This window comes from Pituophis catenifer, unplaced genomic scaffold (assembly GCF_029215685.1).
Source record: "Pituophis catenifer annectens isolate HBS135680 unplaced genomic scaffold, rPitCat1.0.hap2 SCAF_8, whole genome shotgun sequence".
NCBI lineage: Eukaryota > Metazoa > Chordata > Lepidosauria > Squamata > Colubridae > Pituophis > Pituophis catenifer.
The window spans coordinates 19,577,552-19,649,640 of NW_027256888.1; the positions used below are offsets into that span (position 1 = coordinate 19,577,552).

At 37.6% G+C, this 72,089-nt stretch overlaps 1 protein-coding gene across 1 annotated transcript; it reads right to left on the reverse strand.

The window, feature by feature from the left end:
• Positions 1–3,383: 3,383 nt before the first annotated feature.
• GLRB (glycine receptor beta) lies at positions 3,384–53,202 on the reverse strand. Its single transcript, XM_070948555.1, has 10 exons — positions 53,152–53,202; positions 51,736–51,890; positions 38,159–38,265; positions 37,532–37,599; positions 32,018–32,247; positions 31,417–31,499; positions 28,240–28,380; positions 23,389–23,541; positions 21,274–21,566; positions 3,384–3,680 (listed from the first exon to the last, which is right to left on the reverse strand). The coding sequence occupies exons 1-10, from the start codon at positions 53,185–53,187 to the stop codon at positions 3,384–3,386; spliced, it is 1,563 nt and encodes a 520-aa protein (XP_070804656.1). The 5' UTR covers positions 53,188–53,202.
• Positions 53,203–72,089: the final 18,887 nt, after the last annotated feature.

Sequence of the window (72,089 nt, forward strand, 5' to 3'; positions counted from 1 at the left end):
TCCAGATCATTTTATTCTTGTGAAGAAATGGTTTAATTGTTTTCCCCCATCTCTTAGATATCTCTTATCCATGTTCATCTTCACTTGGTGATATTGTTCCCTCTCTGAAAAAGTCCATAGAAAGAGAACTCATGACGCTTTTCCTACAGATGTACCTGGAAGCCAGGAAGGCTACAGATAATAATAATAATAATTTTATTTCTATACCGCCCTTCTCCCGAAGGACTCAGGGCGGTGTACAGCCAATTTAAAAAGCACAGGACTTTATGAGGAAAATAATGTATTCATATTCTCAGTCACTCAGTCACTTAAGGACAAATTGCAAAAATAGCATCTGCATGATTTTGGAAAGAAAAATGGCCAGAATGGGACACTTGTAACCTAAAGAAACCACTTTCTTCACGTTTTCAAGTTGCCCCATAACTGGCCATTTCTTTGGTGGTAAATGTCCACCTTGTTGCAGAAACTTCTCTTAACCCCCAGGCCATCACTGGCAAATATACTAAGCTACAGTCCTTGCACCTCAGAAGCATAATTATTTGAGCAGCATGGCTTTACTAAGGTGAAAGATCCTACAAATATGTATTCAAGGAGATAACTGGAGTCATCTTATTGTCAAATGTCCAGACAACTGTATTTTATTTGTGGTATAGATGAAATTGATGATCTTGAAAAATCTGTAGGGTTCAAAGCTTTCTTTCAAAAACTGTTTTTTTTAACTGTACAATTTTGGTGTGGCAAACTAAAGGGAGAACATCAATGTGGGTTGCTTGCTGCAGTTATTTTAATTGTTAAGGCCTATTTTTATGGCTCTGGAAAAGATGGAGTTCTTCTGTTTTAGATTATATGGTTGGTCACTAAATAGAACCATTAAAATTGCATAGTATACTTTGAGATTACAGATTGTACATTGCTACAGATGACATTCTAAGGGCACAATCCTATACTGAAGATTGGCTGGCTGAAAAGTTATACCAACTTTAACTAGGCATTCACTGTAATGCTTATCACTTACAGAGGAAATGAACGATGGGACTTGTTGTACAACACATCTTAAAAGTGCTAAATCAGGAATTATCTTATAAAGTATATGTAATGTCTTTATTGGATTTTTTTCAGTTGAATTTTAATGTTGAAATTATTAGCTAATATTTAACTGTTGTGAATATTAAACATAAAATAAAAACAAAAACAGATAGCTTTGAGGGAGAAGATGGGGTAATATTAAAACTGCATGGGGCAGAGATAAACCCAAACTGGGATCCAAATTAGCACATAAGAAAGAGAATTTCCATCTCTGCTGATTATGAAAAGGGTTTGAAAGTACGGTTAATATAAGCGCTGTATGAAGTAGCTAAATTGGAGTAAGTAAAAAAGAGATGCTGGACAGTAAGGACAAATGAGAATAGGTAATTAATCCTGGCCAATCAGGTAGCAGTCTATTAAGGCAAATGGAAGGATGATTAAGAAAACAATGGACCAATAGAGGGATTGACAAATGCAGAAGTTAGTGGTCCTGATTGGTCATATCATGAATTACTGGGTGGTGTGTCATTACACTCTAACACAGGATTTCCCAAACTGTGAAGTGTAGCTCTCTTGAGGAGGTGCAGGTAGAGTCCAGGGGAGCTGTGAAGAGCCTTTTAGATACATTCTTAACAATAATCTACCTTTCCCAAAGTTCAGTGTGTTGTTTTCATTGTTCATTGGTGTTTTCATTTTGTTATGTGGATTTTTATGTGTGTGTAAATTAAGATTACATTAAAAATTAGGCCTGATGGCAAAACCTTTAGGAACTGCTCTTAGCATATAATTGCCTTGAAATCATCCTAGGGCGATTAAGCAGATAAGTGTTCTATTTTCTATCTAGGCTAGAATTATATTTCAAATTCTATACTCTGATTTCTGTGTTTAGGTATTAGAGATAGATGCCCAAGAGATGCCTGCTATTTCTTTGGCCCTGTACCTGAATTATGTTTTTACCTTATATCAAGTTTTAGGAATTCCCTCTTCTACCACAGCTTTTAACAGATGTGCAAACATGTGACACTTGAAATCCTGATCCAGTTTTAGTCCATAGCCCAGTGTAATGATCGACTGAGTATTAGATTAACTGTGTGCATTGCAGTTGTCTTGTTGTATTTCCTAGGTCCTTTACTTAACTTTTTTTTCCTCTGTACAGATCTACAGTTCATATCTTTAGAAGATTTTGTATGTTCATGGAAGCACCCTATCTATGTGGAATGCAGGGTTATGATTCTTCTCCTTCCGTGTTGTAAAAGTGGCTATGACAAGAAAAAACAGGCCATATTATGTCTATGAATAGATATAAATCTTTGAATTTGATTTCTCAAATTCTTGCTGGATATGAGGGTTGATACAGTATATGAAGCAGATCAGTAAAACTGTGTGACTGTTGCACTATGTTATCTCTATGTTATTTGTGTGAAATTCAAGTAATGTATTGAGGATATGCTTTGGGGATAGCTATCATTAAAGTGCCAGTACTACTTTGAATATATTCTATGGAAGTATTAATAACATTTTAATATTTTTCAGATTGTTTTCCTTTCCCTTGTCCTATTTAGCACTCAGACTGGCCTATAGAGGCCTTTCTGCTGTCAAGTATTAGTGTATCTTCAGTTTTAGTGTTTATTTGACTAGGTTTACTGGCTATATTCATAGAAAGAAAGTTTTCAGACCCAAACATCTTCAAACAACATGAAGATAAGCCAAAATTCACTTTGCTATGTTCAGCAGCATTTTTTCTCAAATATTATGATGAAACAGTGTGATGTTGATAAATGACATGATTTTGCAAAATGAGTAATTCTCTGATCTTTATTTTTCACATAGACAAGATCAGCGTAATATATACTTTGATCACTTACAAAGTCTACACATTTTGAATTACAACATTAGCTTGTTCTTTCACAGTGCCATTTAACTTTATACAAGAAAAATGGGTATTGTCCTTGAAAGTCATAGATTTTTTTAAAAAATGCTACATATATTAGAATATTGATCTTACTGATACTCAGCGTGCACTTCAATTTCATTGTCAGAAACACTTGGATTCTTGATTATGTCACAAGGGAATGTTGTCCAATATGTAGTATGCATTGTCTTTCATATATTCCTAAAGCAAGATGTGTATGCTGTACATTTATATACAACAGTTGGTCAAGCACAGACATTGCAGTGTCATGCTTTCATTCAAAATCACGATACTACTCTTTTCCCTTACACATTATAGTCATATTTGGCTTCTAATACTCAGTATATTGTTTTGCAAATGCAAATAGTTGTTGCAAGGTGGCCTTCATGATGTAATGAAATGGTGTATATTGCACACACTTTTTTTTTTTAAAAAAAAGGGATTATCATAAATAGACAGACCAGTATATGACATTGAAGAAGAGGAAGCAAAATGGAAATAGTGCTCTTGCATAAAGATCAATTCGCTTTGCTGCTGATGGGATGACAGGTTTGGGAGGAGGAGGCTTCTTGTTGTTCTTTGCCTGAGACTTTCCAAGACCATTGTTGACCTCAATGGGTTTTCCGTAACAGTCATAATTTGACAATTCAAAATCTCTTGGCAAGCTTCCAACAATGCTGAAATCATTGGATCTCAGGTCAGATTTGGAGGTACAAACTTTTTTGCATCGGGTCTCCCCAACCTATAAAAACAGTGTAGTAGAAGTTGTGAGTTGATGAAGCATTTCACTACATATTTAGGACATGTGAACATAAATTAAAATTAATTCAATATGGGTTAGGTATTAAATTTATGACTAATTTTAATTGAACTGGTATCTCTTGTTACTAGGACCCTGTAATTATCTCAGTTATTGCTTTATTCTAATATTCAAATGCCAACTTTCCATGTTTTCATTTTATTTGTTTCAATCAATTATTGTAATTGAATTTTATATTGTTGATTATAAAAAGTTATGATTACAATAATAAAACAGACCATAATATAATAAAATGTAACTATTTAAGATATTACCATAAAATTAAAGTAATTCAGTAATAACAATATAATTCCCAGACATAGCTGTAGATGCAACAAAATATGAACTCTTAAGTCTCTAAGTCCTATTGAATAATTACATTTATATTGCTTTGCAATGCTTTGTAGGTCTGGTTTTGTCTAGTTTCAATAAGTGCTGGGTGGGAGAAATTATTCTATATGTGGGAGACCATAAATTCAAAATATTGGTCCAGGCCGCACCAAATTAATTTTCCACATCTTGGGCTGCTTCTATATGGAGAAGGCAGTCCTATATGTAGCTAGAGGTGAAACCAAGTAGTGTTTTAAAGCTCAAAAATGACACTTTGAATGGTCCCTGGAAACATGATTATTAACCAATGTAGTTCTCACAATGTAAGTGTAATATAACCAAAGTGGTTCTCACTTGCCACCATGCAGGCAGCTGCATTTTGAACTCTCCTGGCCAGAGCCTCAGTTCTCTTTAAATCAGTAGATATAAGTCAAGGAGGACAATCAAGTCACAAATCTGCTTTTTAAGCTGGGATGCCACATCATTCTAAATTATAACTAGAGCAGTGTTCTTGCATAAAGATTAACAGCCACACCATCTTCCTAGAGTTTAATTTGTTTTGTCCCTTCTAGACTTCCACATCTTCCAAACACTGTGTCAGGACTTCCATGATATGGCTTGGCCCGGGTGTTAGCGTACAGCTGATAATGATCCTCAAAAAAAAGCATAAACCCTCCCAATGGAATCATGAAGTCATTAAAAAGGTATGTAGTTACTTGGTTGAGTGAGAAACTGAATCTGTCACTAATTTGAGTAGCCTACTTAGTAAGAAAGGGAATCAAGGCAAACAGTATATTCAACCTTTGTACGGGATTCAAAAAGGATACTATGATCTACAGTACTAAATGCCAGTAAGAGGTCAAGAAAGACTAGAAAATGTACACTTCCCCATCTAGGTCCTGACATAGTTAATCTACCAGAGCAGCCAATGCCATTTTATTTTTCACCAAATCTGAATATTATGTTTGAAAGGGATTCCTCTTAAGGGCTCCACAGCTGAAGCCACCCTATCTCATCAACTTTTCCTAAAAAGGTAAAGTTATGATAGGTTGGTAGTTGTCTAAAGGCTTGTTTAACAGCTAGTGCACCAAAGCCTCTTTAAAGGCACAACTCCTTTCGCCACAGAGGTATTGACTACTTCCCAAATCCAACTGTGTCTCAGTCCTAAAGAATCCAAAGGAATAATAGAGGTATACACCTGACATACAAGTGGCAAGCTCATGCTAGAGATTGCTCTAACCACTTCATTAGAATCAATAGAGTGAAAAGAATCCAGACAACAGTACAAGATACTTTCCAGGACACTATTTCAGACCTTGCCCACAAGGAATCAAGATTGGCAAATTTGAACAATGTTGTCAGACAGGGGTCCTTCAGGAACATTACAGAAGTCAAGTTCCGGCTTAAACAGTTCGAAATAACTTTAACCAAAACCAACATCATTGATAAGAGTGAAAAAGCACAAACACTTCATCATCCTTACTGCCACACTGAAGGATCAAACACTGAGTTCTTACTCAAATTCAAATCCACTTTTTGTCTTTTAGCTAGCATTGTTGGCATTGTTTCTCTTTATCTCTTGAAACTCAATAAACTAAAGAGTATCTTGAAATCTACAAACAGAAAGTGAGAAAAGCTTATCAAGCACCCATGGTACTGCTCTGCTGCAGACTGAGTTTGTACTTGATGGAATAGCACTAGCAATAGCACTTAGACTTATATACCTTCATAGTGCTTTACAGCCCTCTCTCAGTGGTTTAAAGAATCAGCATATTACCGCCAATAATCGGGATCTTAATTTTACTGACCTCAGAAGGATAGAAGGCTGAGTCAACCTTGAGCTGTTTAGAATCAAACTCCTGGAGTGAGCAGTGAGTTAGCCCTACAGTAGTGCATTCTGCATTCTAACCACTGTACCGCCACGGTGCAATTGCTTTCCCATTCAGATGATATAACTTTTCTGAAGCAAAAAACTGATCCAATATTTTCTATCTGCGTGGCTCATACTCATGGTTACCTGGGACAGGCTCACTGTTGCACTGGAGACCCTGACATTCTGGGACTTTCTTGACCCTCTCATAAAGATACGATGACTGAAATTCCCCAGTATAACTGAGGGAATCCCAACATTACCTGCAGCTCAGACTGGGTTCCTACCAAAGATGAGTGTTACACAGACAGGATCTCCATCTTGTCTCTATACCAGGCATCCTCAAACTATGGCCCGCGGGACGGATGTGGCCCACTGGCCCAATTTATCCGGCCCGTGGAGTGGTGGGGTTAAACCCTGCCCCTCGCCCCTCTCCTCCCAGCCACTTCCTGCATAGCTGGCTTTTCCTGGCTAATGGCCCTGGGGAAGCCTCCTCCAGCCGTCGCCCTTATCTTCCACTGTCCAGCCGCACTTCCCACTTCTGCTCATTTCAATGGTTCAACGTCACCACACATTGCTGTCGCAAAGGTAAGGCCGAAGGGTGCGGGTGGGCAGGGGAGGAGCTGTGGGCGGGAGGGTGGTTAAAAAAATGAGCCGTTTTTGCCTGGTTTTGACCTGCAGAATACTTCTGGAGGTGGGGGGGGTGTGAAAGGACAAAAAAACAGGCGAAAATGGCCCATTTTTTTACCTTCCCCGCCTCCAGAAGATATATATAGAGAGAGAGATACAGAGAGAGGGAGAGACAGGAAAGAGAAGGAGAAAGGGAGAGAGAGACAGAAAGAGGGAGAGAGAAAGAAAGAGAGAGAGGGAGAGATAGAAAGGCTCCATTCAGATTCAATTCAGCATGGTCTTCCTGGTTATATTTCTACCAGAATATATTATTCTAGTTGTCCTAAATCATCATTATCAAGAAGACAAAAGTTCTGTTAGCATAAAGCTAATTAAATTGCACGTTAATAAAGTCTCAAGTACTCAGTTTGACTAAAAATTATGTTTATCAATCAATTACAGAATGGATTTGAAAAAAACATTACATTTTCAGTAATATTAATGAAAATAGAAACTACACAAAGATAATAAATGTTAAATATGTAAAATGGATAATAGATGGAAAAATATCTATTTTTCTGTTAACTGAAATACTCTGTCATGGAATAATGAGAGCAATTTTTTTCTTAATTTTTCACCTTCCTTCATGCCCCATGCATTCAAAAATTATTCCATAAAGTTCACTTTCAGAACATATTTTAAATGGATGTAGGAGGAAAGAAGATAGAAGTCGTACAAATGTATTGCATATTGTTGCACAATGTTGGATTCTATCCACAGCACAAATACACACTTTTACCAATCAATAGCTGAAGCAAAACCAGCACACACATAAAGAGCTGGGTGGTGCAGTGGTTAGAATGCAATCTTACAGGATGACCCTGCTCACTGCCAGGAGTTCAATTCTGACCAGCTCATGGTTGTCTCAGCTTTCCATCCTTCCAAGGTTGGTATAATGAGGAGCCAAATTGTTGGGGGCAATATGCTACCTCAATAAACCACACAGAGAGGGCTGTAAAGCACTGTGAAGTGGTATATAAGTCTAAGTGCTATTGCTATTCTCTACATATTACTACATACGGAGAAATTCATTTTATACATCTCTTCATTACATGCCCAAGTTACTGTTGTTTTAGCAGATAATCAATTCTTTCGCAAATTAGATATTGGATAATAGATATTACCTATAATTATCATGATAAAATGTATTTTTTCTGGCTTTGAAAAAGCTAATAATGCAAATCTTCTCTACAATCATATATTGGCAGCAATTTTATTTTCATTTCTTGCCCTTCATTATGTCAAAATTACTAACATATTTGTTTCAGCTCACATTTTTATTAACATTTTAAATACAGACATACAAACACATCACACTGTTCCCTTTTGTGGCCTGCAATTTTACACAGCCAAAGAAATTAATGGAGTATAATCAGAAAATCAGATATAACTAAACTTGGTTTATATCATTCATTTATTTATTTATTTATTTATTTATTAAATTTCTATACCGCCCTTCTCCCGAAGGACTCAGGGTGGTGAACAGCCACAAGATAAAACACATAAGTACAAAAATTTAAAATAGATTAAAAACGAATTAAATAATTTGGCTGAATTTAAAATACCCCATAATTTAAAACAAATTAAAATTCATATTTAAAATTTATATTTAAAAGGGGAGAAGATTTAGGCCAGGCCAGCTTGATGAAATATAAAAGTCTTAAGCGTGCGACGGAAGGTGCATAGTTCCGGGATCCTCCGTATCTCTGGGGGGAGCTCGTTCCAGATCATAGGTGCCCCCACAGAGAAGGCTCTCCCCCTAGGGGCCGCCAGTCGACATTGTTTGCCCGACGGCACCCGGAGGAGCCCTTCTCTATGGGAGCATACTGGCCAGTGGGAGGCTATTGATGGTCGCAGGTGGTCCCGTAGATAACCAGGTCCTAAGCCATGGAACGCTTTAAAGGTGATAACCAAAACCTTGAAACGTACTCGGAAGACCACCGGGAGCCAGTGCAGCTCGCGCAGGAGAGGTGTTACATGGGAACTCCACGTTGCTCCCATAACCACCCGCACGGCCACACTCTGCGCCAGCTGGAGCCTCCGAGCACACTTCAAGGAGAGCCCCATGTAGAGAACGTTACAATAGTCCAGACGAGAGGTGACGAGGTCATGAGTGACTGTGTGTAGGGAGTCCCGATCTAGAAAGGGATGCAACTGGCGGATCAGGCGGACCTGATGAAAAATCCTCCCGGTCACGGCCGTCAAGTGCTCTTCTAAAGACAGCCGTGAATCCAGGAGGACGCCCAAGTTGCGAGCCCTTTCCGTGGGGGCCAATGATTCGCTCCCAATAGTCAGCGATGGTGCCAGCTGACTATATCGGGACGTCGGAAACCACAGCCACTCAGTCTTGGATGGGTTGAGCCTGAGCCTGTTTCTCCCCATCCAGATCCATACGGCCTCCAGGCACCGGGACATCACTTCAAGGGCATCGTTGGGGTGGTCCGGGGTGGAGATGTACAGCTGGGTTTCGTCAGCGTACTGATGGTACTTCACCCCGAAACCACGGATGATCTCGCCCAGCGGCTTTACATAAATGTTGAACAAAAGGGGCGAGAGGAACGATCCCTGCGGCACCCCACATATGAGGGGCCTCGGGGTCGACCTCTGCCCCCGTCAACACAGACTGCGACCGGTCGGAGAGAAAGGAGGAGAACCACCGTAGTACAGTGCCTCCCACCCCCAACTCTTCCAACCGGTGCAGCATGATACCATGGTCGATGGTATCAAAAGCCGCTGAGAGATCTAACAGGACCAAGACAGAGCAACCCCTGTCCCGAGCCCTCCAGAGATCATCAACCAATGCGACCAATGCTGTTTCCGTGCTGTATCCAGGCCTGAAACCCGACTGGAACGGATCTAGATACGACGTTTCATCCAGGTACTGGGGAAGCTGTCACGCAACCACACTCTCAACAACTTCATCATTCCTCCCCCAACTTTTCATCATTGGAAACAATCCTTGGTTATGTTGTATTCAAACACCACTTCATATATGCATTTTGTTATTTAAATTTCTTAATATCTTCTGAAGATATTCTCTGGTCAATCCAACCATGCCTTTCTCAGTCTTCCCTATTTTCTTCTCCACTAAATTTCCCTCATAGATTTGCTTTGCAATTTGATTATCATTTATTCTTTCTATATGACCAAACTACTTACATATATTTCTTCATACTGGTCACACAAAATTAAATCATTTTCTGATTTAATTTCCTTTTTCAAGAAACATTTCTATTGTATTTAATGTTTAACTTTTATATTTTTCCTAACATATTCAACCCTCACCTACAGTACATATGTCAAAGTAGACAAAATGTACTCTATTTTTGATATTTTTCCACACCTAGATGATATATCTCCCAGTATTTTCATTCATATCATATAATAAAAAATCTCCACCCATCTTTCTATCTGTAATTAACATCCAGCTAAATTCAGCTACCTATACTAGTTTTTAAAAAAATTATGTATAATCAGAAATCATTAATTCCATTGTATCTATTAAACAAGGTACTTTAGACTTTGATTCATTATTTTTTAGATTCATACTCCTTGTTGTGGTATACAATCTATTTAACATTCATTGCAAATCATCTCAGTTCTCAGTCAATAGCACAGAATAACTGCATACAAAATTACATGTCCATTCATGTCTCAAACCAACACAATTCTGCTATCTCTGCAAATATTCCTTATACAATTATAAATAAATATATTAAATAACCAACAAAACATCACACATCCTACTTGCACACCCAGATCAAGCATCACCCAGAACATTGTGCCTTTTATTTACATAACTCATGACACACATTATAGTAATTCTCACTCTTTGCAGCTATCATTATTATATATATGTATTTCTCATCATAACCTTTCATACTACATCATATCACCAGACATATTTTTATACTTTACTTTTGTAGCAGTGTTATTTTCCTCACATACTTTCCATTCGTTATGCTGAAGATTGATCAATCTTTTAAATTAAGCTAGCTCTTTTAGGCCTTTTGATACAGATTTTTTTTTTTGTAGTTATGCTACTTTCACTATCTCTTCCCTATAGCTTTCAGATCATTGCTTATCTTATATTAAGAACCTTTTCTTACCCTTTTTGCTCTTAACTTCCATCATAAACAGTACAATTAATCAGGCATTTAGATTTTTATTCATTCTTTGGCTAGATGTGAGTAGGCCATGTTTAGGGTTAAAAACATAGCCAGGAATTTAATTTAATTTAATTTAATTAATCATATTTCTATGCCGCCCAACTCCCAAGGGACTCTGGGGGTCTTACAACAAAAATAATACAATGAACATAATTTTTTTAAAAAAAAACATTATAAAAGCATTTTAAAAACATTAAAAACACATGCACATCATCCATGGCCGTATCTCGCAAGATTGAACAGCGAGATCAACAGCCCCAGGCCTGCCGGAAAAGCCAGGTCTTCACCGCTTTCCAGAAGGCCAATAGGGTGAGGTAGTCTGGACTTCAGGAGGTAACTGGTTCCAGAGAGCTGGGACAGTCACAGAGAAGGCCCTCCCCCGCGGGCCTGCCAGCCGGCATTGTTTAGCTGACGGGACTGGAGGAGACCAACTCTGTGGGATCTTACCGGTCGCTGGGAGCTATGCGGTAGAAGGCAGTCTCAAAGATAGCCTGGCTCTGAGCCATGTAGGGCTTTAAAGGTAATAACCAATACCTTGAATTGTGCCCGGAGACCAATAGGGAGCCAGTGCAGCTCGCGGAGAATTGGTGTAATGTGGGTGCATCTAGGTGCACCCATGATAGCTGCATTCTGGACCAACTGTAGTCTCCGAACACTCTTTAAGGGTAGCCCCATGTAGAGCGTGTTGCAATAATCTAACCGTGAGGTGACAAGGGCATGAGTGACTGTGAGGAGAGCCTCCTGATCCAAGTAGGGTCGCAATTGATGCACCAGGTGAACCTGTGCAAAAGTCCCCCTAGCCACAGCTGCTAGATGTTGCTCTAATCTTAGCTGTGAGTCTAGGACACCCAAATTGCGAACCCATTCTGAGGGGGACAATTTCTCCCCTCCCCCAGAACCAGGGATGGACAATCGACATAGTCTTTAGGAGGCAATACCCACAGCCACTCGGTCTTGTCTGGGTTAAGTCTGAGCCTGTTGACTCCCATCCAGACCCTCACAGTCTCCAGGCACCAGCACATCATATCCACTGCTTCACTGAGCTGACGCAGGGTGGAGATATACTGTACAGCTGGGTATCATCAGCATATTGCATATCCCCGTATCGTTGGATGATCTCACCCAGCGGTTTCATTTAGATGTTAAATAGGAGGGGAGAGAGGACCGAGCCCTGAGGCACCCCGCAAACGAGGGGCCTAGGGGTCGACCTCTGCCCTCCTGCCAACACTGACTGTGACCAACCAGAGAGATAGGAGGACAACCACCGTAACACGGTGCCTCCCACTCCCCTTAGTTGTTCTAGAAGGATACCATGGTCAATGGTATCAAAAGCTGCTGAGAGGTCAAGTAGCCCCAAGATAGAGGAATGACCCCCATCTTGGGCTCATCCATCAGCGTGACCAAAGCAGTTTCTGTGCTGTAGCCAGGCCTGAAGCCAGACTGAAAAGGGTCTAGATAATCCGTTTCATCCAATGACCGCAGGAGCTGAAGTGCCACCACTTTCTCAACAACCTTTCCCACAAAGGGTAGGTTGGAGACTGGACGAAAGTTCTTTAATTCTGCTGGATCCAGGGAAGGCTTCTTGAGGAGGGGCCTTACAACCGCTTCCTTTAATGGTTGCAGGAAGGAGCCCTCCCTCAAGGACGCATTAACTAAAACCTGGAGCCAACCTCATGTCACCTCCCTGCTGGCCAAAACCAGCCAGGAGGGGCACGGGTCCAACAAACAAATGGAGGAACTCAGCGCTCCTACAGCCTTGTCCACTTCAGGAATATCATTCCCTGCATCATTTTCAGCAAAGAAATATCTGTAAATCTTATTCAATGAAGCAAGGCACTGCATCTTATTAATCTTATAAGTGAAAAAGATGTACACCAGTTAATACACTGTTAAAATAGCAATCCCCAGTTATCACACCTCAATAACATATAAAGATCTAAGTTCAACTTTTATAAAAATATTATTTGGAAGTATAACCGAATTAAAAATTCTGTTTATATATTGTGTAGATCCATCTGAGTGGATCTATATAAACAAAGTAAACAGAACCTTAATGTAGAGAGAAAGGATATGTCTAAGGAGATTCTCAATCATGGTTGTCCCAAAAGTGCTTTTCAAAAGGAAATTGGACTTTCTTGGTTTTTCCTCGAAAAGAACAGTCCTTTAGAAAAGGACTATGTACACTAAATATTCTCATCTTATTTTCAAAACTTCAGTTTCTAACTACAAGTTAACTACATGTAAATATTGGAGCAAAATTTGAAGAGAATGCCATTCAATAGCAATAGCACTTAGGTTTATATACTGCTTCATAGTGCTTTATTGCCCACTCTAAGTGGTTTACAGAGTTAGCAATAGCATATTGACAACTGAGTTAGAATTGAGCCGGTTAGAATTGTTATATTGAGCCGGTTAGAATCAAATTCCTCACAGTAAGCAGTGGCCTGCAATACTGCATTCAAACCACCATGGTACCACAGCACAAACCAAACTAGTGGTAATACAGATTAATAGAAAGCAGCAGAACAGAAATTTTAATATTGCCTAAATGTTCATAGACAATAATCCACTTCAACTGATGCATGTATTGTTCTAAAAAAAAGTATTACTTATATACACACACACAGAAACACAGACACCAAGTTATCAGAGAGAAGACAAAGGATAAATAGTGAAAGAAAATGTGAGAGACTGAGTTACTTATAAATGGTGACATTTACACAGCAATAGTTACATGTGATACAGACATTTTGCATTAATGACCTAGTTAATATATGTAGTGTTACAAGAAACTCAGGTCTTTCTTTATACTGTGAGAATTGAAACCCATTAGAAAGATTTTCCTTTCATCCCTTACCTTACCATACATTTCATTATTTTATCCTCTATTATCTCATTCTGTCTTTTATTTATCACTTCCAAATTTATTTCCAATATCTATATTCATGAAAAAAAAATCTAAATTAGAATTTAGTATACGGAGATAGTATTTCTGATATGTAGTTTATTTATATTACCTCATGTAAATAAATAGAAAAAGCATTACTAGCAGTAGCTACCCTGAAAGTAATCTTGAATTCATGATGAGCTCAGTAAAAATGGAAACTCAGTATGTTTTTTTTTTTTTAAAAAAGAATCAAAGAGGGAATATTAGATATTGGGAATAGTCTAGCCATAGCTCTTCTCCACAGTGGGCCCCATTCTTTGAAATGCTTAGAAACACAGACAGGGGAAAATTAAATCAACAATGAATTATATAAAGCAAAAATATTTTGAGTTTGCAAATAATTCAGGTAAGTGGTTAGCAGGTGGATTACAAAAATAAAAAAAATATATTGACATTTAGAAGAGAAAGATACTGCATTACTGGACCATACAAAAACATTTTATTGATATTATTCTAACTTATGTAAAGGAAGCGACATCCCTTTAGAGAAAACAGACTGGTATCTCAAGAAACAAAATTACAGAAGAACAGAAAAAGATTACAAATGACCTATAACTGTGATGGTGAACCTATGGCATGTGTGCCAGCGGTGGCACACAAAGCCATATCGGTGGGTACGCGAGCATTGCCCTACCTCAGCTACAGCGCGCATGCACACCTGGCCAGCTGATTTTCGGGCCTTCCGGGCCCACCGGAAGTCGAGAAATAGGCTGTTTCCGGTCTCTGAAGGGCTCCGGGGGGGTGGAGAAGGCCGTTTTCACCCTCCCTAGGCTCCTAGAAAGCCTCCGGAGCCTGGAGAGAGCAAAAAATGGGCCTACCGGGCCCATCGTGCCATCATGTTCCAAAAGTGGGGGAAGCACGGGGGGGTCATGCGCGCACATGCAGGGAGCATTTATGGGTATGGGCCCATGCATGCGCGACCCCCTCACACTCCCCCGCTTTTGGCACACGATGGCAAAAAGGTTAGCCATCACTGACAGCTATACTGTTAGCTATAACAATAAGAGAACTTTTTGGAAAAAGATTAAATTAGAAAATGTGCCTGGACCAGATGGATGATAAGGTTCTTATTATAAACGGTTTGAGGATGAACTTTTATAACATTTACAAAATATTAACAGGCTAACAGAGTTGGAAAGGACCTTATAGGTCATCTAGTCCAACCCCCTGCTCAAGCAGGAGACCCTATACCCATGATGGCGAACCTATGGTACGCATGCCAGAGGTGGCACGCAAGCCATTGCCCCAGTTCAGTTTTGCCATGCATGTGTGCATGCCTCCCACTGGTCAGCTGGTCTTTAGGTCTCTGCCATGCATGTGCAGGGTGCATGCGGGAAGCATGTGTGCATGTGTGTGGGTGTGGGTGCATGTGGGTCCCCATGAGCGCATGCATGGGGGGGCGAGGCGCATGAATGGGGGCCAAACATGAATTGCATTTGGGGTGTTCGGCGGGGCACATGTGCATTTGCGCATGCATGTGTGCACTTTGGGCACTCAGTCTGGAAAAGGTTAGCCATCACTGCCTTATACCATTTCTGACAATTGGCAGTCCAATCTTTTCTTGAAAGTCTCAATGTCAGACTTCGATGCTATCTCAAAATAAATGAATTTCCAAACTGCCAATCTTTAAGGAAATTTTCTCTTTATTCGAGTACAGCAACCGGATCATGGCTCGTGCGGTCAGGACTGACCTTTGCCCCCCAATCCCTCCCTTTCCAATCCCCAATTCTCTGCTTCTCATTGGCTATCTTCCAAGTCACTCTCCTGACTCCTTTCCTCGTCAGTTCACAGGAATGTTTCCCCCCTCTTCATTTCCAAGGAGACCGAGCTTCAAAGGGATTTAGCAGGCAAAAGTTCAGGCTTTATCTCCCTTTTCTATGTCAGCGCTGAGACGCTGACACTCAAGAGATGAAGCTCCCACAACTTCCAAAGGCAAGCTGTTTCATTGGTTGATTGTTCTCACAGTCAGAAAGTTCCTCCTCATTTCTAGGCTGAATCTCTCTTTGGTCAGTTTCCATCCATTATTCCTTGTCTGGCTTTCAGGTACTTTGGAAAACAGCTTGACCCTCTCCTCTCTGTGGCAGCCCCTCAAATATTGGAACACTGCTATCATGTCTCTCCTGGTCCTTCTCTTCACTAGACTAGCCATGCCAAGTTCATGCAACTGTTCTTCATATGTTTTAGTCTCCAGCCCCCTAATCATCCTAGTTGCTCTCCTCTGCACTTTTTCTAGAGTCTCAACATCTTTTTTATAGTGTGATGACCAAAACTGGGTGCAGTACTCTAGGTGTGGTCTTACTAGGGCTTCATAGAGTGGTATTCGTACCTCACTTGATCCCTCTGTTAATGCAATTAGGATTGCATTGGCTTTTTTAGCTGCCGCTGCACACTGCTGGCTCATATTTAGTTGATTATCCACTAAGACTCCAAGTTCCTTCTCACAGTCACTGCTATTAAGCCTGGTTTCCCCCAGTTTATATGTTTCCTTTTGGTTTTTCTTACCTAAGTGTAAGACTTTACTTTTGTCTACATTGAATTTCATTTTGTTAGATAGGGCCCAGTGTTCAAGTCTGGATATTGAGCCTATTTTCTAGAGTGTTAGCTATTCCTGCCAGCTTAGTATCATCTGCAAATTTGGTGAGTTCCTCTTCTATTCCCTCATCTAATTCGTTTATGAAGATATTGAAGAGTACTGGGTCTAAGACGGAACCTTGTGGCATCCCACTGCTTACTTCTCTCCATATAGATTTAGACCCATTAAGGACTACTCGTTGAGTACGGTTTGTCAGTCAGTTGCGAATCCATCTGGTGGTGAAGCTATCTATCCCACTTTTTTCTAGCTTACGAAGAAGTAGGTTGTGGTCTACTTTGTCGAATGCCTTGCTGAAGCCTAAGCATATTATGTCGACAGTATTTTGCTGGTCTACTAATTTAGTCACTATGTTGAAGAATGAAATAAGATTGGTTTGGCGTGATCTGTTTTTAACAAACCTGTGCTGACTGCTAGTTATTACTTTACTTGTTTCTAGCTGTTGGCAGATCTGTTTTTTTATTATCTTTTCCAGTATCTTTCCAGGTATTGATGTTAGGCTGATTGGTCTGTAGTTTCCTGGGTCTGTTTTTTTCTTTTTTTGAAGATGGGAACCACATCAACTCTTTTCCAATCCTCTGGTAGTGCCCCAGTGTTCCAGGATTTTGTTGTGGTCTGCCAGCAGTCTGCACAGATGGCAGCGGAGCCAGACAGCGATGAGGCTAAGGAAGAACATGGGCCAGTCCTGGAGGCTGGGGAAGGCTGGGATTAGGGCTCTGCGTCAGAGGCAGAGATGGGGCCAGGGTCATCGGGGAGTGAGGTACGGACTCCAGAGTCTGATAGGAGTGAGGCAGAGGAACAGGAGGAACCTGTTCCTAATGCACGCATGAGAAGAGTGCCAGAAGGCAAAAGCAGCTCAAGCAAAGAGGACAACTCGGGAGTAGGGCCAAGAGATGATTGGCCCCTCCCATAAGGCTTAAACAAACCAGCAACGGCGTTTGGGCTTTGCCGGAAAACAACATTGGTAGCTTCATCTTCGTCTACGTCTTGTATTTATTTTTGTATCTGTGACTTCTGAACGTTTGCCAAGAAAGGCCTTTGGCAGTTTGCCTAATTGGACTAAGGTTTGCGATAGGACTAATGAATTTGTGTTGGGAGGAATTTGCTTTAATTTAGTTGAACGACGCTGGGAATGAAGTAATTCTCAGCTGTTCGAATAAAGTTTGTTTGTTTTTTCACTGACTGATTTTCCTACTACTTACTTGGGCCTGGGTCACAACAGATTTTTGAAAGATGTGGTGCCATGGTTCTGAGATGACATCTGCCAGCTCCTTTAGAACTCTGGGATGTAATCCATCAGGTCTTGATAATTAGTATTCATCAAAATCAGACAGGTGTTCTCTTACTATTTTTTTTGCTTATTTTAACTTTTATTTCCAGTTTGTTTTTTACAGCTATGTTTTTGGTAGGTTAGGCTATAGTTTCTTTTTGCATGAAGACCGATGCAAAGAATGAGTTAAAAAGCTCTGCTTTCTCTCTATTGCCTGTTACTTCCTTGCCGTCTTCTTCTTTAGTGGATTGTTTCCTTGATTTTTTTCTTGTTATTTATGCGTTGGAAGAAACTTTTTTTGTTATCTTTGACTTTTGTTGCAAGTCTTTGTTCATTCTGAGCCTTTGCTTTCCTGACTTCGTCTTTGCAGATTCTGGCTATCTGCTGATATCCTGCTTTAGTTATGTGTCCCTTTTTCCATTTTTTTGTACTTGTTCTTTTTGTCTTTTAATTTGTCAGAGAGATCTTTGTGTAACCATGCTGGTTTCTTCTTGGATTTCTTGTTTTTCTTTCTCAGCGGTATTGCACTGGTATGGGCTTTTATGATCATATTTTTCAGGGTTTCCCATGCTTCTTGAGTTGTTTTCCCCTTTTAGGATTTTCATTCAAGGAATCTTTCCCAAGTTCTCTCTGAGTTTATTAAAATCAGCTCTTTTATAATCTAAGACTCTGGTATCATTTTGTTCTACTGCTTGTGTTTGCGTTATATTGAATTTTAGTATGACATGGTCACTCTCACCCAAGGTTCCTGCAGTTTCAACTCCCTCTATCATTTCTTCTCTGTTTGTAAGTATTAAGTCTGCTATGCCTGTTCCTCTAGTTCCCTCCTCTACCTTTTGGACAACAAAGTTGTCAGTTGGGTTGGTTAGGAACCTATTTGATTTTTCACTTGGTTTTTTATTATGAACTCTATTATATTATGAACTCTATCCTATGGGTAGGAAAGTTGCCAGAGAGTTGGAAAGAGCCCAATATAGTATTAATACCAAAGAGGAACAAGATTTGACTTTACAAGAAACTATTTATTTATTTATTTATTGTATTTCTTAATCTTTCATTTCCCTCTGAGGCCAATACAATTATTAAATAATGACTACAAATTGTTCATAATGATTGTAGCTGACAGAATGAAAATAATTTTGCAAGAGGATTAGTCTGGGCTTTTACCTAAAAAATAGTTAAAGGACAATGTTAGAAATGTCCTTTAAATGTTGGACATTTTGAAATACAGTATATGAAAAACCAGCCACACTGATTTTCATAGATATAAAGAATGCCCTTGACAATTTGAACTGGGCTTTCTGTTCAAGATTTTGGAAGATCTGGATTATAGAGAGAATGTTATAAAATTGGCAAGATCAATTTGCATTTCATAGAAAACACAAATAATTGATAATGAAGACCTAGCAAAACTATGAGATACAAAAACTAAACAAGAAAGGAATGCTGACTGTCTCCTCTTTTGTTTATTTTGGCTCTTGAAATACTGAAGAGATATATAAGACAAAATGAAAAATTGTGGGAAAAGAATTTGATGCATTAGCAAGTTTCAAGATTAGAAAACAAAACAAAGAAGTTAGCAAAAATATGAAAATAAAAGATAAAACAAAATTGATAAATAAAACAATGTTTAAGATTGAGAAGAATGTAAAATATCTGGGTATCACTATGATAAAAATATGAATTGTAACCTATTTCAAAATAATTGCTAAGACTGGAATGAAGTTAAAAAGATATGTTAAAATGGGAGAAATTGTAATTTCATTGTTGAAAGAATCTCTGTGTTAAAAAGAATGTATTGTCTAGATGTTTTTGTTTCAGACAATAAATACATTCTACTTGCTAAGCATCTGAATTTCAATCATGTGACCATGGGGATGCTGCAATGGTTGTAAGTGTGAAAAACGGTCATAAGTCAGTTTTTTCAGCATTATTGTAACTTCAAATAGTCACTACAGTTGTAAGCCGAGGACTACCTATACCTTTTGTGACAATTGATACACTATTTAAACAGTGGCAGTAATTTATTATAACTCCTACCAGGCCTTCTAGCCATACTAAGAGAGGCTGATATAAACTGGAATATAAAACATCTGGAGGGCCTACTCTGAAGAACACTGCTCCAGAAGATCTTCATAAAAATTAATGACAAAGCTATTGTCATTATTGGAGGAGAGGCATTTAAAGTTTAAATAACAACATAATTGAACTCCAGCCAGAAAGATCCTCCAGCCTGAAGGGCAGTGTATCTTTATGAATCAACATTTGCCAGTGTTAAAGAATTATAACCTTGCAGATAGGACTAGATTTGAACTTATTTGCAAGCAGAATGCTCTTTTGATACTTTCTTTAAAAGTTCCTTGAAGGGTAGTTCTAACAGTTAGCTATAAGAGGGATATCAAGAGAGGCATTAATAACAAAGATCTTACAGAGAACATAATTATACAATGCTGATTCAGCCAGAAAAATGCAGATTCAACTCTATTCATACACTGTTGACAGGCAAGAAAAAAATAACCGTTTGCTTTCTGATAAAGAGAATCTTATCTTATCTAATAAAGTGAGAATGGAAACACAGATTAAGTTGACCTGAGAAATGGGAATAATTTCAAGCTTCAGTTTCAAATAATATATTTTGTCAAAGGGAAATAACCTGATCATATGGACACTTACAGTACATGCAGAAACCTCATACTTTTTATACATTAGGAAAACTCTATTTGAACTACAAAAATCCAGATAATGGAAAAATGTTAACAAATACAAGTTTCTGTATTTCAGAAATAAAGTATATTTATATTTTTAAATTAAAGTGCACCATTAAATAATGGATCTATAAGTTCAATTTAGAAAAGGTTACACATATATTTTGTAGGAGAAAATATAATACATTATGGATGCTGATGATCCCATAAAACATCACTAGAGGGTGTTAGATAATTAAAAATTTTTCCAGCTAAACATGGAACAGGTTATTTTCCTAAAAATTCGAATGATATCTAAACTACAGATTTTCCTGATTGCCAGCCAAAACTAAGCAATTGTAATTTTTTGTATCTAAATATTTTCTTAATATTGCATCTAATTTTAGTTTTCCTAACAATTAACAATAGCGTATAATTTAATTTACTAATAGAAAGCCAGTTGAATGACTTTGGAGCAGTCTCTCTCAGCCCAACACACCTCACAATGTTGTTGTTGTAGGGAAAATTTGTTGTATATATTCACCCTCTTGGGATGTTTGCAAAAATAATAAACACGGGATAAAAATAAAATAATAAAATAAAATAAAATAAAAAATGCATTCTCTTAATGAAGGTACATAATTTTCATTTCCATTTCTGAAATACACCATTATTCTGAATATCATATTCTTCCCATACTTCAATTAATGGCAAATTTAAAAAGACACATTGTTGACCACAATTATAGGGGCTCATAACATCTGGTTTTATTTTAAAGTAATTTTATTTAGCCAAGTGCCTCCATTTATATACTGGACTAAATTCCATGGTCCTCAGGTAGCAGATCCACTAGTGATCACAGTTTAGAAAATAAGAGTTATAGTTGATTTCGAAGGGTAGGAATGCTGGTTATATAAAAGCTTCAGCCTACCACATATTTGATATCAAACCATTACTGAAAAAGATCAGAACTGAAGTTGGATGATTTAACAACATACCATACTTACCTGTAAAGTACTGATATGCACTGGGGTGCCTGTGCCATTCACAGTATTCTTTTTAGCTGCATTTCCACCTTTCCCTTCTGCTTGCTCTGCCTTAGCAATCTTTGCTTTTTCAGCTTCAATTCGCTTTGGATTGTTCAGCATGACTTGGACCACTGCATACTCAACCAATGAAGCAAATCCAAAGAGAAGGCATGCAATCAGCCATACATCTAAGGCCTTCACGTAAGACACTTTGGGGAGTTCAGCAGCAAGGGTAGTGCATTCTGATGCCAAGTTGAGCACTGAAAAAATGCCTAAGAGAAATAAAAATGCAACAATATACTATGTAATTGCAATGTTGTTGTACTGCTAACCATTTTCACTTTGCTAACCTTAAAACATTTTTGCTGCACTTTCTAAATGATGATATTTCCTCAATGGAAATAGAAGTTGTTGATGTACCACATGTGTCGCAGAGATGAATATGAATGTATAGGGTGAATTATGGAACTGATTAAATAAATTGATACATAATCATTTTGAGTACATGTATAGCACTAACAGCTGGAAATGGTTTCTCTTGGTTACTAGCAACTCTATTTATCATGACATATATTGTTTTGTGGATATAACTTTTTCTTAACATAAATTTGCAAACTGTCAATCAAATGGAATTCTAGGATATCATAAAATACAGAGTAACTTGGCAACTGAGTTTCAGACAGCCTTCTCTGTTCTAGTAGCATCATTTCTTGGGACATACTAGCTAGGATTTCTGCAAACAGCAGGCCAACATATCTGAAGAATATGAGAATGCAGCTGATTTCCATTTTTCTTTAATTGAGAGTGAAAAATTCAATCTCCCAATGATGGAAAGAATCAGATCACATATTTCAAATCAGGTCTAACTTTTCACTTACCATCTATCTATTATCTGTCTGTTTGTCTACCTAATCTCCTAAATAGTTGAAGCACTAACAGCTTTCCTTTGAAATCAAAATACAGTAGTATCAAAAAAAGCCAAAACATGCTATGATCAAATTGGATTTTATTTTCTTTCTGAAAGAAGAATTAGCTAAACTGAAAATAGCAGACTGAAAAGAGGGCCAATGTAAAAATAGGATTAGTTCTGGTTCTCATATATGAAAATTAAACCCACTAAAATTTATTTCTCTGGAATACTGTTCCAAGACTTTACAGACTGATCAAGAAAAGTTAAAATCTGTTTTCAGCAGAAGATCCATTGTCTATTTTTTTTTTTTATTTTGGAGGGCCATTTATCTTGCAATGCTATAGGAAGCTGCCATGAGGAACTAAAATAATTATAAGTGTTCTACTATCTACATTTTATATTAAGTACCATTGCCAGCCCTATTATCAGGTATCTGCCAGTGATTTAAAGCCATAACATAATCCATTAAGGATAAATTTGTATAAATTTGCTCATTATCATGAAATAAAATAATATGAGCTGAGAAGGAGATGGCCAATATTTTCATGTGCTCCTGCATTTTGCCTTCTGTCCCAGTGAGTCAGCAGTGCTATTATTTACCTCCAGCTGTCTGATAAATGGAACTATGTTGTTTGGAAGAACTCAAAAGGCAACTTGCTTTTTTCAAGATCACTTTTAGCTAGGGTTAGGTCTGTTTTCTAACACATAATTAGAGAAAATAAAAATGAGGAAAAGTTCTCTGTAGGTTTCATGAAACATTCTATTTGTATATTGTTCTATTCAATATTTAACATTATAGCATTTCAAAAGCCCATCATTATATAGAATCATATCTTGTAGAAACAACTATTTTTCTGGTTCTTTGGGTATCAATAATCCATTATTCCACTCCCAGACAAAACTTATATCCCTTTCAGTTTTCTACTCACTGTTGCACTCAAATACGTCCCTGGTGATATAATGAGTAGATACAGGAACAATTTGCTTAAAGGCTAGAGTTCTTGTCTTTTAAAAAGTGGAGGCAACAAATATGGAACTGAAAAAGAGAAGATTGGAATGACAGTGAAGAACATGCTATGAGAACACAGTTGCTTTCAATATCCATGATATGTCTTGCTACTGAGGCAACTGCAAATGGATATGAGACATTAAGTAATGCTGACAATATAAGAAGCATATATTACCCAATGGTACTCTTGCAGCACTTGCATCAGGATTAATCCAGAATGATAGCCACGAAAGCACAACTATTAGCAGTGTAGGAGCATAGACACCCATCATGTAAAAGCCGACTTGTCTTCTCAGAGTGAAGATAACTTCTACACATGTGTAATAGCCTTTGGAGAAAACAACAACACAAAGCTCTAAATGCTTTAGCAAGTTAAATCACTTGGGTTTACTGATGCATGTCACTTTAACTAACTTTTCACTTTAATTTACTTGAAGCTTTAACCAATTCTGAGCCTATCCTAATTAAGCTTATTTTTCGAAAAAAAGTACTGGCAGCCCAAACTCCAGCTAACTCGCATTTAACTGAAAGTGTGAATAACAGTGTGACCTCAGTTATCAGGCTTGTATACTATACAAGTAAGAACAACAGAAAGTCATTCAACTTACCCTTTTGATATGCCAGTGGATGCTTTGGTTCTAAGGTAAAAGGTTGATGCCTAATTGGCTAGACATACTTTGACAGAAATGAGTGCACTGCAATATAATGTTTTGCATTTTGCACAGCAACCAAAGGCTTCCCAGCTAGTAAATTTTCCAGGGAGAAAAAAAGAACACTTATACTACCTTAACACTAAATTAAAAGAGGAGAAAGGATGATGGTAGCAAGGCGTGAGTGAGTGAAATATTTTGACTCTCCAACAACAATCAAAAACAAACAGAAGGAATGAAACACAGCAGTGCCATAATTGAACCAATATTTATTAAAATGTTTTCTGAAAAAAAAAATGCCAATACAAAATATGTAACTGGGGTTTTTCTCAACCCACTACAAATAATTGCAGATGATCCTTATGCAGTAGATGTTTATGCATTGTGCATGCGTGTGTCTTCCCACTATTCACTCCAACAATTGTCTGAAATTAAAAATATACAAAATGGTAGCTAGTTGTGGATGACAAAGATATGGTAATGTATCAGCTATGTCTTGGCTTGGCTTGGGGTCTCACAAGCATCCTGCCATCAAAAGAAGAAGGGGGTGGATGAAAAGGGAAAAAGTGGGGGAAGGGTGAAAGGGGGAAGGACGAAAGGGCAATAAAGCTTTGTGTGTGTATGTGATAGGAAATAGGGAAGGGATGGATGATAGGTGATAAGGACCAGGGCAGCCGGACCCTAGCAGATTCCCCCAACCCCCAAATATCTCAGACTTTCCAGAAACCTTGGCGATCTTTGGTTGGCTGCAAATGGACTGGTCACGGATGGGCTGGAGACAAACCTACATCTATTTTTGCATCTAGCAAGTATAGTACATTTCAGAGTCAGCTTGACTTTATTGCAACCAACATCCTTAATAAAAGAACCCTTTGCTTTAACCAAATGAGCTGAAGGCTTTTCTTTCCTAAGGGATTGGATTGGGGCAGGTCTGACATTAAGTCAGCTCTGCAATTGTGGTCAACCCAAAGTGGAAACTGCCTCTACTGCGGGGACTGTGCAAACAATGTTGGCTCAAGAGAGCGACCAGGAAGAGATCAAGGGGGAAGTATCCTTGAAACCTCCTCCTGGAGGGCTAGATATATCCGGATGGCTGGGAGAGGATGACCCACCAAGACCCTGATGGTCCCTTGGAGTTGGGAAAAAGGAAGAATGGGAAGAGAATTCACATTCACCCATGGGGGCCGTGGCAGCTGGAGCGAAAGGACTGGATGTTGCAGCAAGCCATAAAGTTCCTGAGGAGGCCTTTTGATAGTCTCAAAGCTCGAGAAGTCCTAGCCATGGTGGCACATCCTACTGACCAGCCAACTCCAGCCATGGCAAGCAAGGGGGCAACTACTCCACAGCAGCAGCAGCAAGCCCCTTAGCAACTACAATCATCTCAGCACCTGGCCAGCAAGGTAGAGAGGACGCTAGGCACCAGCCCTGGAAATAAAGTTCAACAGAGACCCAAGCAATTGGGGTTCTTCCTGGCACATTTGGGCATACATGCAAAATATGGTCCAGAGATAGCCACTGAAGAGCTAAGGTGTGGTGCATGACCATGGCGTTAGAGGGGGCCGCAGTTGAATGAATGGTCATCATCCTCCACAACAATGATGCCCCGGAGCTGAAAAACTTTGACCGCTTCATGGTTGCACTTTAAAAGCACTTTGAAGACCCTCTAGAGACGATCACAAATCTAGAGATTGAATAAAGACCATCAGCCAAGGATGCAGAAGGGGGAAGAGTACATCCAAGAGTTTCTCGACCTGGCCTGCCGACTGACCAGAAGACATACTGATCAGATGTTTCTGAGTTCGGCTAAATGATGAGGTCTACAGCACCTGCATTTCCAATGGCTACCCCCCTACATGGCTGGTATGTTCTAGCAGAGGAAGGGCTGGTATGTTCCAGCAGAGGAAGTGGAAAAGGACCTGGCTTAATCTAAACACCAGCCGAGCTGTGGATGATGAAGATGCCCCCCTGAAAAGAAAGAGGCCCCAAAACTGGTGTCACGTGAGCACAGCCCATCCTGACGATCCACTGGCTACTTCAGATGTGGGAAGGAGGGACACCGAGCTGCTGATTGCCGAGCTGCCCTCCCCTCTCTTTTTCCTTTTGAAGGACTAACATCTCTGTCAAAAGGGGAAGAATATCAGCTGTGCCTGGCTCGGCTTGGGGGCTCACAGGCATCCTGCCATCAAAAGAAGAAGGGGGGCAAGATGAAAGGGGGAAGGATGAAAGGGCAATAAAGCTTTGTGTGTGATAGGAAATAGGGAGGGGGGATGAGAGGTGATAAGGACCAGAGTAGCCAGATCCTGTTTGTACCAGCATCCCATGGCCAGGCATCCTGAGAAATATGCAGATTACTCCCACACATCTTAAGACTTTCGAAACATTTTGGCGATCTCTGGTTGGCTGGAAGCAGACTGGTCATGGGAGCAGGGATGGTCTGGGCTGGGGCAAACCTACATCTATTTTTGCATCTAGCAACTGGCTTGACTTTATTACAACCAACATCCTTAGTAAAAGAACAATTTGCTTTAACCAAAGTCTTTTTTTTCATAAGGGATCAGACTAGAGCAGGTCTGACATAAGGAAAAAATAAGGACACTACACTATGTTGTGGTCCCCCGGCGGCCTGTAGAACTGACAGCAGATTCAGACAGTGAGAGGTTGAGGAGGAACATGGGCCAGTCCTGGAGTCTGGGGAAGGCTCGGACGAGGGCTCTGCGTCAGAGGCAGAGAAAGGGCCATCTGGGAGTTATGTGCTGTCTACAGAGTCGGACCTCAGCAAGGCAGAGGAACTGGGGGAGCCTGTTCCCAGTGCGCAGAGCTGCCAGAAGGCAAGAACAGTTAAAACAAAAGGGACGACTTGGGAGTAGGGCTTGGAGATGATTGGCCCCTCCCATAAGACTTAAAAGAGGAGCAAAGGCACGTGGGCCTTTGCAGGAAGAAACGTTGTTAATTCTGTTCAGTTTAAAGTCTGAAGCTCTGTTTGATTCCGTGTGGCTTTGCCAATGAGGTCTTTGGCAGCGTGTCAAGGAAGATAAAGGAGGGTGATTATCAGCCTTATCCCAAAGGACTCTTTACAACTATTTGGGATTCATCTGTGAATGAACAAAATTCACAGCTGTTGCAATAAAAGAGGTTTTTGGGAGTACTCGTGTGTTTTGCTGAATCAGGAAGCCTAGGTCAGAACACACTATTGTTATGATGAATTCAATTGCTGAAAAATTTAACTCCTATTTCACATGAAGCTGTTGAGTAGCTTCTTGTACTAAATTGTTGAGGCTGTAAGGTAGAAGTCTAGAGATTCTAGACCTTCTTTCCTAGGAGTGATCTAAGTCTGCCTACTCTGATCCTGCTTCCTGCTTTGCAGTAGCGGTTCAGTAGTTATAGATGCCCCTGCCCTAGTTTTCATTTGTCTATCCATAGCACTTAATAAAATTATTATTAAAAATGCACTGTTGCTAATAAAACTAAATGGACATATCCATTCTATTACCAGGAATTAAATTAGACTCAAATATATTTTATATTTTATACATTTTAAATTATCAGTGTATTCTTTGGATCTCTGGCTTTGCAACATTAAATTTGCTTTATGCTAAAATATATAGTTGTTAAATATACAATTAAACAAAGTGAGCTAACAGTTGAAAGATCTTAGCAAACAATAATTTTATACATCCATATGCTATTGTTTTTTTAAAAGAATTATAAGATAAATAAAGCATCTATCTTTTATGTTTACAAAGAATTGATTTTACTTCCATTATGTGCTCTTATAAATCTTTATAGCCAAAATATTTTTCCATTAAATATTAAGCATTTCTTCATTTTGCTTCTCTGTCCTAGAGCAGGGCTGTCAAACTCATGTTGCCACGGCAGCGTCAAGTGATGTATTGGCACTTTTTTTTCCCCTTTGCTAAACTGGGTGGAGGTGTGACCAGCACGTGATGCATCCGGCCTGCGGGCCGGGAGTTTGACAGCCCTGCCCTAGAGACTAAAGCCATTAACTGAATTATTATGATTAATAAATTGATGAGATATTGTTGTGACTGTGAATCAGCATATTTCTGTTACAAACATATCTCTCCATATTGACTAGGATGGTAATTTGTATGTCTCATGAATCTGGAATGGTATTAATTATTAAGACCTATTAGTACAGAACACAACAAAACGTTATATATAACTATCTAGCATTTTTTTTTTACTTAAAACAGATATTATAAATCAGATTTCCTGAATCAAGCTTTCCTGCAAAAGCAACATTAAACAAAATCAGTTCATTCACTTAATAATATCTTTCTTTCTGGAAGGAAGGATAAATGAATAAATCATCACTGATTTAATGATTGGACAAATAAACTGATTAAAATATATACCGGTCCCTTTGTAGTATTTGGTACAGTTGCCATATTCAATATCTTCTTTTTTAATATCAAACTGGGGCAAAGCAATTTTCTCCAATTGAACAGGATCGCCAGATTGCCAGATAAATCGTAAATCATCAGTAGTGTAACCAACTGTATATTTTGGACAGAAAAAAAAGATGATGATGTTAACGTGCTTTAAAAGTAATAAATGCAATAATTATAAACAAACATGCTTTTCTTTTACCATGTCTAAGAATCTGGCAGGTTAATTATTACAAAGTGTTTATTATACTGAACATATCTCATTGGTACTGAAGTGCACTTTACAGATTTTCATTGTTTCCATATACACTTCTAGAAAGTTCTGAGTGTTAACTTAAAGAACCTGGAAGTAGATTATCTGAAGCAGTAAAAGTTTTCGGTCCACATGCCAAAGTAATAAATTTCTAATTTTAAAGGTGTTTCTGAACTTTCCTTTATATATTATTTCTCTATTGGACATATTTTCTCCACTATGGCATACTAGTTTTGAATGTTTCTGTCACAACTTGGACTGAAATTCACATGGGTTGGTGTGGTGTCACAAATAGATCTTTTTCTTACACGTTTCCCTGCCAGCACCATGCCAATCAGATAACTGCATTTGTGTCTTGGATATAGTAGAATTATGGCTGCCCATCCACACTTTCCAAATTAAGCTTAGTAGATTTTCTACTGATATTGAACACTTTGACTGAGGTAAATTCAAGAAAGAAAGAAGAAAAAGAAGTGATGACTGAAAACCAGAAATAGCAAACGATTCTTCAGTTATGGCTTTGATAAACTTGAGTTTGGGACAAATGACTAAGGAATATGTGAAGTTGGCAGGCTCAGCTACCTCCCCTAAGGAAATATCTAATTATGATAGCCTTTGATACTAATTTGCATCTTCCTCAAGTTATCCATTAAATATTATTGTTGATTATAAACATTTTATTTAGTATGTTTTAAAATTTTGTTCTAAGTATCTGCATCTGCATTTTCTTGTTATTTAGCCATTTCCAGGCAATTTTTTTATTTAAGTGTATTCAATGTTTCAGTGTTTAAAAGGAAAATGTATATTCCAAGGAAATAATAGTGTCTATGAAAAATTCTAGATTTTCAAGATTCAACCATTCAAGATTGCTAAAATATATCATATGCCCTGTGTAACATTACTGCTATTATATGAAGGTTTTTATTCAAAGATAAATCAAACAAACCAAAAACAGAATTTAATGTAGTTTTACACCCAGATCTATCTATACAATAGTGCAGGCTCACTAAATACTGTATTTTGTTTGTGTGTATATCTATTTAAACGCATACACATGCACATACAAAAAACAAATATCAAACTTCAACAGGAATATTTCATGGCAGTAATTGGGATATTCTGCTAAAATTTACTAGAAGTTATACTAGTCAAAGAGATTTTTTTAACTTGGTTAACAAGCACATATAAGTGTATACATATTTTGTATACATTATACAGTATGTATATATAGAGTACACAAGATATGGATAGCAGGGGTCCCAAATCCCCAGGTCGCAGACCAGTATTGGTCCGTAGCCTGTTAGGAAGCAGCCTGGGCAAGCGGCAAGTGAGTGAGTGAAGCTTCATCATGCACAGGATCTAGGTTGCATGCGAAACCATCCAATGGTGGGTTCGCCCCAGATCAGGCAAACTGGTAGCGGCAGCGGGAGGCTCTGCACACCCACCTGGACGTCTCCGCGCATGCACAGAAGCTTCTGCACATGCGCAGAAATGCCGTGCGTGCATCCGAGAGCAAATCGGTAGCAACCAAAATTGAAACCCACTACTGAAACCATCCCCTAAATAAATAAATAAATAAATAATCAGGGTAATCTTGGGGAATAGGTGGTAAATAAAGCTGCAGATCGATCTAAGATTGCAAGTTAACGCTGAGTGGTCGTAATAGACCGTTTAGATGGTGGATTGATTGGACTATGTGATGGACATATGGGTGCAGGGGAAGGAACTTCTTTTGGGTGGGGGAAACCGGAAGCTTTCAGATTCAGGTTTTTCCAGATGTGCCAATATGACATCTCTAATAAAGTGGAACTTTGAGGAACTTCTAGCCTCAGAGTCTTCTTTCATTGGGGGTGTTACTTGGAACCCTGACACTATCATTCGATCAGCACCACTGTAACTTCAATCCCTGAACAAATGTTGTAGGGCAAGAATTATCTATACATAAATATGGAAAGTAACAGAAGTAGAATCAGTAAAGGCTCTAACCAAATATGAAGAATGTCATAGCAGACAACATAATGGTAAAAGTTAATCTACAATACATACTAATACCAAAGAACATACTATGAAAATTATTGCATAATATTCTTAATTTAACACACTGACAAATGCTTACGATCATGGAAAAGGAGATGCTACTTGTTCAAGCTTAGAAAGAGCCAAAGAATATGAAACATTACTGCTAATACAGTACACATATATAGTATGACATACAAAGAATACCAAAGGGAAGTGAATATTTTATCATTGATTATAGAAAGGCATTTGATTATGTTGATCATGTCAAGCTTTGGAATGTGCTTAGAAAAAATGGGAATGTCATTGTGCTGTCAACACTGAAGTAAGTTAAGGAATATGCCACAAACTAGTATTTTATACAGTAGCCATGAAAGCCTTCAGATACCATGATGTGCCTGTATTTAAGACAGAATTGTACAGGCAATAGTTTCCCTGTGATACATTTTGAAAGTGAAGGTTGGGTTTTAAAGAAGCAGAATAGAAACAGGATTTGATACTTTTATGTATTCCTGAGAATATATGGCTAGCCAAGGAAACAAAGGTATGATCAAATGAATCAACCCAGAATTCTCCTTCAAGGCATAAGTTATCATATTTCAGACCTATTGCACAAATATTTACTCTCTAGAGAATTCTATAATTCTGGGAAGGATGGAAGGAAAAAGAAGAGGCACCAAGGTGGAATCAAGTCAATTACAGGACTGGTGAGTGCACCATTGGAAGATCTGAAGGTCTATTATTGTACTGAATATGCATATTTAAATATTAAGCATAAGAGATAGATGATAGATAGATAGATAGATAGATAGATAGATAGATAGATAGATAGATAGATAGATAGATGTAAAATATGTAAAATGTAATTTACATACAGCTCTCCAACTGCATTTTGCAACGCTGTGTATCCATAGGAAACAAAGTTAAATCCAATGGGCACGACAGAGTAACAGATAATCTGGAAATATAAAGTGAAATTTGAAAGCAATTCAAATGCGCTACAAGTTAGAAAGACAAAATTTAAAATTTAAATACATATACTGTATATAAGCATAAGAAGTCATATTTAATATCCACACTTGCACTCCTTTTCTTATTTGGATTTTTGTTTTTTTCTAATTCTTTGATCTGTTTTATTAAATACATAAGCACATAACAGAAAAATACTTCTCTAGGAAATAAGCAGTTACACTATGTACATACATTAAATGTACATGTGCTTAAGCTAGCAATTATATTGCATTTCATTTTGATTTTATGGCAAGAGGCATGATGCTTATTCGGTTTTTTGAATAATCACTCTATTTTTGACTAATCATTTTTTGAACTAGCACTCTAACTTGAGTTCCAATAAAGCAGTCCAATTTCCTGATTGTATAGCACCTTGTTTACTTATGATAACATTACTTAAACAAAAATTCTATAGTTATGGAGTTTCCTCACAACTATTCATAAGAAGTAGAATATATAAAGTACCTCATGCTGACTAGGACATCTCCATCACGGAATATAAATAGGAGAATATTTTCTTGAGTGACATCATGGAAGTTAGCATTCTTTTCATTTGCAAAGAAAAGATCAGGCTTCCACAGACATTTAAACATGGTAGGATCCACTGTTAGTGAGTCAGATCCTTTCCAGTCACTGGGCAATTTAAGCCGAGGATCATTCCATTTCTGTCTTAAGAAGATGTTCACTCTGTAATCCTGTTTGAAATATATTAAGCATATTAACAGTTACATTTATTGAATTAATATCTTAACATCTAAAGCAGATAATCAGTATATTCAGTTGACAGAAATGTTAGCAAAACTTGCGAAGCTTAAATTAAGAAACTATTTTCATAATTCGTATATGGATTCACCTCATGGTGAGATAGATAGTAAGCAAATTTAAGAAATAATAATAATCAATAGTATATGTCTATTTCATTCATTGTCAGTCAGTCATTCAAAAGATTTGTATAGCTAAATTTTATGCCCCATCACTCTTTTAGATTCAGCCTCACACTGCCCCAGTGCTTGCAAGAAATAATGTAGTTAATGCATTTCTAAAGCCATGTTTGAATTTTAAGCATAGTTTGCAGGGAATCCATTTGAAATCAAACAAATAAATGGACAAGATTAGGATAAAAGATGAATGTCATTTAATACATAAATATCCGTTATACTGTTCCTGTCCCTATACTGTATCATTTAACATATAGAGTAGATATCCATTATACTGTTCTTATATTGCAACATAATTCAAAACTTAGAAAAGAAGAGAATATAAGCCGAAGGAACTAAGATGTAAAGTAAGACAATGTTAAAGAAAATGTACTGGGATATCTGGACAGAGAAAATGATGGACTAACAAATCTTCATGTGAGGGGATGATGCTGAAGCAAAGACTGGAAGCCAAGTGGGATTCTCGACCACTGGAGCTTCAGACAAGAAATCATGAAATTACACACATGTGTGCTTAAGCAAGCAGAGCCTTGTGAGAAAATCAGCAACAGGGATCCTGCAGGTGACTTGCAGGTAGAGTGCTGGGAGCTGCAGAAGAAATAATCAAGCTCATAGACTCTAGTGGAGCCTGCTTAAAGGCCACTGGGTTTGGATAGTGCACTTTCTATTGCACATTAGAACCAAGATTTAAAGTTACAGAGCACATTAAGCCATGTGGTGAGTGCATTTCAACCCATGGGCAAATTTAAAGTAAAAACTAAGGAAATAATTAAATTGATTTTTTTAAAAAGTACAAGCAAAACCTTATCAAGTTTGGACTAAGAAAGTTTAAAGCATGACTGTTAAAATTGGAACATTATTTATTTTAAAGTAATTATGGATTAACTAATTAATATACCTCCACTGGAAAGAAGATTGTTTAAATTTGCTGTAGAAGACAATCGGATGACTTTGCTAAATGAAGAATAAGGGAAATGGAAACTGCAACAGACCGTGTGACTATAAAAATTATGATACACAATGAACCCTCTTTTACTTTTTATGTCCATTTACTGGATTATAAATTAAACAAAGAATAATGGCCACTACCAGAAAAAAGAGCAAAATTACAGAAAACAGAAGAGGATCATTTACAGGGAATTAACAGAAAAAGTTATTATGCCAGAGATTTTACAAAGGAGGTCTGAACAATTGGGGAAGAATGTCGCAGCATCAATAACTGCAGCAGTGACTGAATCAGTTAAAAGAGATCTGCTACAGTTGATAACAAAGCTACATTTCTCATGGGATTTATAGAAAAACCTATAGAATCATCCTATGAAAATTATGTTTCTTGGGAAACTGGATCCTGGAAAAAATAATCAAGAAACAGATCTGTGAACAACTAGAAGCAAATAAAGTTATAATTAGTAGCCAGCATGGGCTTGTTAAAAACAGATTGTGTCAAACCAAACTCATTTCATTCTTTGATAAAGTCACTAAATTAGTAGATCAGTGAAATGCTGTGCACATAGTATACTTAGATTTCAGTAAGGCATTCGACAAAGTAGACCACAACCTACTTCTTGGTAAGCTAGAAAAAAGTGGAATAGACAACATCACCACCAGATGGATTTGTAGCTGGCTGACAAACCATACTCTGTGAATAGTCTTTAATTGTATTACATCCACATGGAGAGAAGTAAGTAGTGGGGTACCATAAGGCTTTGTCTCAGCCCCAGTACTCTTCAATATCCTCATAAATGACTTAGATGAGAGAATAGAATGGGAACTCATCAAATTTGCAGATCACACTAAACTAGCAGAAATAGCCAACAGCCCAGAAGACAAGCTCAGGATCCAAAAAGATCTTGACATACTTGAACAATGGGCCCTATCCAACAAAATAAATTTTAATGTGGAGAAAAGATTAGATTAGGCAAAATCTGACTCAAAAACAGTAACTGAGAGGAACGTTGGAGTCTTACTAGATGATCACTTAAACATGAGCAGCCAAAAAAGCTAATACAATCCTGGGTTGTATAAACAGAGGAATAGAATCAAGATCATGTAAAGTATTAGTACTGCTTTATAAAACCCTAGTAAGACCACACCTGGAATACTGCAACCAATTTTGGTCACCATACTACAAAAAAGATGTTGAGCCTTTGGAAAAAGTTCAGAGAAGAGCAACTAAGATGATCAAAGGCCTGGAGAATACAGAATTGAAACAGAATTACAGAAAGAACCGCAAAAAAGGACCTTAAAAAAGTCAAATGGAATTAATAAAACATAAGTTAAATCTAATGGAAAAAGAAGAATTAGCACAAAAAATTAAAAGAGCAAAACATTTTTTTTTTCAAAAATGCTAATAAACCAGGAAGATGGCTAGCATATAAATTGAAAAAGGAGAAAGAGAAGAAATGGATACATAGTTTGCTAGCTGAAAAGGGAACTCTTCACTATCAAAATGAAACTAAAAAGAAAATAAGTCAGGATTTCTATGAAAAACTATATGATCAAGAGAATGTGTCAGAAGAAAAAATAAAGCAATACTCGGAAAAAGCTAAACTACCTAAGTGCTTGAAACAGTGAAGGCTATGTTAAATGAAAAGATAATGATGATAGAATTAACAGAGGCGAGTAAGAGACAAAAGAATAAAAAAAAACCAACAGGACCAGGTGGGTTACCGGCAGAAATTTATAAATATTTACAAGACACTTTAAGTTTGTCAATGTTGGAGGTTTACAATGAAGTATTGTTAGAAGACAAGATTGGATGGAAGCAAATATCACTTTAATACTGAAAGAAGACTCAGACTTAAAACAGATAAAAAATTATAGGCCAATATCATTATTAAATGTAGACTATAAAATATATGCTTCAATAAAAAGATTCTTGAATGAATTTATACACCCAGACCAGAATGGATTTTTACCTAAAAGACAAATTAGAAATAATATGAGAATTATCTTGGAGTACGTTGGAGTACTATGAAGTACATTCTGAAAAACAAATGGTGTCGATTTTTTTAGATGCACAGAAAGCATTAAACAATGTAAATTGGCAATTTATTGTATTACGATTAAAATATATGGACTTTGGTGAAAAATTTACTAATATGGTTAAGGTAATATATTCTAAACAATCTGCAAAGGTGATGGTTAATGGGGACATGACAGAGAACTTTAATATAAGGAAAGGCACAAGATAAGGATGTCCTTTGTCCCCTCTACTATTTATATTAACATTGGAAGTGTTAAACAGAAATATTGGACAAGACTCAGAAATAAAAGGTATGGAAATAAAAAAAATAAAAATACAAATTACAGGCATTTGTAGATGACTTGGTATTTATTCTAGAATAACCACAAGAAACTGGACCCAAATTAATAAAAAATAAATAAATAGAAGAGTATGGTGAAGTTACAAGATTGAATTTAAACAAAGAGAAAATTAAGATACTAGTAAAAAAATGTTACAGATAAACAAAAGAAAAAAAAGAATTGATGAAGAAGACAGATATTCAGATAGTTAAGAAAGTAAAATACTTAGGAATTCAGTTAACAGCAAGATGTGCAACTATCAAAGAAGATAATTATATCAAGCTGTTGCAACAAATTAAACTAGATCTGGAGAAATGGAAAAAACTTGCAATTATCGATGATAGGAAGAATAGCTACAATAAAATGAATATCTTGCTGAGATTATTATTTTTGTTCCAAACAATTCCGATAAAGTTGGAAATAAATACTTTTGGCAAAGAAAAAGAGCAAGAATAAGATTGAAAATGCCACAAGACTCTAAAAACAAAGGGGGGGCTGGGCTGCCAGATTGGAAGTTATACTACCAGGCCTCAACACTTATATGGGCATGGACATGATCTTCAACTGGAGTAGCATGCCTTTCTATGGTATGGAAAAAACAAAATGCATAGATACTTCCAAAAACATTATCTTAGAAATGCTTTGCTGTTAGTATGGGGAAAAATCAAAGAGAAATAATAACTAAACATAAATGGCTAACTTAGGGCAGGGGTGTCAAATACGCGGCCCATGGGCCGGATTGGCCAGAGTTGGCCCGTGGGCCGCCCCAGAAATAGCAAGGGACCAGCCCCCGCAGCCCCGGTCCTGGCCACACCCAACCAGTTGGCTGCGATGACCAGGCCACACACCCCAGCCCCTGAAGGGCAAACAAAACTGCAACGCGGCCTGTGACGAGATCGAGTTTGACACCCCTGATATACTGAAATTTTCCAAAGGAGATTTCAAAATGAAATCAAGAGAGAATTTAATATCAGAAAGATATATATAACATTGGTTGTTGCAAATTCATTAAATATCTCAGTTACTTCACTTTAGATATTCTTGATAAAAATAAATGTTTTTTATGTTACGAATAAAACATAAAAATATTTTGGTGAAAATTCAACTACTGATTAAAATTTTAAAGCCCTAATTCTCATGTTCTTTTCTAATGATATAGAAAAGGCGAATGGGTCAGGCCAAAGACAAGGGGCAGAGGGGCAGAGGCCGAATGGCCTGGGAGAATGGCCGGTAGAGTGCCATTGTGGAGGAGGAAAGCTGGCTGTAAATGGGCTGACATGGGAGACTGGAGGTGAAGGAGGTGCAGCCAAGGGTGGGAGTCTGAAGGTCCCAGACCCCTCTCTATATAGCTATAGATCAATCCATAAAGCTATGATAGCCTTAGTGGGAAATTTTAAAAAATTAAATAAATACTTAGAAGAAAAGAAAATTTTTAACTTTTTATACAGATATAGTGAATATAGAGGATTCAAAGGTGAAGTATCATATCCTTCTTGGGACTGCTCTTTCCTTAACATCTGCTTCTGAGTAATATTGATCCAAACTTTTTAAAATCCTGGTAGTCATTTGACTCTAAACTTTCATCTGCCACACTATTTTGAGCGTTGGCTATTTTAACATTAATTTTAACTATTCTGATATTTTTCTTCTAACATTGTTGCCCAGCAAGTACTCCTATGTTTAATAAAGAAAACATTAATTATCCAAATAAATAAATAAATAACTGCAATCTCACCATAGTTGTCTCTTGTATTGATCCAAAACTGTTAATGAAAATATTCACTGCTACATCCACTGGAATTCCTAAAACATATGCATAAGAATTTTTATTCTGTTTTCTCTCTTTTACCTTTCCTTTTATTTTTTGTTATCTGACTCTCAAATAAAAGATTTATAAATACAGAGCAAGTAAAAAAGTAATCCTAATTCTATATTTTTAATGAAAGTACACTCAGTTCTAGTTTATGAAGAAAATTTCAGGAAAAAGGCCGTAAAAATTATTAACAATTTATTAATTACATAGTATGACCGAATATTAGATGGGCAGGTGAAAAAAGTAATGATGACTAATAATGGTTAGCTCATCTTACAATTCAGATAGATTTTTGTATATAATGGTATATTAATTTATAGCGATTGATGGCTATGTTAATTTGTTTAAAGAAAATTTAATTTTCTAAATTAAATTTAAAATACATAATCTAACATTTAGTTTATTTTCTGCTTAATGTAGTTTGAAATCTAATCAACTCTTACCTACCAACGTCTAGCTAATTTACAGAAATAAATAATTAAAATGCAGATGCAAACATTTAGAATAGGAAATCAATCAAATTAAAATAATTGTTATACATTACCCAACCTTTGAAATTTGGTCTTATCCTGGGATCATAACTAACCAGAAGTCTATTTAAGATGTTACTTGTAGAATTAGCAGGTACTCTTGCAAGATCTTCAGCTGATTGCTGTCTGTTTTTTTAAAAAAAAGTGTCACTTTTTTTTCTACACCTTTATAGCAATAGCAATAGTACTTAGATTTATATACCACTTCATAGTGCTTTACAGCCCTCTCTAAGTAGTTTACAGAGTCAGCATATTGCCCCCAACAATCTGGTCCTCATTTTACTGACCTTGGAAGGATGGAAGGCTGAGTCAACCTTAAGTCAGTCAGGATCGAACTTCTGGCACTGGAATGCAGAGTTAGCCTGCAACACTGCATTCTAACTACTGGGCCACTATGGCTATAAGTAATTATCAGTATTTTTTCAATTACCGTATTTTTCGGACTATAAGACGCACCGGAGTATAAGACGCACCTACGTTTTTTGGTTGTTGTTTTTTTTAAGTTTTTTTTTTTAGACAAACACACATACAAACATACAATGTATTTTCTTTGAACAGAGTATTTGGCTGGTTCACAAATTTAAACAGTGTTTAGTCATTTCAATTAAATTTACAATTTCTATATTTCCTTTTTGCCATATTTATTCCTCATCTATTTTTTAAAAAAACCAATATTACCCTTCATCCTCATCTCTAATCTTAATCAAATTCAATTTTTCCCTTCTATTCTATATTATACCCCTTCCCATTGTCACCTATTTTTATATCCATCGTCACATTGGTTAATTACGTAATATTACAGTTGTTTAATACAAATTCAACATTTTAATATAAATCAATTAGTTATATAACTATCTTTTTTGTATATTAATCAATATGAACATGAATATTCCAATTATTTCCATGCAATCCAATTTCTTATAAATCAATTAATTATATTTACCAATAATAATAAACCAAATAATTTTCCCCATATATTCCTCCAAACCACAACTTAACCATTTCTGCTTTCAACACAAAATACAATAGTATCTCAATTATTACAATTCCCTAGTTAGAACTTTCCCCTTACGTTACTCATTTTCACATCTTAAACTCTCCCAATAACCCAAAGTTTTGCCCATATAGAAAAATATTCCAATTATTATTCATTTCATTTTTACAATCATGATTTCCCATTTATTTCTTATTACTATTCATATTTCAATTCTAAATATGTATAACATCTTTCTCTTTCATTTCATTTCATTTTCTTTTTCTCCCTTCCCATTTTTATTTTTGCCTTTTTTCTTTTGTGTTTTAAAATCTTGAACTCTCCTCTTTTGCCCTAAATTTCCCATTTTTTGCACCTATCTTTTTTGGTGAGGAAAAAGAAAAAGAAATCTCTCTCTGCCTCATTTTGCCACGTTGCTGCAAAGAGCCTGCTTTACTTTCAGTTTCGTTTTTCAGCGTAGCTAGGGAAAAAAAATCTGCTCCAGCACTCTTTGCAGCAAGCAGCAGAGCCCTGAGCAAAACAGCTGAGAGCAAATCAGCTGAGAGTTGGGAGGCCAATCTAATCAACTTGTGCTAATTAACCTATGCTGAAGCTGAAAGGAGCTGTTTTTTCTTGCTGTTTGCTTGCAAGGAGGTAACTGCTGTGAGGCACAAGCCAAAGGGTGGGGGCCAGTGGGTGGGCAGCTATTCAGTGTATAAGACGCACCTAAATTTTCACCCCCTTTTGGGGGATAAAAAAGTGCGTCTTATACTCCGAAAAATACGGTAAGCAAAAGACTCAAAAAGATCTTTTTTTATATAGATGTACTATCATGTACATGTAGTACATTTATAAGTGTACTAGCATGATACATAAAAGCTTGTACAATAATGAAACATGAAATTATAATGCATGAAGTAGGATACATGAAACTGTATACAATAATACAAAACAAACCTAAATCATTAAGGTTCTACATTACTTTTTGTTTCTTTTATTACAAAAGGATAGCATAACTTGATTTTTGGAACTCTATGAATGAAGGAAGCATCTGAGTCTAATGAGCAAGCATTAGTGTTAGAATCTTTACTATCCAAATAGTGGCAATGGTAATATTCAAAAAATTAAAGTTAAATATCATATTTAAAAAATCATACCACGATTCTGTCACAGCTGAATAATTGTGAGAGACAGCTCTCACAAAATCAGAAGTAGAAAAGACTGACACCACTTCAGTCCAGATTATTTATTACCAAAGCAAGAAACAAGTAAAAGTCATTGTTTCGTAACCAGAAAAGAGAGGCTTCAGGCCTGTTAGTCCATGCAAATAGAACAAAACATTTAACCCGCATTTTAATTAGGCTTTGCATTTGATACACCACAGCACTAGAATTTTAAACAACCATTTCATTAGCTTTCTTACAAAAATGTACTTATTAGAGGTTTACTATAGTGTATGTTATTAACAGAAAAGCCTGATAACTTTTTACAAAGGCCAACATCAGCTGAATACCATGCATTGGAGTTTGTAGACTAGAAAAAGTATGCCAAGATGGCCAGCATATACAATTGCCATTGCAATTTCAATCTTTGACAAGTACCCAAATATAAAGCTGCATTGTCAAAAGTTCAAAGTTACAAACATTTGCAATACTATGGAATGATCACATACAATACAGTTAAGAAAATATGAATAGGGAATGTTGAAACTGGCAATAAATATATTAGTAACATTAAATATTCCTTTGAACCATTTTTCCATGTATTAGTTGATTAATCAATATATTTATGCATAAACTAAAAGAACTGAATATAACAATAGCACTTAGACTTATATATCACTTCACAATGCTTTACAGCCCTCTCTAAGCAGTTTACAGTGTCAGCATATTGTCTCCAACAGTTTGGGTCCTCATTTTATCGATCTCAGAAGGATGGAAGGCTGAATCAACCTTGAGCTGGTGAGACTTGAACTGCCAAACTGCAGCCAGCCGGCAGTCAGCAGAAGTAGCCTGCAGTAATGCATTCTAAGCATTGCGCCACCACACAGATTATATAGGTATTTCATTTATGGCACAAATGGCCAAATTCAAATTATTATAGTTTGGACATATTATAGAAGCAATTAGCACTCTTGATTTTGAAGACATCAAAGCAAGATAAATAAAAAACAGAATGAAAAACAGTTTTAGCTAAAATTGTGCTATAACTGGATGGGTATTGCAATTCTCTGCTATCGTATCTCCCACACTATTTATATTTATTATTATTATTTATTATTTGAATTTATATACTGCCCTTCTCCCGAAGGACTCAGGGCGGTGTACAGCCAGAATAAGAACACACATATAGAAAATTTAATAACAATTTAAAATATATATTAAACAATATGGCCCTTAACTAATTAAAAACCCATTTTTAAACCTCAAGAATTAAAAATTAAAAATTAAAGATTAAAAGTTAAAAAGAATTAGAATTAGGCCAGCCCGGCTTGTTGGAACAAAAGAGTCTTGAGGGCACAGCGGAAGGTGCATAAGTCCGGGATCCTCCGAATCTCCGGGGGCAATTCGTTCCAGAGGGCAGGTGCCCCCACAGAGAAGACTTCCCCCTGGGGGTCGCCAGTCAACATTGCCTGACCGACGGCACCCGGAGGAGACCCTCTCTGTGGGAGCGTACTGGCCAGTGGGAGGTTATTGGTAGCAGAAGGCGGTCTCGTAGGTATCCAGGTCCTAAGCCATGGAGCGCTCTAAAAATGTTAACCAACACCTTGAATCGCACCCGGAAGACCACCGGAAGCCAGTGCAGCTCACGCAGGATAGGTGTTATATGGGAGCGCCACGTCGCCCCCACAATCACCCGCACGGCTGCATTCTGGACCAGTTGGAGCCTCCAGGTGCTCTTCAAGGGGAGCCCAATGTAGAGATTGTTACAGTAGTTACATATTATTACATATTATTATAAACACTTAATGGTCATTTCAATTAGAACTAGAAAATCTCCTGATCCTTTGTAGGGGAGATACTGTGGTCTACCCGGATGGTTCTGAAATAAATTCATCAACGTGCTCCATTGGAGCAACAGTTTAGGAAGCAATTGTGAAAGGTGCAAAGGTTGTTCATTTGCAGGTGAGGAATAGGAAAATCATGAAATATCTGCTAAATTTATAATTCACAATGCAGATTAAATTATATGTTATAATTTACATTAACTGATCCATTCAGGATAAAATAATATTCTTGAATTCCCTTTTATTCAGCTAATGTACACGAAGCTATAATGTTAAAGAACTGGTTTTGACAAAGACTAACAGCTAAGGATCACTACATTCCAGGGTCTTGTTTTTATAATCTAATAAAGCTCAGCCGTTTATTGTGACATTTCTAAGATCACCTGTACAAAATGAAATATAGCAAAGGCCAATTCATTTCTGCGACTGAATGGGAAAAATAACATATCCTATCTTTCTCTCATACTACACTCAGGAAATTGAGTAACATAGAATAATGTTTAGTATGAAGAGAAATATTGCATGTGTATTTTATTAGAATTCTGTATGCCTTTCTTCTGGCATAATCAAAACACTTTTGATTTTATATCGTGGGGAAGCAGAAAAATGTCTTAGCTTTATATTCCAGCTGAATCCCTTTTGAAGGAAGATTAAACATGTTATATGATTTTGTTTGTTGCTCACTTGTCTTCAGGCAGTTAAACTGCCATTTCCTAAATAAGCTAGCTTGTTTTTATCTATATGACCTTGGCTATAAAGAACAATTAAAAAACATAAATCCTATAGAAGCTCTGCTTGCTTTTTTACTTGCACCCGTACTATGTGTTCTTCCTTTTCTTTCCTCTCTCCCTCTGTTTCTTTTACATTTCACTTTGTTGGATGTCAGTATATTTCAATAGGTTTAGCAGCAGAACTCTTTTCTTTTTTCCCCCAACAGCTTCATGGAATATTAAGTATTGTCGTCATGTCCTTCCTCCTCCTCAGTTTTTAATGAGAGGGGCAATAGTCTGTTCTGCACAATACATGATGACTGACAAATTGGGAACATACATTTTTAATCTTCTCTCTTTACTTTATTAATATTTTTTTATCATTTATTCATCTTGATTTCTTTCACTTAGGAGGGAATTAAGATACCTCATTGCCTTTTGTGTATATAGGTAAAATTTTTTGTTATTGCTTACAATATTAATTAGAAATTATTTAATAGTCATCAATTTAATATTAGAAAATATTAATATATTTCATGGCAGCTCCTTTGTGAAATGTGGAATCAAAGGTTTGTTGTCTTTAGACTAGTATAGTTGGGCCAAATTTTAAAAGATGTAAAACTGCTTTTTTGTGGAAGACTTGTACATGCTGTCAATATATTTGATGGAAAAAGTCATTTCTCAATGTCTATGGTAAAACTGAATGATATGAAATTAATGTATGGCTTTTTTATTCCATCCCATTGTTTTAAACAAATTTATAGCAAGTTGAATAATGCCCTATGAGAATTTTAAGGTATAAATTACAATTACCTATCAGTAAATTAAGTTTCTATATTTTATCTTTTAGTATATATGTTAATTTTGTTATTGATTTAAGTATAGAATTTCAGTCTTTCTGTCCTAGGAAGCAGAACATAGAAGTGAAATCTGGGTAAGTATTGGAATCCTTATTTATGTGGGGATTTATTTCAATACTTCTGCTTAGTAAGATGTATACAGAATATATTAGATTAGCAATGGAGCGAGTTTGGTGAAGTGTTAAGGAACCAGGTACTGTGCCTTAACCAGAAGTTCTGTGAGTTCTAGTCCTGCCTTAGGCAGGAAGCCAGCCAGATGAGTTTGGATCAGACAATGGGGAAGTCAGATTCACTTAACCATGTCACTTACTTAATGCCACGAACTGATCATTGGGGGAAGATATAGGGAATATTAATACAGTAAGAAATCATAAAGACAAACATGTATTTCCTTTGATAGATATAGATTTCTTGATCAATATTCACTGTATAGGGACAGGATACTGCATTAACAAAATGTACAAGATGTTTTCTAAGGTTAACTGCTGCTGTCATAAAAATCAGATGCCAAGAAAAGGTTTCCTTTCCTTTAATCAGATCTCTTTCTCTTTCTCTGATTAAACCACCAATACTAGAATCTATATTTATGAGTAAATAGCAGAACATTTCCTGCAATTTTTATTTATTTATTTATACATTTATGGTCAAAGACAATATTGAAGGAATAAACAAAATATGTTTTGATGGTAATAAAGCAGATTATGAAAATGAATGCATGTGATGGATTAAAATTGTATAAAATTGTATATTTATAAGAATATGCAAATGAACAATAATAGGCAATAAGTAACAACCAGATGCTCCAGGCTAAAACAAGTTTATACCTATTGTCATCTATTTGCAATTGGAACAGAACAAAATTAAGCAATTTTCTTAGAAATTTTAGAGATGGTATCTGCTAATTAAAAGTGCTAAAAAGATTTTGTCAGATTCAGGCCAGCTTGTATGTTTGACAAAGAAAATATAACTGAACTGATTGCCAATGCTAAGATAATGGGCAATGCAACAGCATATGAGCAATTACCGGTAATAAAGTGCCTACTGTAGCATCTGCAATGGCAATCTAAATAGAGCATATTATTAAATCACCTTCTACAAGCATAAATGGTATGGCATTGAATCTTAAGAATAGCAAAGGAGTTGAGACAAAAATAATCCCCACAATATAATTGGGAGGTGGGTCTCTGAATTTACAAATCAACATTAGAATACATTGCTTTGCCTCTGAAATGCTTGCTCCAAACCATTAATAATTTATGGATAGACCATTCAAAGAAAAATAATTTACTAAGGCTGTCCTCAAGGAAGTGTTGAATTCCTCTGTATGATAAGATGAAATGCTGATTTTTTTTCAAAAATTTAATTTTAACCAGTATCTCAGATGGCAAATTCACATGCAAATAGTGATAGACGGAGGATTTAGTTCAATACTCAGGGAGGCCTTAAGGATAATTCAGGGGCATGGAGAATGATTCAATATAGAATAAATTACTTTTAGAATCATAATATGGTTATATTTCATAAAGGCTAAACTGGATACCATAAAGCAAAAGCAAGAGTACTCTAGGTAAATAGTGTAACTGCCATTCAGATCGCTCCCTTTATGGCTAACAGATCTGTCATCAGATTGGAAAACCTCTATGCATGAGATGAAACTTCGACAATTTGTTGTTTCCATATGGAAAATGAATGAAAGAGGATAAAGTAGGTAATATTTAAGGACTTGATTTGTTCTATGTGAGTTATAAATGATTTATTGACAGTTGAAATGTCTTGCAGAAAACTGGACCACCTTTACTTTAAAATAAATATGTTCCACCCCAGTAGCAACTAGTTATTGCTTGGAGGCTCTTCCAAAGACTATGACAGTGGTTCAGCTCTCTTTCTTAATAGTTGAGACAAATTAGTTGAGACAAATCCTATATTGTTGCATAATACTGATGACAAATGTATGTACAGTAATAAATCTGCTCTAATGTCCTTTTCTCCTATCTTCAGATTTAATATTAAAAAATGTTTATGCTACCACAGGCATAAATACAAATTTACTTGTCCATTGTTATTGGTATATGCTACAGTCCTTTCTCCACAATTTATCCCAGGACTAAAAGCAAACATAGATTAGGTATGACGTGAGAACAATAGTTTTGCTCCAAATTCTAATGATGTTACACACAAGAAAACCCATAAAAATTCTTCTACTATTTTCCATTGTCCTTTACTTTCTGCCTATTTTGTTTTGTGATATTCCAGTAAGGATTTTGTTCCACAAATTAGCAGGGGATAAATTAAAAGATTATAAAGAAGAGAAAGCAGAGATCAGAAGAATTTTTGCTCTAGTCAAATTAATGGGAATGCTACATTCTTGTTTCTGATTAATTACTTCATAATTTCAATTCATAATTGAAAAATCACCTAAAATACAAATTAACCTATTAAATATCTTCACATTATCTTCACTTTCAGAACTTGCATTTCAAGGGAAAAAATAGTAATTATTGCAATTTTTCCTTATCCAACTTGATAATCTTTGTGCTGGTACATCAGAGCTACAGCTCCAAAGCATAAGAAGGTAGGAATTCTGTCATATGTTAATTTAATTATATCTATAATATTAAGTTGAGGAAGGCCAAATTAAAATATTGGAATAAAGTATTGAAATTTGACTCAGCCACATTTATCAAAAGCTGAATACCAACAGCATCTTTTGATGTTTCAGCAATAAATCAAAAAGTTAATTTATTATGAATCTGTCCCAATCCTTATATTAGATAAAAGCAATGTAATTAAATATGGATTTGTAACATCATTTTTACTATAAGGAACACAAGGAGATCACATATTTAATGTTAGTGTTAAAATATCACTTCGAAAATAAATCTAAAGAACAAAAATGACTTTTAGAGTTTTAATATTTCTTTTAATAATCAATATAGGAATGCACAACTGAGAAACAAGTTAATTAAGATCTAAACAGACATTAAAAATCACTCAATAATTATATCATTAAAACTAAACTACAGATATGGTAAGAATGCTCCTATTTTGGAAACAAAAGTATTTTAAATAAATATTTCAATATAACATAAACATGCAGAGGTTATGCAGTTTCCAAAAATGCTTTAGCGTGCACAGAACAGCACATATAGCACCTGCCTGTACATCTTAAAACAGTGACATATTTTTCCCCAAGATCATAGATCAAAGATGTAGCTTCTCTAGTTTATTGCAAAAGAATTAGGTTTGGGTTACCACATGTTGCAAAGCACATTTGGAGATCAAGTCCAAAGCACTATACAACTGATAATTATTCATGCAGCATCATATATTGCTTTACACAAATAGTAAGATAATATTTATTTAAACATTTAGTTCAAATTAGGAATTTGGAAATTATTATCTTTAATTCAAAACATTTAAAAATTGGAAGAACAATTTCAAGATATAAATATTTGTCAACACCTATAAGTAGCAAGCTAGTAAATACTGAATTCAGCATTCACATTTAATTGTGACACTTCTTTAATGTTGGAGTGCTGCTATACAACCATTCATTCAAATAACTCAGTTTCTATGAAACCAACACAAAATAAGGCCTTCCTTAATGTATGATCTCAATCACTGTGTATTTTGTAAGACATCTGTTACATTCAGGTAGTGATAAAAAATACAGCTGATTTTTCCCACAGATCTGGATTGTGTTTGAAACTGGAAGATTTATTTATAATGATATATGTATATTATAACACTTAATCCTTAAAAATGGTTAGCTATATTTATCATATATAAATATATGGCATTTTTCATACAGAAGAAATTAGATAGACAGTATGTGAAGTAAACAAACACTTTAAATAAAACTCTTCAAAACTCTTCTGATTTCAGTGCCATTGATAGCAATAGTAGATTTTACTACCTCCACCCCCTTTTAGAAGTCTTTCTAGTGTGAGGGATCCTTGGTGCTCTCTGAGCTTGGCTGTCTGAGCTTCTTGCAGACATTTTATTACCAAACTAGGTCACATCATCAGTGCTAGTAGGAAGTGGGGTAAGAGATGAATTTTATATACTAGTACCTTGCCCTACTATATAAAATAGTCAGTGTTGGTGGGAATGGTCTTAGTGGTTCCTTGATTGAGTTGTAGTTTAATGTTAGCTTGTTTGTCAGAGTTGGTTAGGATATTGTTTGCTTCTTTATTGTTGGTCTATCTTAGTGTTGATTTCTGCTCATCTGGGTCTTAGCTAATTTCTCCAGTCTCAAGAAATTGTAGTTTATTGAATGACGACTAGGAGGAAATTTTTCCTTTCTATTGGACCATAGGGACTTCTGACTGTGTATCTTTTCAATAACAAGAGAAGCTATAATCTAGATCAGGGGTGTCAAACTCACATCGTATCAGGACTTTTTTCTCCTATGCTAAACCGGAAGTGGGCCTGGCCAGCATCTGATTTTTTGAGTTCATTCATTCAGTGCTATCATCACAATATTTATCTATGGTCTTCCTGGAGAGAACAAATGGCTATAACAACTTTTGCTTTCATCCACCTCTTTTTTCATTTTGTCTCAAGAATCTTCCTCCTACACACATAATCTTCCATCTTCATAGCTGTTTTCACTGTCTATTCACTTAGTTAGCTTCACTATCTTCTGTATACTTTCCTCCAAATCAGGTGTGCTTAACTTAAGGCAACTTTATTATAAAGCTTTTTAACTGTGCTGAAGGAACAGTATATGCATGTAAATATAAATAAATTTTTAAAAAATGAGGACCCGGATTGAGAGGGCAATAAACTGACTTGTATAAAAAAGAACACCGCTTAGGGGGGGCCGAAAGCCCTACTAAGCAGTTATATACAAAAGTATGAAGGCTATTGCTTAACGCATTGTAAGCCGCCCTGAATCTCCGGAGAAGGGTGGCATATAAATCGAACCAATCAATCAATCAATCAATCAATCAATCAATAAATAAATAAATAAATAAATAATAAATAAATAAATAAATAAATAAATAAATAAATAAATATTATTAAGTATATAAATTATTTAAATTTAATTTAATTTTTGATATAGTTCCTACCCTTTCATTACCTCTTTACCAGACATTAAAGCTATAATAGTTTTACAGGCAACTTATGTAAATAAAATAGGAAGTAGAAGTAAGACATTTCTATTTCCCCCCTAACATTTAAGTAAAATAACATTTCTAGAAAAATTCTGACCAATTTAAAAAAAGCTCTACATAACATTGAAAGCTTCAATTCATAAAAGTCATAATTCATAAAAGTAGAAATTTGCTGTCTGTAATCAATTTATATTTGTCTAAACACTAGTTTGTAACAAAACTCATTTCTAATATTGTGTTCATATGGATCAACTTATTGCAGCTTGTCTAATGATTATCTGGAAGTAAAATTAAAGGACTTCTCACAGCATTCATGAAAGTGATGATAAATATTAGACAAAATAAGATCAGATATATATGAATACAAACAGTTGTGGTAGCACAGTGAAAATGCATAAGGGCTACTGTTGGACTGAGTGTGCAGAATAATAGATTTTGAAATACCGTATTTTTCGGAGTATAAGACGCACCTTTTTCCCCCCTAAAAGAGGCTGAAAATTTGGATGCGTCTTACACTCCGAACGTAGCTTTTTCAAAGCTTTTTTTCAGCCCTAACAAGGCGCTAATGAGGTGCTAGCAAGATCTTCCCAGCTTTGCTTGCTCCCTCACTGTGCTTTAACGAGGCACTAAAGAGTGAAGCAATCTCCATGCTTTGCTTTGCTCCGACTCTCAGCTGTTCTTTAGAAGCTTTTTTTCAGCCCTAACTAGGCACTAGCCAAGTGAAGGCATCTCCCCATGCTTTGCCTGCTTTTCTCATTGCTGTGCCTTAGAAGCTGCTTTTTATCGCCAAGTAGGGGATAAAAAACCAGCAAACTAATGTGCTAAAACTGACCAGACTAAGGATGCTAGCCAGATGAATACCTGGTAGGCAGATTTCCCCCCCCCCCCATTTCCTCCCCAAAAACTAAGCTGTGTCTTATACTCTGTGCGTCTTATACTCTGAAAAATATGGTAATTGGATTTAATGAAATTGTTAATAGAGGATTTTTAAAACATTCATATACCGATATATATTACTATATATTTGTACTCTATTTTCCTACAAATAATATTTTAAAGTAATACTATTGTTTTGCTGCAGTGTCTGGAAATCCAAATAACTGAAGCAAATTAAAGTTGAGTAAAAATCATATATAAGGATTCCGAAATTGATAACCATGTACATTTTATATTCATAAAACAGTTTGGGAAATGTTTTGTACTTTACAAAAATAGGTTTATGCTGAATATTATTGTACAAAAGTCAGAATATAAAACACAACAGCATATATACTGCTCAAAAAAATAAAGGGAATACAAGCAGAAGACATCCGAGATCTGAATGAATGAAATAGCCTTATTAAATACTTTGTTCATTACATACAGTAGTTTATACACTGCTCAAACAACTAAACGGAACACAAAACTACTGTATGTAACGAACAAAGTATTTAATAAGGCTATTTCATTCATTCAGATCTCGGATGTCTTCTGCTTGTGTTCCCTTTATTTTTTTGAGCAGTTTATATTAGGTGGATATAATCACTCTGGTTTATATTTTACTAAGATTATAATCTGAATTTGCACTGTCCAATAAGGTAATTTCTTTAAACTCGTTGAATAAAGCTAAATTCAAACTCGGTATACCTTTTTTCTATGTTTTTTAAACTTTTCAAAATTTACCCTTGGAAAAACAAAAGAATCCTAACTGCACAAAATAAAATTGTATTGTCCAAACCTCAAAGCAGAATTCATATCATTCTTTACTATCACATGGACCATACCAAAGTAATGGAAGTTATTTTAACTTTTTAGAATAACAGGTCTTGTTCACTTAGAGGTCACTGAGGTCAATTACTAAAAAGTCATTGCATAATATGGTAGTCCTTGACTTATGATCACAATTGAGCCCAAAATTTCTGTTACTAAATGAGATAGTTATGTGAATTTTACCCCATTTTACAACTTATCTTGCTACAGTTATTAAGTGAATTTCTGCAGTTAGGTTAGTACCATAGTTGTTAAGTGAATTTGGCTTCCTCATTGACTTTGCTTGTCAGAAGGTCACAAAAGGTGATCATATCTCTGGGACACTGCAACAGTCATAAATATGAGTCAGTTACCAAGCATTTGAATTTTGATCACCATGTGACCATGGGGATGCTGCAGCAACAGTTGTAAGTGTGAAAAATGATCATAAGTCATTTTTTTCAGTGGCGTTGTGACTCTGAACTGTCATCTAAATGAACTGTTGTAAATCGAGGACTACCTGTACTATATATTTATGCATTAAGAAACAAAAAAACAGAGGAAATAATGTTGTACTACGCAAGCTCAAAATTACTGGTGAGACAATTGTACAGATGCTGGCTGCTAATGTCATTAAAACTAACAATTTATCTGTGACCATGGCATGCTAAGGTTGGTTATGCCTTCCATACCTTCAACTATATAAACATATGAGTAAGAATTAATTTCTCTCATGTCAATTTGCCTAAAATATCACATTCTGGCTTTATAATAAGAAAATAATAAGAGAAATAATAATTTCTCTGTTCATGCAAAAACAAGCTACCTACACAAGGACTTAAGAGGAATGTTATAGTATAATGATTAATATGCTTTTCAAAACTCACACATTTAAAGATTCTGATTATAATTTTGGGTCTGATTATCAACAATATAAAGTTGTAGTCATAGCTTCATGGCAGTACACAAGGTTTACAAAGTTCCAGGTTCAAATTCTGCATTGAGAAAGTCTCTTGTCTAAATCCCTAAAAAGTTGTTTCAGGAAATGGCAATCATAATACTGAGTTACATGGATACAATTACAGTACTGCTTATGTGAATTATCTTGTTTTATGAAAGCCTACATTTAATTATAGGCATTTTTTAATATGCAACTATACAGTATTTCAGAAATCGTATAAAAATGTAATGAACATACGAAGGACAGAGATATTGCTTCTTTTTCCCTTTTCCTTTCTTTGAAGATTTCTCTTTGGAACAGACTTCCTCAACATATAAGGAGAAAAAAGCAACCACAACAATTGCCAAGAAAAACTTCATTGTGGGGACTTGAAGCCCAGGATTAAAGTTGACCTGTGTTAAATGAGAAAGAACAGAAATGCAATTTGATGAGGTTCAATGAAGAACTAGGTTATACTTCACACAGGAAGCAAACACTATTATACATCATACATAGAAATAATTATTCTCTAATGATCACCTATTAGATCTTATTAATTTGGCTGTTATTTGATTTAAGGAAAGCTAAAATAGGCATATATGAGAACTGGTTTGATATAGTTGTTAAAGCATCTGATTAGGAACTGAGAATTTTAGTCCTGCCTGAGCACAAAGTCATTGAGGTGACTTTGGATCAGTCGCTCCGTCTCAGTCCTAACAATCAGCAATTGCAAACCACCTTTAAAACATCTTACCATGAAAACTATAAGGATTAGGCCAGGGAGTTGCCAGGAATCAAAAACTGAGTCAAAGGCACCTAACAAATAAATTAAAAATGGATATATATTTTAAAGCTCATTTAAGTTGTTTCAGTTTGTGGTGACTATATTTTAACTGTCACTATAAACTTTGCAACATATGGTCATCCTTTATTAATAAAACCTTGAGTTACTTTAGTAACCAATCTTCCAAAAGAAGCTATAGGCATGAACATTCACCTGCAGAAATAGAAACACTATAATCAATCATGGAGTTTTTTATTTGTATTTTCATATTATGCTACATATAAGATACAACAAATTAGTTTTGGGCCCTGTTTAAAATTTTATTCTTCTAATAGTTCAATTAATATTAATAAAATATTTACAGAATATACGGTATATTCATTCCCACTGGAACGTTCACCTTTTTATTACAATTAATATACTTACATGAATTATCAATAATCTTCTGTTTAACATTCTAATTTCAAATAGAAATAATGGCAGGTATTTATTGAAGCTGTTTTATTATTACATGCTCTTTGGATGGCATTTATTGAATATTCTGTAACAACATAATTAAACAAGGAGCAGCATAATTGTTTACACTTAATACAAATACTGGTTGCTGCACTGACTGAAAAAAACCCCTCTGCATTTATGATCGTCAACCAGCCTTAGCTCTCTAGTGACTGAGCATTATAATATGTGCTGCGTAGATTCCTTTCTCCATCCTTCTTTTGCCTTTTTACTCTGAATGCAGAGGTTGGATATTTATATCCCTTCAACAGAATTCAACAGAATTTATATCTCTAGCAACAGAATTGTTGCCTTTCTTCCAACAGAAGAGGCATCTTCTTCTGCCCACAGCAATGTGGACTGCAGTCAGATTATGAGGCATGGGTTCTCTGTACCTCCCATAAGCACATCCAGGCTTTGACCAAGGACATGCTCCAATGCTGCAGCATTGGTAGATTGTACCCTCTCATGTCTCCAGTGACAAGGTTTCCATAACATCTTCTCCATCTTCTCCTCTTCACACTAGATTCACTAGTGTGAAATCTTTGTGGCCTTTTCTGAAGTTATCACATATTACTGAGGTAAACTCACGCACACACACACACACACACACACACACACACACACACACACACACACTTTATAGGATCTTCATATAGAAGATCTGCAGAACACAATTTCAAGATGCAGAAATAGCACCTTTGACTGGAGGGCACATTTCTAAGAACACACACACACACTTTAGTGATCGCCTGTGTCACCTTAGCAACAGATGTCCCTTTTCCCCCCCCCCTTCCACCAAACAACAATACCTAGGCTTATCGCTTGCCCCCTCCAGCACCTTGTCGAGCCAACAAGGCCTCTAAAACACCATTTGTCTCCCTCCAAATCGGAACCGAGCAGTGGAGCCTGGCTTCTCAGACCCAGACCCTCGCACTTGCGCCCTACAGCTTTTGCTATATTTGGATAGCCACCTGCCTTCCCCGCCCCCCCGGATGAAAATATCTCCCAGCCCGCAGCTTCCTCCCCTTCGCGTCTCGACCACAGAAGCAGCACCCGGGGATTCCGCTGTCCCCAAATTCTTTCCCAACGTCGCTTCTCAGCAAGGGCGGGCGGCCATCCCTCCAGAAGCTGGCCGAGGTACTGAACGGAGGTACCGATGGAGCAGAGAGTTGCCGGTCGCCCACCTCTGCAGAACGGGATGCTGCACTAGCCCGGGACCTCCGGACGGGGAGGGCTCACCATCTGGGCACTTCCCAAGTCCCGCCTGCGTGTATGCCCGAAGCCTTCCCTTCCCTTCCCTTCCCTTCCCTTCTGAAACGGACGCGCAGGCACAAACTCCTGGCTGAGCTCTACGGCCCTTCCAGCCACGGGACGAGGACTTACCGCTAGCAGGATGGCTCAGCCTCCCCTGCCTCTCCCGGGATTATAGCCAGAGGTGACTGAACAGTCCCCAGCGGCCCATGGCCAAAGCGAAATTCACCAGCCCGTTTGGGAAGAGAAACGGAGCAACCCCGGAGAGCCGCCGCTGAATTATGAAAACGAGCCCCGCGTCAAAAAAGCGTCCATTTTGGTACTGAGCATGTGCACACTCCTCGGCAGGCTGTGAGGGAGCATGTGCGATCCTGTTGCGCATGTGCCGTGGTGATGTGGCGTCTGCCCTTGATCCTTTCTGCCCCCGTCACTTTTCTACCTTTTAAGCCGTTTACTTCGACGGGTCTTGCTAGGCTTTCTTCCCCTCCCTTCTGCGCGCGCCTCGCCCTTTTCGGTTGTTGGGGTTTAAAGTGAATCACTGCAGTTGTTAAGATAGTGACAGCTGTTAAGGAATCTGGCTTCCCCATTGCTTGACAGAAGGTTGTAAAAGGTGATCACAACCCTGGGACACTAAGTTATAAATATGAGTTAGTTGCCAAGTGTCTGAATTTTGATCACCTGATCATGGGGATGCTGCAGCAACAGTTGTAAGTGAAAAACAGTCATAAATCATTTTTTCATTTGTAACTTTGAACAGTCCCTAAATGAACTTTTGTAAATCAAGTACTACCTGTATTTGGATCAGAATCAGCACCTATTTGCCTACTGGGATTCTTTCTCTGTTCTGATTGAAAGATGGGTTTAGACTGACTTCATTCAGTGCATTAAATGTAATGAGATTTCTTGAATTTGATTGGAAGAAAGAAGATGTTGGATTCATATAGATCCTCATTCTTAATTGTTTTTACATGGGATCAGTCTCCACAGATTCATACTCATCGTCATGGATCTGATGTTCTCCTGATATCACCAGTGTTTAAAAAAGAGAGCCAGTGTGGTATAGGTTAAGATACAAGACCCAGGATCTTGTCCAACCTCAGCCACAGAAAGTGGGCAATGTTAGTCCAATCTCTCTAATGCCAGATTTAGTCACAAGCTCGTTGTAAGAAAAAAAATAGATGGGTCAGTTTCTAAACTACCATGAACTTCTATACAAAAGATAGGAAATCTATAAATAAAAAAAATGTGATCCAAAGAACATCCAATCTTCATGGATTTGCTGGATTTTTTTTTACCATATATCTGCCTGAAATCAGTATTACAATACATATCACATCAATTTGCACAAGAGACCATAAGAAGCACAAATCTGACAATTTTAACTTGAAGCAAAAAAAAGTGTAAAAAGGGGGATCTGAAGTATAAACTCACAAATTTTTATGTTTTTAGCTGAAACTGCCGTTAAAATAAAGCAATATTACTATCTTCACAGACCATTGATCATGAGTCAATTAACCAATACTGTACTTTCAAATAACTTCATCCAAAATATGAGTATCCATGCCTTGTATTTCTATTTTTGTACATGATGATTCATGAAATAATCAAATTCACAATTGTTAGACCTTGATAACAAATGTTTTCTATGATTAGATGATAGTTTCAGGTGGATTCATGTAAAAATAATGAGAACCTGTACTAGATTCACATTTTTGCACCATGAAAGCACCAAAGAATGGTTTACAGTATGTTATGCAGTCAGATGTGAGCTGGTCTTCTTCAGCAATTCCAAGTAGATTCTATGTAAAAATACAATCAATTTATAACCTCCTTGGATTAATGTTTCTGTATTGTATTTTGAATTAAAGTTTCTTAATTATGTTGAAAATTTTTGGATCCATGCTTGTAAAGATCCAACAAATGAATAATCCAACTATAAATTGCTTAGAGAGTGAGTTAAGAATTTTAATGAAAGTGATATACACCATAGCCCAAATTGTAGTAGCAACATATTTGAACCAAATTATGTGATAATTATATTTCATCCTTAGATAGTCAAACAGGATTTTCCTTTCATTGGTAAAAGAGAAACTAGAATGATATGGTATTTACTTGTTTTCAGTTTTAGGATTATTATTAAAATCATAACAACTTATTTCAGGGCTAACTTGCTTCTTTCCTCAGATGTATAGAGGATTACAGAACAATGGAGTAACTTTAGGCTTCAACACCTGAATACTAGCTTTTGTTTATCAATGGATTCATCATAGCTGAAAACATAGGAGGAAAGTCATGTTTATTTATTTATTTATTTATTGAATTTCTATACCGCCTTTCTCCCGAAGGACTCAGGGCGGTGAACAGATTAAGATTTCAATTTTTCAATTTTATTTATTGATTAGCCCATTGGGCCATATCAAGTGCAGAATTCCAAAGACAAATCATTACAAAGGTTTGGTAAAACAAATTAAATGAGATTGGAATAACTCGCAATTAAAATACAATTAAAATAAAATACGATCTAAAATAAAATCGGGATAAAATACAATCATTTAAAATACCATTTACATATAATTAAAATTATATTATAATGTCACCCCTGTGCCTACCCAATCAGTGTTAACTGCTATTAAAATTACATTGTTAGATCAAGTGGTCATTCTTACAATCTACCGCATTTTGCTGCACCAACTTTGTCCTCCTTCCCATCAACCACAAATTTAGCAATCCATTTTACCAACTGCAAGTTGGAACCTAACAAACAATATCGCAAAAAGTGCTCTTTAGACTTAGGGGTGCTGGTATAAAAGATCCTGCCCAGTTGGTGTTTCCTCAGGTCTGAATATAGGGGGCAATCAAAAATTACATAGGACATTGTTTCGACTTCCCCCGTCCCACATAGACAGACCCTTTCCCTTACAGGAATACCCTTATATCTACCCCAGAGCATATTTGTTCCAAGTTGGTCCAACCTCAATTTTGTAAAGAATCTTCTCAGGACGGGAAACAGGGCACAGCTAAATATTTTTCTATTTTGAAAATTTGTTTATTGGCTAATAACCAGGGGCAAACTTTTACTGCTGTCACTTGTGCAATATCCGCTTGGGCACTTATGTCCTTAAATCTCTGTGCAATCCAATTTCAGATCTGCCTATAGTCGTACTGCTGCCAATTTAAAGGGATACCAGAGCTAGATACCTGCTTCAGAACTCTTGATAACCAGTTATTTTTATTACTTGAGATAATCTGCTCCATTAGCGCTAATTTTGGTAACCTCCCTTGCTCCATCTCGATTATTCTCAACCAATAATAAACAGTCTTCAACAAGGCCCTAGTGTCAGTCGCATGGACTCCTCTTTCTGCCCTTACTACACTTGCTGGGGTTCTGGGGGACACTGCCAAAATTCTCCTCAGGAACTTATTTTGAGGGGTTTCCAGCCCAGGCAGCTTAACTGACCCCCATATTTCTGCCCCATAGGTAAGTACTGGTTCGATTTTTGCCTGGAAGACCTTTAGCACTGGAATTAATGAAGATGGAGTTTTCTCTAAAATAAGTTTGTTTAATTGAGCCATCCGAGCCATGGCCTTCCGAGCTCCGGCTTTTACCTGCTTATTCCATTTGCCATTTGTCTGAAATTCTAGCCCTAAATAGGTAAATGACTGAACTTGTTCTATTCTTCTATCATTTAAAACCCATCTCCTTATATTTTGTTGTCTGCTAAATATCATTACCTTTGATTTCTCTATATTAATTGTCAGGCGATTTTTTATACAATAAGCTGCCAACCTCCCAAGTGACCTTCGTAGCCCCACCTGTGAGGCCGACAACAAAATTATATCATCGGCATATAACAAGCAATTGACCTGTCTTGTTCCTATACTAGGCCCATGGAGTGATGTATCTTCCAGACATTTTGGGAGGTCATTTAAGTATAGGTTAAAAAGTGTTGGGGCTAAAATGCAACCTTGTCTGACGCCCTTTTTTAGTAGGATTGCATTTGTTACCGATCCTGACCTATTCACTCAAACTCTTACTTGGGTTTCTGTGTATAACAGTCGAATTAAATATAACAATTTCTTTTCTATTCCCATGGCCTCTAATTATCCCATAAAATTTTTCTATCAATTGTATCGATGCCACAAACTCTGTATGAATGCCACATACAGAGGTTTTTTCCAAGACTTAAACTTTGTTATTAGATGGTCCAGCACAAAACAATTATCCATAGTAGATCTTCCGCTCCTGAAACCTGACTGCTCTTCAGCTAAAATGTTATTTCTCATTATCCAATCCTCTAATTTATGAAGCAAATGCTTAGCATAAATTTTTGCTGAAATATCGATTAGACTAATTAATCAAAAATTATCTGGGTTATCTCTAGAGCCTTTTTTATGTAAGGGGATAATTATTGATGAACGCCAACTAGCAGGAATTTGCCCTGTTCTATTGATAAAAGTAAAGAGACCCGCCAGGACGGGCGCCCACCAGGCTATGTTATCTTTAAATAACGAAGCCGGGAGCACATCCTGTCCTGGAGCTTTGTTTGTCTTCAGGGAGGAGATTAAACTCCTCCCCTCCGTGATTGACACTTCTTCCCACTGCGGTAGGGCTTCATATTCCTGTATCAAGCTCGGAGAGGATATAAGCTCATTGGAGCTATCCGCTGCTGCTGGCGTGGCCAAATGCTTCTCCCATCTTTCTGCACTAATGTTTGGGTCACTTATTAGTTTTCTATCTCTAATAATTTTTGAGACCTCCAACCAGAATAGTGTGGGTGAGGCCAGCTTTGCTGCCTGTTCTAGACCAGGCCATAAGTTGTCGATATAGGAGGCCTTTTTTCTCTTCAGTAGCTGCTTATATTTCTGCCTTATGGTAATATACTCCTTCTGTAGTTCCATGTTTGGGCTGCTTAAGTATCTCCTAAGTGATTTCCTAAGCTGTTTTTTCTTTTCCTTACAGTCGTTGTCAAACCACGTTGAGTAACTAGAATCAGACTGGCCCATTGGCTTGGTAGTCATGGAAAAATGCTTCAATTTATGGCATATTTCTGCAAAACAAACTATAGGCTCTTGTTCACCTGTACTGTTTGCGCATATATGCGCTAAGACTTCCATACATGGTGAAATCATGAATTCAGTCACTGCTTTGCTATCAACCCTCTTCCATGTTAGTCTTCTCTCTTGGGCTATTTCTAAGTTGAGGCCTATTTGTTGGATTGTTTGATTCCTTTTCCTTAAATCGGAAGGGATTGCCAGGGACGTCGCAATCGGAAGATGATCACTTTCTGGCCTTGGTAACGTCAAGACCGAAGTTGCCCCTGCTACTAGGCTGTGAGAGACACAAAAATAATCAATAGAACTACATGCCTTGGGACCAAAAAAAGTTATGGGGTACCTTCTGAGCTCCGAGTACTGGCCTACAATTTGGAGGTTACAGTTGTATACCATTGTTAGAAATTTCCCATCTTTGTTCTTTTTCCTGTCTTGGGAGACCCATGATTGTTGGTTATGTAAATATCCATCTGGAATTGTACCGTTTTCAATAAAAGGTTCCAACGAGGGACCCACACGTGCATTAAAGTCTCCTGCCAAAATTAGAGGTGTTTTTGTGAATTTTTTCCGTATATCTAATATTTTTACCTCTAGAGCCTCCCACAAATCCCCCATTGTTGGGTTGACGTACACATTTGCAAATATCATTGACTTCCCTTCATATGCCAAATGGATTGCTTGAAAAAATATAGGGCCATCCTCCAAGCATATCTCATTTCCCTTCCATCCTAGTTCGGCTTTTACCAAGATGCCCAATCCTCCAGAGGCTCTTCCTTTTTTAGCTACTCTCTTTGCTGGCAGCTGCCAAATATTAAACCCGGGGAGCTCAGTTGGGGTCTCATCGCTGCTAACCCATGTCTCCTGCAAGGCAATTACATGGTACCTATTTAAAAATTTAATACAGTCATCTGTGCACCAACTTCCTCTCCATCCTGCCACATTCCAAGAGAGGAAGTGCACTCTTGAAGGACGTGGTTGCTCGCTATTTCCTAGTCAGGCTTCTTGGATAATCTCTCCTACCCCTCCTCCCTCGAAAAGAGTTGGAGAGTAGGTCTTTGACTGTCGTTTGGAACCAACAGGTGGCTGGTGGAAGGGCCGGGGAACAGTTAGACCGAAGAAGTCTGTTATCTTGCCTTGTTTATCTTGTTTAGTTTTGGAAACATTGTTAGGTCTTAGGAAAATCTGGTGGGAAGCCAGATTTGGACTGAGATTCTCATCCTGGTCTCGGTAATGGCTTAAATGTCGTACAGATGGAACTGTCGGGGGATACAACTGTATGGAATTGTTGTCATCAAAAGAAATACAGCCGTTATGTGATTTGGTGATAATGATAGACGGCAAAAGAGGGGGAGCCCGAGGAGTCTGAGAAGTCAAACCAGCCAGTTGTGGGGACTGAGAGAGTGGCAATTCGGGAGGCGGGATTCTCGGAACAGAAGGAGAACAAGTAAACAGGGATAAGGGAACGAGTCCTGATAAGCCTTCAGCATTAGAGGTAGATAGGGGTTGATCTGGGAGCGCAACATTTCTAGTCCGGAGGTTGTCCTCCCGTTGTTGCTGGGTCATCAGCGAGTTTGTGGGACTGGTAATTGAAGCCCTCAGAGGGCTACCAGGTTCCGTGTGAAGGTCCTTGCACTCCGGCCCCATCCGATGGCAAGATTAAGATTTCATATACATTTAATTTTTTTTTTAATAAACAGTAAATAATAAATTGAGTCAACTTGGTGTATCTGCTAAGATCTTGGCATAGAATTTAGATATTTATGCTAACCCTGCTTGTTGAAACAGAAAGGTCTTCAGGGCACGTCGGAAAGTGCGAAGATCTGGGATTATTCGTATTCCAGGGGGTATTTTGTTCCAAAGAGTAGGTGCCCCCACAGAGAAGGCTCTCTCCCTTGGAACTACTAGACAACATTGTTTTAATGATGGTACTATGACTAGGCCTACTCTGTGAGAGCGTATTGGTTGGTGGGAGGTTATCGGTTGCAGCTGGTGGTCTCGTAAGTACTCAGGTCCTAAGACATGGAGCACTTTAAAGGTAAGAACCAACACCTTGAAGCGCACTCGGAAGGCCACCGGAAGCCAGTGCAGCTCGCGTAGAAGAGGTGTTACATGTGAGCGCCATGTTGCTCCCATAATTACTCGTGTGGCCGCATTCTGGACCAGTTGGAGCTTCCGGGTGCACTTCAAGGGGAGCCCCATGTAGAGAGCATTGCAGTAGTCAAGTCGAGAAATGACGAGGGCTTGAGTGACTGTGCGTAATGAGTCCCGGTCTAGAAAGGGACGCAATTGGCGAATCAGGTGAACATGATAGAAAGCTCCTCTGGCCATGGCTATTATATGATCTTCTAAAGACAGTCATGCATCCAGGAGGATGCCTAAATTGTGAGCTTTCTCTGCGGGGGTCAATGACTCGTTCCCAATAGTTAGTGATGGGACTAACTGGCTGTACCGGGACGCCGGCAGCCACAGCCACTCAGTCTTGGAAGGGTTGAGTCGAAGCCTGTTTCTCCCCATCCAGACCCGTACGGCCTCAAGGCACCGGGACATCGCTTCAAGGGCATCATTGGGGTGGTTTGTGGTGGAGATGTACAGCTGAGTGTCATCAGCGTACAGATGACATCGCACCCCAAAACCACGGATGATCTCCCCCAACGGCTTCACATAAATGTTGAACAGGAGAGGTGAGAGGACCGACCCCTGTGGTACCCCGCAAGTAAGGGGCCTCGAGGTCGATCTCTCTCCACTTGTCAACACTGACTGCAACCTGTCAGAGAGGTAGGATGAGAACCACCGTAATACGGTGCCTCCCATTCCCAGCCCCTCCAACCGGTGCAGCATGATACCATGATCAATGGTATCAAAAGCCGCTGAAAGATCTAATAGGACTAGGATAGAGGAATATCCCCTATCCCGAGCCCTCCAGAGATCATCAACCAACGCGACCAATGCTGTTTCTATGCTGTATCCAGGCCTGAAGCCGGACTGGAATGAGTCTAGATAGACAGCTTCATCCAGGTACTGTGGGAGCTGTCGTGCCACCACACTTTTTGACAACCTTTGCTAAAAAGCGAAGGTTGGAGATTGGACGGTAGTTTGCTAAAACAGCCGGATCCAGAGAGGGCTTCTTAAGGAGGGGTCTCACCACCGCCTCTTTCAAGGCGGGAGGTAAGAATCCCTCGCTCAGAGAAGCGTTAATAATTCTCTGGAGCCAGCTACGTGTAACCTCCCGGGTAGCCAGCACTAGCCAGGAAGGGCACGGGTCCAATAAACATGTGGTCGCATTCAACTTCCCCAGTAACCTGTCCACATCCTCAGGAATCACAGTATCAAACTCATCCCAGATAATGTCCTCAAGATCTGCCCTCGTCATTTCATCTGAATTAACCCAGTTAGAGTCCAAGCCTTCCCAAATCTGAGCGATTTTATCGTACAGATATTGTGCAAAATCCTCAGCTCATCCTTGCAGAGGGTCTTCCCGGGCTCTCAGCTGGAGTAGAGAGCGGGTAACCCTAAACAAGGCAGCTGGGTGATTATCTGCCGATGCAATAAGAGCAGAAAAATAGTTACATTTTGCCGCTTTTATTGCCACTAAGTAGGTCTTAATATAAGATCTCATTAGTGTTCGGTCGGATTCGGAACGGCTGGTCCTCCAACTGCTCTCTAGGCGTCTTTTCCGGCGTTTCATTCCCCTCAGCTCATCAGAGAACCAAGGAGCTGGATAGATTTGACGCCGGGTCAGAGGCCGTAAAGGCACGACCCGGTCTAAAGCACCAGCGGCCATCCTATCCCAGGACGCCACTAGGTCTTCAGCCGAGTCATGAGCCAAGGTCTCAGGAAATGGCCCAAGCTCCATCCGGAACCTATCAGGATCCATCAGGTGCCGGGGGCGGAACCATTTGATTGATTCCGCCTCCCTGAGGTGGGTTGTAGTGGTCAGAAGGTCAAGCTTAAGGAGAGAATGGTCTGACCATGACAAGGATTCGATGACTATATCCCCTATATCTAAACCATTCAGCCACTGGTCAGAGATAAAGATCAAATCCAGAGTGTGTCCCCCCGTGTGAGTAGGGCCATGAACTAATTGGGTCAGGTCCATGGCCGTCATGGAAGCCATAAACTCCCAAGCCCCTTCAGACGTTTCACCAATGGATGGCAGGTTGAAATCTCCCATAACCAGTAGCTTAGGAGTCTCAACTGCCACCTCGGCTATTACATTGAGGAGCTCAGGCAGGGCTGCTGATATGTGGCAGGGAGCCAGGTACGCAATCAACAGGCCCATCTGTAACCCATAACCCCACTTCATGAGGAGGGACTCACATCCGGTTGTCTGAGGGACAGTGACTTCCCTAGGGTCAAGACCTTCCTTTATAATGATCGCCACACCTCCACCCGTGCCCAGAGTCCTTGGCTGATGGAATGTGCGGAAACCTGGTGGGCATATTTCTACGAGGGGGACTCCCCCTTCATTGCCCAACCAGGTCTCTGTAATACCTGCCAGGTCCGCTTTCCCCTCCTGAATTAGGTCACAAATGAGGGGGGCTTTGTTAGCCGCGGACCTGGCGTTGCATAACATCAGCCTAAGACTCGGGCTCTGAGACCTTGAGCAACCCAAGAACGAGAAGAGCTTTGGAGGTCGGAGCACGCCACCGCTTGAAGATAGTGGGTGCGTACCCCCCTGACATGATGTGGCCTCCTGCTCCCACCATATCTGCCCCTCCCAACCATAACCTTGATGGAACAGCCCATTTCCATGCCAGTATTAAGTCTGCCTATTCCCAGTTCCGAGTTTCCTATGATGAAATTTTGTGTTGACTTTGGCTTCACTTTTGGAAAATTATTTACTAATCTCTCTCTCTGTGGATTGCCCCCCAAATCCACATGATCCACCCTGTTTATACCCACCCTTTCAGAAGCCATTAAGATTTTGGTTAGAAAATTAGATAAGAAAGCCCTTAATCTCCTCTTAGCACCGTGCCACCTCTCAGGATTCCAAAATCCGTCATCAAGGTAGGCCCTCGATAATGTGGAGGGCCAAATTTGCGAGAGGGGGGAGTCTCGCAATGCCAAGAGTTCAGTCGCCAAATACATCTAGTAAGTCAGATGGGTATAGCATTTGGGTCTGGTCCAACAGTCTGATGTAAGAGTCTTGAGGCAGGCGAGTAATAAATTCAGTGTGGGTAAGAAACTGGTCTCCCTTGCCCTCTCACGGCAGGGGGAAGGAGTTTAGTACTATCTCAGGATGGACAGAGAATAAAAATCTAGTCATCCTCTCACGGTGGCTTGTTCTGAATGAGATGGTCATAATAAATTTGTTGTTCCATCTGCTCAAATGATGTCAGTAATTTGAAACTCCCTCAGCATCCACATTAGTAGCTGCCCAGACAACGTATGACAAGAGGGTGGCTCAGTTGGAAATAAAGCCAAACAGTAAAGGTAGAATGATAATAGCTCCATGGGGGGTGGGGATAGATGTATATAAAGAGGGAAGGTAGTCTATGTGGTGAAAGTATAGTCTGGAGGCAGCTAGGTCAGTGTCAAAATCAAGGTGGTAATGTATAAACTGGAGGCGGCTGGGTTAGGGACTGGCTGAGGCAGAGAATTGAGAAAGGTGGGGGAGGCCTCCAAGGTGACCAGGTAGATAGTCTTTTTGTCAACCTCTGGCCTCTCCTACTCTCGACATATTGAATAGTCCTCTGCATATATTGCCAGGCTCCAGACTTTAGATTATAATGATGTCTTCCAATTCCAGCAAGGGTCTAAACACCTTGCGTGATTCAGGGCACTCAAGACACTCCAGGGGTTAATAGTTTTTAGATTCCCTCTGATGACGTTGCAAGCTGTCACTGGCCTTAGCTCAGGCCTCTCGAAGAGGTAGTCATTACCGCCCCAGCAGCTATCGTCGGTGAGGGCAACTTCAAGTTTCCCGGCAAGTCCCCAAACCAATTCGGAGCCCCCAGGGTGTCTAGGGCTCGACGGGGACTGCCATGGTGCCGTTCATCGCTGCCGCCTGCCATTGTCATTCCAACCGCTGTTGCTTTAAGAATGAAGGAACTGATGTAACTGCCATTAACGGAACTGCTAGAGTTAGCCTCCCATGGTGCCTTCACATGCCAATATCTGCCCAGCTCCGATGATCCAGAGGGTGAGAGAAACCTCGTTGAACTGGGAAAAGGCTCCCCTAGTTGGTGCTGGGGCTGAAGGGAGTTAAATCAGCCCCGGTGGACCTCCAAACGACCCAAAGCTGCCCCATCATCAAACGGAGATTAGGCGAGAGCTGCCATCTTAGCACATGCGCAAGAATTTAATGTTAATTTAATGTTAATTTATGGTTGACAAAAAAAGAGGTACACCAGTTTCTGACTAACAAATTGTGTTAAAAGGCATATGCTTCCATGAGTTACAGCTCATGCAGATACATAGAGTGGCTAGACTGAGATAGGATACAAATCATAGCTACATCTATCCATCAGGGGGAGGGGGGGCTGAAATCCATTGGCAAGAGTTAAAATAATATCTAATGGTTTTTGTTTTCAAAATGAATATGAGCCAACTTTTTTTTTATTTTGAATTTTGGTGATACCTAACACCTAATTGCACCTACAACTAACAAATGCATTCAGGGCTGATCCACACAGTTTGTCTCAGCATAACTAAGGGGCACTCAGGCAGGAATATAAAGCATCATACTCTAACCACTCCAGCCTTCCAAGAAGGCAACCTGCAAATATTTGTTTTGTGCTTTACATTCGTAATTCCTGAATTGTGCCAATGCAAATGGTGCTGTCCAGTTTGTGTGCTGCACTTAATTTTATTAAGTGCAGCACACTTAACACCTCTACCCTAGTTATTGTGCATTAAGACAGAAATACTTTCTCCTCTCCAGGGACTGGTCACTATTTTCACAATCATATTTTCTTACAAGTTTATGAGTGAAATGTTGAAATGTAGGATTTTTTTTCAAGTCTACTAATAGAGCAGAACAGTGGAGACACCTGGATTACATCAACACATTTTCAAATTGCTCTAGTATATGTCCTTAAAAGCATGCCCAATAGCAATGCTAAGGAAGGGAGTTTCAACAACAAACAAAAACAAAGATTAACTTAACTTGTTTCAAAAATGGATTTGGGCTGTTGTGTGATCTCTTACAAAAAGAATTGGTAGTAATGCCATATGTTTTGTGCTGACTTACAAAATAATTTTTAACCATTGCTTTACCTTGTGGAACAATCTTCAGTGTATGTTTTCCCTAAGGTGGGACAATCTATGGGGTTTATCAGTTTGATCTTGATATATGTGTATGTGTGTCCCCAGTTTTTACACACACACACACACACACACACACACACACACACACACACACACACACACATGTATACACATATATGTGTGTGTAAAAACTAAAATATTGTAATATATATTGACTTCCAAAGAAAACTGATTTTTTTTTTGGGGGGGGGGAAATATGTTCTGTACTTATTTGGCTCTTTTGGTATGCCTCTCTGAAATGTAAATTTTTAGCAGCCAAAATTAGCTTTTACAGGTTATTTTCACCTAAAATGATCCTGATTTTGGCTTTTCTATTAATCCATTGTTAACAATAAACATCTGGTCTTCCGATTAGTCTATTCCTAGAGTTACATAGGAGGCAATGGAAATAATTAAGAAAATAACAGGAAAGAACAATTCATTTTCTTCTGTTCTTTGTCCTGGCATAAGGATCTCAGTTCACACAGATAAAAAGAGTTTGAATTTCTGAATGTCACACATTTGTTCCTAAAGATTTTTAATGAATTTCAAGTTGAGTAGCATAATCATACATGGGATATAAAATATTGTGGAATGAGAACATATTTCAATTTCGTATCACTTTTATCTGGTTTCTACAGAAAAAAAAAACATATATTCTGGTTCAGAAACAGATGATTTCTCATTATGACATCTACCACATGAAATGCATTATTTATGGCACATACTACTTTCAGAAGAAAAACTGTACAACCCTCACTGACTCATAAAGAAATTACAGAGCTATGTATGCTGGTAAGAAAAATGGCCTATGGAGTGGAAGCTGAACGTTTCCACTTGTTGACCACAAAGTATGTCTACTCTCTTATTAGACTACTGATGTTTTTGAGCTTTCTCCTTGGATCCTTGATTTATATACAAGCAACATAGTCTACAACCTGTTTTACAACAGTTGCCCAAAGTAAACATATGATTGTTTTTAAATCACAGGATCCGTGGATTTCTTGCCTAGTGCCCTTTTTGTATATTAACATTATAGCTTAATATAATAGCCATCTGCCTTAATGTATTGTATAAAAGCATAAAATGTGGATATTCACAGTGCTGTTCACAAAATATTTACTGAAAACCATTTGGTTTTCCAATAAATTATTTCCTATTGCATTAGAAATACTCTCTTCTCCTTTGGTGAAGGTTTACTTGCACTTGTAAGATTTTCTCTCTCTCTCCCTTGGAAGCATATCAATAAAAATCCTTGTATTTAATCTTTCTGAGATCATAATTCCACAGTTCATCTCATGCATCAGTTGCAGCTGTTTCTGGAATGGGAAGCCCGGCTCCTACTCACTCGCCTTATGATCTCCAGATTGGACTATTGCAATGTGCTCTATAGCTCATCTGGCACAGAATGCAGCACTGTGGCAGTTAATGGCACCAGTTATGTGGTGCATGTGACACTAAAGCTCCATTAATTGTACTGGCTTCCAGTGTGCTTCTGGATGCAATTTAAGGTGCAAGTTGTCACCTTTAAAGCCCTTCATGTCTTGGATCCAGGTTATTTATGGGGCCATCTCTCACCAACGGTCCCTGCTCACCCTACCTGATTTCCAGGTATTGTTAGCAAAGGAATGTTAATAGGGGGTGCCCAAAAGGAGAGCATTTTCTGCTGGGGCTCCTGCACTTTGGAACATCGTATCTTCTTAGATTAACTAGGCCTGAATCCTTGCATGCCTTCTAAAAGGCCTTGAAAACTTGGCTTTAATCTCATGTCTGGAACTCAATGTGTGTGTCAAAACCTATGTCCTGGTTGTGTTGATAATTGTTGGATTGATGTTTTTAATGCTACTTGTTTTATTTTATTTTATGTATTTTACTGTAAGCCACCTACAGTCATACTATATATATGAGATAAGTGTCTACCAGGAAGACATTAGATCTGCATGATCTTTGGAGAGAGCAGAATGAAAATTGGGTGGGAGGAACACTTTTCTTCTGCTATGTCTTGCATATTGGACATGGATTTTTCCCAATTCCCAATTACACTTTGTCTGAATGAAATAATGTGTGATTCACAACTTATAACCAAAATTAGCCAGCTTTATAAAATTCAATCAACTTTTTAGGTAAAAAAACATCCAGAGAGCATGAGTGATCACAAAAGAATAGTTATATAATGAAGAATTTGTCATTTCTGTTGAGAAATTTGAGATTTTAATAAATTTTACCAGATAGATCCTTAAATATAAATTACATTCCAATTTCAGATCCAAAACTTTAACATTTGCACAATTAAATAATTCTCATTCATTGTTATTTTATCATACTTAGCCCAAAGGCTTACAAAATTAAGTTAGTTAAGTCAGATGAGACCTTCTGTAGGCTTACATGGTTATTGTTATGCACTCCACATTGAAATATGACATCAAATGTCCCATATAACATCTTACAAATTGCTTCATTTTGAGAGGCCTGAATACTACAAACAGATTCAGCTTTTGTTAAGTGTCTTTCCATTTTAAATTAAGTTAATTTTAACTTATAGGAAGGCAGAATTGATGAAATTCATATAGTACTTTTATAATTCCATCAAGAAGTAATAGGAAAAAGGATTTAGCCGCTAGATAAGTTTGATTTACCAAAACCTCAAAATTAGTGCATTGTCTTTGATTGGACAGAGCAACCGTCTCTTCTCATTCCCATATTCTAAATGAATGGGAATAAGTTTTCAGGGAAAAAAAGTGGTGAGAAGAAAACAAATCAAGGAAGATAATTATCCAATTATGAGTTTCAAAAGATCTCTGTAATCATCATGTCTGCCATGAAACTACTGAAGTCTAGACCTTGTTCAAAAAGACTAAGTAACCAATATTGCTAGGCTCCCTATACTGATTTTATTTGAATAGAATAGAATAGAATAGAATAGAATAGAATAGAATAGAATAGAATAGAATAGAATAGAATAGAATAGAATTATTATTTATTGAATTTATATGCCATCCATCACATTCTCACATGACTCATGGAGTGAACTTTCTTTGCTTTCATTTATTTCTTAATGTTGAATTACTTCAATGTTCTATTCCCTACATATATACATGACTGTCTCTACTCAGGGTGAGGAACAATATGCCAAGTGCAGAACAGTAGTAATAAATAATAGCCAAGAAATTAGAAATTAAAGCAGAAGATAAGGTAAGGAAGAAGAAATACAGACGAGCCTAATTTACACAGAAACCCTTTACTTCTGGCTTGCAAGCCCTCCTTGCCTTCATCACACCATTTTTTCTTTAAAATAGTCAGACCTATCTTTTTCAATCAACTCTATGTAGCTATACTCATTAGTTTTTCTCCTTGTCTTTCCTATTCACTCTTCTTTCATCTATTTGTTCTGCAAATCAATCCTAGTTCATTCTATCACCAATCTACTCAAAGTACATATTTCATAATGATAATTCACATTTACACATCAGCCTACTGCTACAGCCTCTTTGTTTAGTTATTTCATTGACTTCCTAAAATTTTTTTCAATCCAAATCACTTAATTTTCTTCACTTTTTATAATTTTTATGGTTCTTACATTATTTGCAATTATCTTTATTTTTTAATTTGATTTATATGCCGCCCTTCTCCGGAGACTCAGGGCGGCTTACAATGTGCTCAGCAATAGCCTTCATCCTTTTATATATTTATACAAAGTCAGCTTATTGCCCCCACAACTGGGTCCTCAATTTACCTACCTTAGAAAGGATGGAAGGCTGAGTCAACCTTGAGCCTTGGCGAGATTCGAACCTGCAGTAATTGCAGGCAGCTGGTCTTAATAACCAGCTTAATAACAGGGTGCCTTAGACCACTGTACTACCAAGGCTCTTTTTATCTGTAACATTGGAAAAAGGCATTTTACTTCATCTTTTGCAGCAATAATTTATATGCGTCTTAACTTATGCAGTCTTTTTCATTTCAACATTCTACCGGATATCTGATTATGCCATGAGTGTAGCTCCACAAAGTTTCATGATACTCAGTTACAAAACTGCTTCTAGTCTATTCCAAGCAATTTTTATATCCTCTTTCCCTATGTTCACTTGCCATTTATTTGGATGGAAAATTAATTTTCATGCATCGTTGCGCCGACATTCCTCATTTCTGGGAACCTTCACTCATTCGATTTGTCTTACTGAGTGCTTGTCAAATATTTATCTCCCTCTGCAGTATGGTTCCGCCCCCTCCTTCTGCGCATGCTCAGTTTTTTTCACTCAGTCGACATAACAGGTCTAGAATGCTTCTGTTCTACAGATAATCTGTCTAAATTCATTATTATTATAATTTATTAGAGGGCTGCGTTAATGAAATCTGACTTGACAGCATTACAATTGCTTTTAAAAAAAAAAGATTGCTATTTAAATTGCGGCGTTAAGGGGCTGCTAGCCGCCTTGCCGATCAATCAGCAGCGATCCGCTGAGGTTCGGACGCTGTTTGCTTATTTCGCCGTTTATACTGAAGTGGAATTTTTCTTAGTTCAAATTGCGGCACTAAGGGGCTGCTAGCCGCCTTGCCGATCAGTCAGCAGCGATCCGCTGAGGTTCGGACACTGTTTGCTTATTCTCGCTGAGGTGTTAGAGCTGGTGAATAACCGCCAACACCATTGCAGCCCTCTCCTGTTTTCAGCGGCGAGTTAGTTACTAAAGTATCTTTCAGGCTCATGTGGAAGTTACATGTTAATTAAGTTACAATGTAATGCTTGGAAGCTGCCTTGTTTATTTGAGCCGCAGTGTTAGAGCTAATGAATAACTGCCAACACCTTTGAAGTTTCTTTATTTGTTAGTGGCGAAGGAGTTTTTTTTCTGATGTTGGATTTCAGACTCCTAATGAAAGAATTTACTTACTTTTAAGTAAATTGAGAGACTCTTTAAAGTCCCTGTCTACGCAAGGCATACTTAGTCTTTGAAAGTTGTGTTTTTCTTTCGTTATACACTTGAGTGTTTATTACTAATATAAAGCAATCAAATCAGTTCAGAAACGTTGGCTCGAGGAATCTTCGTTAAACTGACAGTTGCTGAGGCGAGCAACTGACAGCGGCGCCATTTTTAACTGTCATACTTCGTTCATCATTTGTAACATCAACTGACAGAAGTTCATCTCAGGGAAGTTAATCAATTAATTGTTATTTGATAAAAAGATTATTATACCTTGAATTAATTATATATTTAAAAAAAATTAATAATAATAATAATTATTATTATAATTAATTATACTGATTGAATACATTTTTAATTAAATATGGCAGACGATAATTTATCATCTGACCTGGAACAGGTCGCTTCTCCTCCTAAAGTACATTCTCCTCAGCCATTAAGAAAAAAACGAGCTAAAACAAAAAATGTGGCACAGCCACAACAGTCTGCCAATTTATTGTCTGATGACATTATTAAAGCAATGAATAAGATGGAAACACGTAGACATAAAGCTTTAGAGCGTCAATTTGTCAAAGCCAAGTGTGCTGCGCAATCGGCTTCTAACATATATCATTCTGAAATGTCTGATAATCAACCTATTGATGACAATCATCAGGTCAATGAGGAAACTGTAGAAATTCAGTCACAAGATCCTATGTTTAGAGAACCACAAGGTCAATTTATGATAGATATTTCTAGAGGCATTGCACCTCAAGGGCCTATTTCTTCAGGTGTTTTTCCTATGGTTAATCAACTTAATCAAAGTCCTCCTGAAGCCACTTTCACCCCAACTGCTGCGGGTCTTAGGGGGGAAGATATTCAAAGCA

What these genes read in the sequence shown, in the direction of transcription:
- GLRB (XM_070948555.1), bottom strand. Translation starts at nt 53,187, where the DNA reads ATGTCCTTGGTCAAAGCCTGGATGTGCTTATGGGAG. An exon ending in CCTGGATGTGCTTATGGGAG is followed by an intron (nt 51,891 to 53,151) that starts GTACAGAGAACC and finishes CATTTAACACAG; the next exon opens with GTCAACTTTAATCCTGGGCT. An exon ending in CAAATACTACAAAGGGACCG is followed by an intron (nt 23,542 to 28,239) that starts GTATATATTTTA and finishes TTTTCTCCAAAG; the next exon opens with GCTATTACACATGTGTAGAA.